This window comes from Taudactylus pleione, unplaced genomic scaffold, assembly GCF_031769625.1.
Source record: "Taudactylus pleione unplaced genomic scaffold, aTauple2 ptg001990l, whole genome shotgun sequence".
NCBI classification, from domain to species: domain Eukaryota; kingdom Metazoa; phylum Chordata; class Amphibia; order Anura; family Myobatrachidae; genus Taudactylus; species Taudactylus pleione.
Window position 1 is genome coordinate 5,813,887 of NW_028286386.1, and position 72,089 is coordinate 5,885,975.

A 72,089-nucleotide genomic window follows, 5' to 3' on the forward strand; every position below is an offset into this window, starting at 1 on the left:
ACTTTTGAAATGTAGGTTAGTTTGCACAAGACACGTCCCAGGCCTGTAAGCATCTTTGGTTTGCTTGGAAAAGATAAGTATATTTTTATTAACACATTTGTCTAAAACAATAACTACATGGCTTAACATTTCAGGTTGATGTTGGTCGTATTATTTGGCCATGGTTCCAGAACCCGACCAACCTCAACTTCGTCCCAGGCATAGGCCTCGTAGGCGTGCAAGGCCCCAGATATATAGAACACGTGTCACCCTTTTTGGAATGCCAGATGATGAGGTGTTAAGGCGATACCGTCTTCCGCCACAACTCATCATAGACACTCTCTCATTAATAGAGAGTGATCTTGAACGGCAAATTGACAGTCCTACAGCAATACCACCACTTACGCAATTAATGTCGGTGTTACATTTTTATGCCTCAGGATCCTTTCAAACCACTGTGGGAATAGTCGCTGGAATATCCCAAACCTCCTTTTCAAGGATCCTGAGGGCAGTGATGGAGGCACTTTTTAAACACCTCCATCATTTTATTAAAATGCCATTGGATATGGGTTCCCTTAATGTGGCGAAGGCTAATTTTTACCAAATTGCTGGCTTCCCACACATCATAAGGGTTGTGGATGGCACTCACATACCACTTCAGCCTCCAGCAAGGCTGGAGGCTATATTTAGGAACCGAAAGCACTTTCACTCGATGAATGTAATGGTGGTATGTGATGCCTCCCTCCAGATCCTGTCCCTGAATGCCAAATTCTCTGGCAGTGCACATGATTCCTTCGTCATCCGGCAATCAGGGATTTGGCACAAATTAAACAACCTACAAGCTGGTGATGCATGGCTTCTGGGTAAGTTGACACCTTCTGTTGAAACCAATGCAAAGCTTGTTACACAATGGTCCTGATGTTTGTTTTTGTTTTTTCACAGGAGACAGTGGTTACCCTTGCACGCCCTGGCTGCTCACTCCTTATTTGGCTCCCACACCAGGGCCACAAAGTGAATATAATTCCGCACTTACAGCCACCAGGCAGGTGGTGGAGCACTGTATCGGCCTTTTAAAAGGCCGATTCAGACGCCTCCACCGCTCTGGTGGCGACCTCATGTATTTGCCGGCTATGGTTTCGAAAATTGTGGTCCTGTGTGGGATATTTCCCAACATCGCCATAAGGAGTGGTGTCCCAATGCAGCCAGAGGATGCCTTGCCTGAGGACGGGCCCCCGAGGTTGGTCGGAGGTCAGTATGTGGGGGGGCCATACACAATGAAGTTGTGGCCAGATTTTTGAGGTAATTATTTCCACAAATTTTTTTTATTGCCACAATGTAGACATGTAATATTTTAAAGTACACTTTTAACTGTTTTTTTTTTGTTTGTTTTTAATCCCTCAAATGACCCTAAAAATCCATGCCTACTACCTGATCAACACAAATGACTTTATGTGGACACATTGGATATAACTTCGGGAACAATGATTTCTTCTCCTCATTTGTGGATTCATGTTGGCATGCTACTTCTTCAAACAAGTTCCTGATTCTTGATTTAATTTTGGGGTTTTTGGGGTTGTTTGGACTTGTGTGTGTTTCCAATGTTTGATTTTATTGTGTCAATTCACTTGGTGTTTATTATTTGTGTGCATTCAATTTTATTTTTATGTTAAACAAACATTTCCTTGGTAATGGCTAATCCTGTAATTTCTTAAATTGTAAACGTTTTTACCCTGGTTTGTGGCTAAAAACAAACACCAAAGGTATTATAGTGAATCAGTATGTTTTCTAATCTAGGCCTCAGCAGGTTTGTTTTAATTTTTACATTACCCCCAAAAAAGAAAAAACTATTTTTGCTGTTAATTCTAAAAAACCTATTGGTATTGTTAGGTGTTTAATGTGCCAGCTTACATACTTACTTGAGCTTTCTACAATCAAATTTACATTTCTTAAAAACTCAGGGTAAAAGAGTAGACTTATGTAAGGTTCAACAATCTAAGATTTACAGACAAGGAATGAGACTTAAATGAATCAAAATACATTTTATTTTTGTAATAATTTTTTTGGCCTAAATAAAAGAAATTAGTGGCGCAGGAGCACCAAAATATGGTCCAATGCCACAAGCATGGCAACAACATGGCCTCTCAGAATCACCAAGCCAGCAGATATTTCAGCGTTACGCCTCTGGTCCTCTGTGGGTTTAAAAAATGTGCGGATTACTAAAATGACACCTTAATTTAGATATTTAAAAACATTATGCAAAAAAAAAAAAAACATGACCAAAACAAAAGGAAGGCAAAACATAAATATTCTAAAAAAAAAATGGACAAAAAATAAGAAACAAAATAGAAAAAACTAGATTTCCAACTACGCAAAAACACGTCATTTGTTGGTACCGTAAACAAGAAAGACACAAGTATGAGTGTTTGGACGTGTGTCATATGTGTAAGGGGAAAACATCCTGGATATTGTTTCACAAAGATATATATAAAAATCATTAGAAATACTTTACAATTTTGAACTGCACAGGCAAAAGGACAACATCAACCAAAATTAAAATAATGAAAAAACAACCATAGTTTAAAAGGGAAACATACCAGTCAAAATGCTGACTGGGCCTGTAGCCCCGAAATCCTCCTCATCAGAGGTGGGCCAGTGGATAACGGATAGAGGAGGGGTAATTTGGGGGGAAGTTGAGGGTGAGGAAAAGAGAGGGGGGTGGAGGGGAGGGTGAAGTTTGAGGGATGTGAATGTGAGGAAAGGGAGGGGACTCACGGTCGGCCAGGTCTGGGATGGAGGGGGAATTTGGGGAAGAGTGGGCTGAGGATGTTTGGGTGGGAGTGGGGGATAGGGGACGAGCCCAACGTCTGCGCCATCGTAGTTTGCGCTCAGCCCCTAAATGATGTAGAAAAAATTATTTTTATTTAAATTTAAAATTTTAGTGCAAAAATTTTAGACACAAAAAATAAAAATAAAGAAACAGGGCTATACGGTAAACATGCACACGCAGGTAGGTCCAAAATAAAGAAACAGGGCTATACGGTAACACATGCACACGCAGGTAGGTCCAAAATAAAAAAAGGGCTATACTGTAAACATGCACACGCAGGTAGGTCCAAAATAAAGAAACAGGGCTATACGTTAAACATGCACACGCAGGTAGGTCCAAAATAAAGAAACAGGGCTATACGGTAAACATGCACACGAAGGTAGGTCCAAAATAAAAAAGGGCTATACTGTAAACATGCACACGCATGACATTGAAAAAAAAAACGGATTGCAAACATGTGAATAACAATTAAGGTAATTAATAACAAGAGATATGGTAAGAACTTACCTTTGTTATCTCTGTTTCTACGAAGTCCATAGGGTCCACAGGGTTGACCTTGGGGTATAGGTTGGGAACCAAATCCGGGCACCACGCAGTTAAAGCTTTTAGCTCCCAGGATGCACTGGGTCCACTCTCCCTATAACCTCACCCCCAAGCCAGAGGCACCTCAGTTTGTAAGTAGCCAAAGGCCGGAGGAGGAGAGAAAAAGAGAGAGAAAACTGGAACACTCAATAACCATACTCACAGAAATGGGAGATGGAAAACCGGTGACCAGCCACACAGCCCATATGAAGCCAGGTGCGTCAGGGCGGGCACCCTGTGGACCCTATGGACTTCGTAGAAACAGAGATAACAAAGGTAAGTTCTTACCATATCTCTTGTTTTCTACTTCAGGGTCCATAGGGGATCCACAGGGTTGACCTTGGGGATGTCCCAAAGCAGTTCAACCAAGGGTTGGGACGCTCCTGTGCTGAGAGGAGAATCCGTCGCCAAAAAGGAAGCATCCTGAGAGGCAAAGGAAACCAATGCCTAGAACCTTAAAAAGGTGTGGACAGAAGACCACGTGGCCACCTAGAAAGGCAAAACAGCCGAGGCGCCACAGCGAGCCGCCCACGAGGGTTACATGGCCCGAGAAAAAACAAGCATCAACAACAGAAAGGCCTACCCATGGGTAGGCCCCTGAGGAAGACCTACGAGGCCATCCAGCCAACATTTGGTTATAGGCCGACCATCCTTTCCTGTGAAAACCAGAAATCTCAGACCACCAATAAGGAGTCCGATTTCCGTAAGGAACCTGAACGGATCACATAAATCCAAAGAGGCCAGACCACAGTCAATGAGGCCACACCAGCCGAGAGGACTGGGGACTGAATGGCCATACCATAAGTTCCAGAATAATATGGAACCTAAAAACCACTAAGAAGAAACACAGGACGAGAGCAACTCACACCCTGACATGATGCCCTCCAGAAGAGGGAGCCACATGAGAACGCTCCCAATTCAGACACTCTCCTGGTTGATATAAACACCCTGAGAGAAAGAGAGAGCCTAAGCAATAGACCATGTAATGGCTATCACAACCAGCGGTTCCATTGACTGTCCCCGGAGGGAACGAAGAACCCCTACTAACTCCCAAGGAGTCCCTAGGGAGGACAAATGGAGGCATAATCCAGAAAACACTCCAAAGGATGAACTGGATACCAGAGTGGAGCAATTCCATATCTTAACCATACTGGCAGTGTAGAGATCCGCACTGTCAGGAAGACCAGGCCGAGGGTGAAACCCAAGCCAGCCGGAAGGAATGCCAGAATATCTGGAAATCCTGGACACCGGAGGATTGTATCGACAGGTACAATACCATAAGATTTATGGCTGCCACAGTTTGTGATAGGTCCCAGCAAAAGCTGATCCATGTGCTCTAATCATTCCAATGATGACAAAGCCAGGGAAGCCGTAAGACCACTGTAGGGACGCAGTCAAAGACAAGCGACCCAGGTCCAAGGCAAAACCAAGGACCCTGAGACAACAGGTCCGGGCAGCGAAGCATCAGGAATGGAGTATCGATGGAGAGACTCCGAAAATCCAATTACCCCTGACATCTGGGGCAATCAGGAGCCACCAGCAGGAAAGCATCTATTTCTCAATTGAAACACTTACAAAGACCTCGAGGAAGAAGGGAGACCGGAGAACACAGGTACACAAAGTGGAAGGACCACTTCACCGACAAAGAGTCGCTGAAGGTTGCTTCAGAATCCCCAGAGCTGGACTGTAACACCATAGTGTGATAAAGTCAGAAGGCCATGAGGGTCACCTCAGGGGGGCCCCCCCTGCTCACCAGGAGATGAAACCTCTCTTGGGGAAGAGACTAGTCCCCGGGATGCACGTCGTGACGGCTGAGGACTCCCGCTTCCCAATGGAGAGCTCCTGAAATGAACGCTGCCGAGATGGTCGGGAGGAGACCCTCGGACTATGTCCGAATATGTGACATACCTGTCATTGCCACCCAACGAACAGTGTTGCTAAACAGGAAGCCACTGTCCTGACCCTGTCGGACTGAACCTTTTCAGGTTCACCGGGAAACAAGAGTTATGCCAGAGTAAGTTAATTGACAGGGTGGAATCGACAGACGTCTAACTGCACTGAAAAGGATGCGAACCAGACACTGTCCATAGCAAAGAATACCCTGGACGAGATGGCCATAGCCACCCGGACAGGGACCGACTTGCCTCCGGAGAGAGCATCATCGTTTGAACAGTGATCCGACAGAAAAAACTCATTACATCTGGAGATGAGCCAATTATGGAAAGGCCTGGAATGGAACTGAGCCCATTCCACCCTTCCAAAGGCAGACACTGAATATTTGACCATGCATCCCAGAGTGTAAAGACATATGTCGACTGCGCAGACAACCATGTACTCCTAATGGAAGAGTAGAGATTCCGTCTTAAGCCAGAAGAATTCTCAGATTCTGAGAATCCAGCAGGGATCCTAGATGAAGAATACCCAGAGAGGGATGCAGGGAGGACTTTTCCCCGTTGATTAAACGTCTGCACCCTGAAGAAGCCACAGTCATCCTGACCTGGCTGTAAAGTACCCCGGTGATCCCGCTAAGAGCAGGAGGCCGTCCAGGTACAGGAGCATTGGGATATACTGAACAGGAGAACTGTCAGAAAATCCAAAACGCTGGTAAACCCCTGTGGGGCTGAGGACAGTCCCAACAGGCAGAGCCCGAAAAATTGTAAGTGTTGCTGTGATACAGCAAACCTCAGCCCATACTGAGGAAAGGTCTCTGTAAGTACCCGTAGGCACGCGTCCTGTATATCCAGTGATACCATAAAGTCCCCAGGTTCCAAACATCGTATGATGGAGCATAGGGATTTCCTCCTGAGGCCAGGTAGCTTTAGGAACTGGTTCAGGGAATTGAGACAGAGAATAGGCCAAAGAGGCCCATTCAGCCACCGCACCAGAAAGTGAGGAACAACCAGTCCCTCACTGAGATAGTGGGGATGGCCTAATTAGCTCCGCTTACCGCAACAACTGCATAGCTTTCCGGATTTGTAAGGCCCTTGTAAAGAGGCCGCCTGAGCAAAGAGAGGGCGTACCCTCCTACCCACGTAGCCGCGGCAACTTGACACTAGTACCGGGCAAACTGAGAAAATCGGTATCTCCCAGTTGTAGGCCTGTCCCGTCAGGCTGAAGCGATATCCGTAGGTTCAGAAGCAGGATCGGCTGGCAGACCAGGCCTGCTCGGTACTGGATATGTCAGCCCTTGTAGATGCCGACAGTCTACGAAGAAACAGACCTTTAGGCTGACCCAGAGGACAAAAAACCTTAATAGACTTAGTCTGAGGCCTTGTAGTGGGCATAGCTGAAAGCGGTAAACTTGTCGTTAGTAATACTGCCAATGTTACTACAATCTTGCCAAGGTCAGGACCAAACAAGATCTACCCTAAAGATGGTATCTGCACCTCTGCATTCCCAGAGCGCAGCCATAGGGTATTACGGAGGATACAGTCGCAGCCGGAACTCTGAAAGTTAGGAGACTGGTATCCAATATAGGCATTTCCACCTATGACAACTGCATATATTACGTGAGCGACCAAATACATTTGAACCCACGACATGTTGGAGGGGAAAAAACGTTACAAATGCATCAGCCCAATATGCAATAGTATTAACCAACCATGCTATAGCCATGGTAGGATGGGTAACAACCCCTGAAAGCAAGTATACTGATTTCAGGCAGAGCTACCACCTTCGGATCCGAAGAATCCGACCACGCAGGAATGGGAGGCGTAGTAACGTCTGTAATCAGACGAGTAACACGCCCATCCACCCCAGGAGGGGCTCGTGATGACCCTCAGGGAATTTGGGACAGGAGGCCAAACACTGTTGTAACACCTCCTATCTGGCAACAGCCAGAGTCCCGCCATGCGATCCACCCGCTAGGCAGCAACAGGGAACCCGAAGGCATGTAAGACTGAGGGTGTATGATACAGGTGCAGGTCAACATTCACTCTAACCAGAATGGACCTGCTACCAGCCCTAAAGCAGGGATAATAATACCTGAAATAGGCTTCCCCCCGTGTAAGAGGGAAAGAGCCCAAAACAGTATCCAGTTCACGGCAGAGCCAACTGGGAAGTAATCACAGGGCGTCAACCACGCCAATTAGCGTTTCGTAGAAAACGAAAACCACCCAGGGTGGCTGTTGTGGTAATCCCTGCAAGGGGAATGACAGACTATTGTTGCACCAGGGGGAATTCATGTACTGCGAAAAACCCCTGCAGGGAGCGGTAGTCTGTGTCACAGGGGAAGAGTGCAAGAAGCTGCAAGATACCCTGAGATGAAAAGGGCAGTATGGTGAAGTAACCCCAAGTGAGGTACAACAATGAGGCCCGCCCGGCGATCCGTAATTGAGAGGATCCCGAGAAAACAAACCGCCCAAGGGGGTCGTGAAAGAGGCCGGCACCAGATGACGCCACATACAGAACCCTTTATGAGTCAAATCCTCCGCACTAACACCTGCAGCACATGACTTGCAGGATAGTAAAAATGGGTGCAGTATAACGCTCTATCTCCTGGTCAGACATATCTGACCAACCCTCTTGGCGGAAATATTAAGCAGCGCTATACTGGTCCTGACTGATGCCAAAAATTAGCTGCAGGGACCCATTTTCAGCATATGCAACACACAGTGCCATCTAAAATATGGCAACGTGCAGCACGGAACAGTATGTGACAAACCTCACAAATATTAACAAGTTTATAAATGTGAGGTCTCAGAACCACCCTAAGTACAGCTGTATTAGGGCAGATAAAGAAAAGGGATAGATATACACTGACAGGTGAGAGAATAAAGTACAGACAGTCAGCACTAGCATAAGTCACATACAATGCAGATATATACATATATACAGAAACATGTCATATAATATACCGCACTATGGCCCTGATTCAGACCAACTCGCGAGCGGCTGTCCGCTCGCAAGTGGGTCGATGTTCTGCACTGAGCATGCGCACGACGGAGGGAGCTCCGTCGTGCGCATGCGCCAGACGCGACGAGCGAAGGACTTTCCTTCGCTCGTTGTGTCTGATCAAAGGGGGCGTGCTGTCGATGTTAATTGACAGCACGCCCCCTTTGGTGGGCGTGCCGGGGGCGTGCCTCCCTGACGGGGGCGTTCCCACGGGAACGCCTCCCATCAGAAGCCGGCCCACTGACATCACTAGTGATGTCAGTGGGAGTGATTTTGGCTCTGATAGAGCCAAAATCACTCCGGAGCTTGCGGTTGAAAACCTCAACCGCAGGCTCCGGCTAGCAGTTTCGATGGTCGCGATGGTCAAGACCATCGCGGCCATCAAACTGCACGCTCGTATAGGCTGTGGGTGGTGACCCACAGCTATACGAGCGTCCAGGAGGACGCTCCATTTTTATGGAGGGCGGCCCTCATTCAGAGCGTGCGCTCTGCTCAGAGCGTACGGCTCTGAATGAGGGCCTATGTCACTGCATTCAACTGCCCAGATTCAGTGTCTGGGAAGGCTACAGCGACCTGACCTGATGGTGAGGTACGCAGGGGGCCTGGACCAACTGCCATCCTGAGAGATTTCTGCTGCACCACAGAGATAAAATGGCCGCTGGAGACCTCAGAGGAAGCGTGGCCCGCGGAGGAAGCAGCTCAGCGACGCCAGACTATAGATACTGAAAGGCGTGCTGAGCTGAGGGGAGGAGCCGCTATAACAGGGAAGGCTGCCTCCCCTGGCCGGCTATTAACCCCCGGGACGCCGGCTCCCTGCACCGATCGTTAAGTCCCTGGTGGTCTAATGGACACACGGGGTATGGGGGGCTCGCCGCCACTGCCGGCGCCTCCGGTCTGTCCCCTGGTCCGCGACCTTACCTGGTCCCCGTGGATCCGGCAGCAGTCCTGGGCGCCCACAGAGTCCGGCTAGTACAGACTCTGGGGTCCCGCTGAGATCCCCAGATCTGTACTGGCGTCTCAGCGCCAGCGGGGTGACGAAGCGGCAGCTTATACGTCCTATGGACAGTCCAAAGCTGCCGCTCTGAAGAGTCCAAAGTCCATGGAAAAAACTTTGTCCCTAAAAAAATAAAATAAGCTTAGGGGCTGCTAATCAGCTCCCCCTGCGCTAATGGTGACCCGACTCCGGCCGGGCACCAACTGAAACTGAGGTGCCTCTGGCTTGGGGGTGGGGTTATAGGGAGAGTGGACCCAGTGCATCCTGGGAGCTAAAAGCTTTAACTGCGTGGTGCCCGGATTTGGTTCCCAACCTATACCCCAAGCCAAGGTCAACTGTGTGGACCCCCTATGGACCCTGAAGTAGAAATAGTGATTGCCATTAATCGATTCAAGTATGTTTGCTGAATGAAATAGCAGGCAATCGAAAACTGACAGGGCCACTTCCGGAAGTGACTTGTGCGAGCGTTCCCTACAACCAAAGAGGAGACGGACGGTCGCTATTTTGAACGTTCGCTAGCTAGAGGAGGGGTTGGGAGACTATGGGGCGGAAAATTAGCTACGAGCGAACATACGGCCTAACGCTTGAATTTAAATATTTCCGTTCGTACGGCGGACGAGCGAACGGCCACTTGCGTCCGGCTCTGAATCAGGCCCTCTGTTTGCCAGATAACAGAGGATGGCAGAGGTGGAGCTGCAGTAGCTCCGCCTTCTCATATGCCATTGCGGATTATCCAGTCTCCTCCTCTCATCCCTAGTCAGCGGCAGGTTTGTGCAGTGGTGAGTCACTCTAGAATTATAGTTGAAAATTGTGTATGTGGGTGGGCAGTAAGTGTGTACGTGCGTGGGGTAAGGACACGTCTGGAGTGTGAGTGCATGTTTGTGAAATGTGCTGTCCAAATGTGGCTGTGGGCAGTCTGCAGTCCATGTTGGGAATACACCTGTACATGGCCCCGATAACGAATGATTAGCCACTGTAACCTATAGGCTACAATTTTGCAGAGAAGAATCTTTGGATCCCTAGCCCAGTTGCTGGACTGTGCTCGTGCTCAGCAACTAGGAAGTGAGGTCTTTCACAGTGACAGAGTCTTTGCTACCACCTGGGCCAGCACCATCTTTCCAAAGACTTCACTGAAAAGAAGCCCAACTGGCAGCAAGTATAGAGGGGCATCCGTACAGACATGGGGCATCCCCATAACCCATGTGCTGTGTGCACAGCACAGCCTGCTTGTACCACAGATGCGCCATTAGGTTTGTACTTTAAAAGTAAGTAAGGCCACTAGAAGCAATGTTTCAGAAGTAGAGATGAGCAAAGAGGCAGCAACATTTCTTCCAATTTGAACGTTGCATCAGGAAATGATTCACAGAGGAGAGAATTTGCTGAGATAGAGGGGTCTATATACTATTAATCGCAGACCAGCCATGATTATTATGTACCTAACTCGCCGGGATATTTTCATTTTAAAAATATCCTATTTATGTACTACGGGGAACTCGCATAGATAACGTTTGCAGTAACCGCTGTCCCAATGAGTTATATCTCCGGCATTTAGGAGAAATCTTTCACAGAAGTGAAAGACTTTGACACTGCGCATGCAAACAGTGTTAGCTTCCGGGACTAAATGCCGAAAAGATTTGCTTTTTGGAGTTTAGTACATAGGGGTCAGATCTTAGTCCCCATTGATAATAATGGGGACTGCGATCTGCAGCGCTAATTAGCACTTTGCCTGAGATTTCTGTGAAATCTCCTGCACTGTGCTTTTAGTACATAGGTTCACTACATAAAATTATGCAGAAACTAGATTCTGCATCATTTTATGTATAAAACGGCTTGATACATATGCCCCAGAATCTTTGAGTTGCGCTATTCCACAGAATGGTCATTCCACACTGTGAATGTAAATACACATTTAGCAGAATTTATAGTCCTATAAACAGAGCTGGGAAAATGACAATTCACACTGCTGTAAAGGGGAAATTCATTTCTGCCATTACACGGACGCCAACATCGCTAATTTTAACTTGCAACTTAAGGTGCGTACACACGGACAGATACATCGTTACAATATGAACGATAACGATATTGTTCAATGATATATCGATCATATTGTTCATTTTTTATTCAATGAACGACCAACAATGCGCGTTCCTGCATGAACCATAACGATATCTATGATCGTCCGTACCTGCAGGCCAATCTGGACGATATCGTCAACTTTGCCTGTTCAGAGATGTGGCAGGATGACTCTGAAAGATATCTTTGAAAGATCTTTGAACAATCTATGAATGATCTATGAAAGATATCTTTAAAGTTGTCGGCGGTACAGTTATGCTGGGCATACACTCTATAATTATCTGTCACATATCTTTCAAATCTGTCTGGTGGGAAAGAAAATCTGGTCCGTTTTCTAGTGTTTGGGAGCAAATTTCTATTGTTATTTGCTCTCATACATTACCAGACTTTCATTCCAACCAGCCAGATTGGATAGATATCTGGCAGATAATTGCATAGTGTATGCCCAGCAGTGATGTTGCCAATATTCAAAGGAACAGTCTTTAAAATACCCCTCTACGCAGAACTATATTGCAAATGGCAATAAAACAAAGAACAATGCCATATATATATATATATTAGGGATGTGCAGGCTCGGATAGGTTCGAGTTTGCACGTGGAGTTCGGATTTTTCCCTCCAAAAAAACGGAACTCAGAACGAGGCAAAACGTCATCTTACATGGACGAACATCATCATTCCTGGTCTTTTGTCCAGGAATGATGATGTTCGTCCATGTAAGATGACGTTTTGCCTCGTTCTGAGTTCCGTTTTTTTGGAGGGAAAAATCCGAACTCCACGTGCAAACTCGAACCTATCCGAGCCTGCACATCCCTAATATATATATATATATATATATATATATATAATATATATATAAAATATCTTATAGGGGTGCACTCACCAGACTGATGCAATGATTTTCAAAACAAGATTGCTTTATTCCATCATACACATAGATTCCGACGTTTCGGTCCTCATTCGGACCTTTGTCAAGGTACAATAACCATGATACATCATGCCTATAAATACCTAAATCCCAATCCCTCTAATAACAAGTAAAACCTGACATGGACAAATACATACATTAAACATAAAACAAACATGTATAAAGATGACCTGCGCAGATAATATTCCGGTATCCAGGTATTAGACCAACTGCTATCCCTGGACGCGGGAACCAATTCCCCGTCAGGTGTCATCTCTGGGGTGCAAATCAGCGCTGTAAGCCGGGCAGTCACATGTCCCGGCCAGTGCCAGATTAAGGTCCACATGGGCCTGGAGCTGAAATTTATGAAGGGCCTATTGTGTGCTGCTTTAGGGGGTTTGACTAGCACAGCGAGGGTGTGACTACTGAAATGGGGTGTTGTGGTCTGCGCAGGGGGTGAGGTCTGTGTCATGGGTGTGGCTAGCACCATGCAGGGCATAGCTACCGCCTACCTTCAACCCGCCTCAATCTCCCTCCCCTATTCACTTGAAGCATGCACCACCTTCTATATTATTGAACAATAATTGCCATGCTAATGGTCAGTTTAGAAATTTTGAAGCTAAGCAGATCTATGTAGTGTGCAGCGACACATCCAATCCCATGCAGCCTGGCTGCAATGGTTTTATTTAAAAGAATGAGCGGAATTCTATTTAGTAATGGTTATGAACTTTGTCAGACTGGGGCATGTGGGGTCCACCAGGGAAATTCTATGGTGTATCTACTGATAACTACAGTCCCTGGGAATTACATCTTCGGCATATTGGAGGAGGACATTTATGAAAGACTCCTCTGGGGGAATCTGACAATGTGCATGTGCACAGTGTCAGTGTCCAGAGCTGGCCAGAGACTGCAGGAGAGGGATCGGTAGATACCTCATCTGTGAATATTGTATGTGTACATAGGCATAAAGTGCCTTACGCCATCTGAGGATGGCGTAAAGCAAAGGGACCATACTCCAAAAAGCTTTAGCATCAGGCTGTTGGTGCATAGCGTTGATACATAAAATTATGCAGAAACTGCTGTTTCTATATAATGTTATGAAAAGCTGCCTTGATGAACAGTCCCCTTAGAATTAGAATAAGTATGCGTGTGTGCAAAAAATAGGAAAAGCTCAGCACTTAAATGCCCTAACATATTTCCAACACATCAAATCACACTTTGGTCCTATTCTATCTATCCATCTGCCTTGACATTAACACTAAGGGCGGAATTCAATTGATTCCTGCCCCCATCGCGCCCGACGGAGCTATTCAATTCTTGCTCCTGTCGGGCACGATCAGCTGCCAGCGCTACATTTCAGCTCGCAGCCCCAGGGGGATGAGAGCTGAAATGTGCGAAAAGTGACATGTTTGGGCGCCCAAACATCACTTTTCGCAATCGCGCCCAGCACTTTGGTCGGGTTTAGCTGCTTTACGTGGCTAAACCTGACCACTTTGGGCGCGATCAGCACGAAAATCTAGAACAATTGCATAGCGGCCCGCGAACTCCTGTCACTTTGCACGGGAGATGCGGTCCGCGAAAACAATTGAATTCCGCCCTAAAGGTTTTCCATTTCCAATATGCCCTCCAGAAAAGCAATACATACACACCTATCTGGTGCATTATCACTTATACAAATCTGTACTTGAAAAATCCAGAATTGTGTGTGTGAAAGGAAAATGTATACAATAAATTTAAACATTGGTCAATAAGCCACTGAGTGCCTCTTTGGTTGAGAGATATATATATATATATATATATATATATTATCCAATGGCGGCACTCCGTAGGAAAAAACTTCACTCCAAACTCACACGCTTGTCAGCAACGTTTCAGCGCGTTTAATAGCGCTTTTATCAAGCCACATATAAGTTTTATATGTGGCTTGATAAAAGCGCTATTAAACGCGCTGAAACATTGCTGACAAGCGTGTGAGTTTGGAGTGAAGTTTTTTCCTACGGAGTGCCGCCATTGGATATTATGTTTGTCAGTGCTGTTGCAGTTGTAACTTACACTGTGGAAGGCACCCGGACCAGTAGACATTTTCCTCATGAGTGCCGGAACTTGGTTTGATATATATATATATATATATATATATATATATATATATATATATCACAGTCACCACAAATGTATAAAACTGATTAAGTTGGGTTAATAGATAGAATTGTTAAAATCTTCTATTATTGCCCTGTGCACACCCTTTACAGAGGAGCTAACGGAGGCTCAGGCTGAAGCAAGACACACTAATCAGTGACTAAAGCCAGCAGCACAGGTATGATACTCCCATCAGCAGCCAGCATTGCACTACTCACTGGTACCACAGCTCCAGTATGTCACCTGGCTATGCTACCTTCACGGAGCCGAGCTTGGGCTTGACTGCTTGTGCTTGATGCTTTTTCGGCGCGGACCAGCGGTGATGACATCATGTGGCATAGACAGAGGAGGCGCAGCGGTACTGTGCGGAACAGTATTAAGGTCTTTCCAATCAGCCGTCATGTGTGACCAGTCACTGTGTCAACTGCGGGCTGCGCTGCAGTGCGGCCTGCAAGGGAGAGGGGAAGTTTGATGGCCCACCAGGGTCGGGTGGGAGGAGCCGCGATCGGCCGCTGGCCGGCCTCACAAGCTGTGCGGTAGCAGGATTTTTTTTCCTGTCAACAGCAGCAAAGCATATGCTGTGAGATGTTGTGGGCCTATTTTAATTGGAGGGCCTGGAGATACAGCTCCACCCGCCCCATTGTTAATCCGGCCCTGGTCCCGGCTACGACACACTGTGACAGACGCGCACGCATGACGTCATCACAGATCGCCATGTACACGGCTGCATCACATGATTCTTACAGCCATACTTCCTGGTATACAACACTAGGTTGCCAAGCAACTCTAATGCAGTCACATGGGGCGCACATGACCCAGTATAAACAGCAATAATAATTAGCCAATTTATTCTATGCAGGCCTGACATAGTAGATCAATAACATCAATATCATTTCAGAAAATGGGTTAGTATAGACCACATCAATGCATGTTATATTATGTAGAAATATCAATGTGGAAAAACAGATATTCTATATCCAATATCGCTCTAGTGATTGTTGACATCGATGGTTCAGTGTATCACAGATCCAAAAAAGAAAAAGAAAAAAATTAAAACAAGAAAAAATATCAAAAATAGAAAATAAAAAATAAAGAATTTTTTTTTTCTCTCTCTATGCAACAATAGATCTTGTTAAGACATTCAGGACCTCATTCAGAGTCGGTCGTTGCGGCCGCACGGTCGTACGCCACCGATGTTCGCTATACTGCACATGCGCAAACTAGCCGCTACGATCAGAAATTTCTCTCTCCTTGAACACAGCCAGGTCGGTAGTTTGAGTGACAGATGGAGGCGTTTGTGGGTGGTAACAGGGGAAGGTGCTTGAAAACGGCGGAGTGGAGATCCGAACGCAGGCGTGCCTCATTATGCGAACTGCATTTTATGGGAGTGCATACGGATTATGGGAGTGCATAATTAACAAAGTAGCGTCATGGCACATGTGACATGGGAGGATATTTACACTGACATGATCGTAGAGCTTAAGAGAGGGTATGGTCAACCTTAAGCTCTACGACCAGTTCCGATGGTTCACGATGGTCTCGATTAATCCTTATATGCCCGGAGATGACATGCAATGCGTACGAGAAGGGGGCGTATTTTTTTTGTCTTCCGACCGCTTCTTCCCCTCGGTCGGCCAACTACCGATCCGAACTTAGGGACGCAACTTGCGAGGGAATCATTTGCATATCCGGCCCCTTTTTCCGTACGACCGTGCGGCCGCTTCGACCGACTCTGAATGAGGTCCTCATAGTACACCCCTTATAGGAAGATATTATAATGTATTGATTCATTAAGTCGCCTGGGCCAAATCATGTCAAGTTTTTCAATCCACATTGCTTCTCTTCTCAAGAGGATTTTGGCCCTATCACCCCCTCTCTGTAAGGGCGGAATCCTATCGATAACCATATATCGAAGGGAAGCCAATTGGTACCTTTATTGTGAAAAATGACGAGCCACTGGTTTATCTGAATTGCCCGTGAGAGATATCCTGATGCGCCCAAATATGTCAATGAAGAACACTGACGAAGGGTGGCTATCTACATCTAAAACAGGGTGCTTTAGGTGCTTAAATTGCACCACCTGTCGAAGCATGAATGTGGGGACCTATTTCTCACATCCACATAATGGACAAAAAATTTAAATCAGACACCGTCTATCTTGTATATCTGATTTTGTGATCTATTTACTTATATGTCCGTATTCATTAATGAATGTAGGCAAAACCATTCGACCATTCCGTGAAAGTATTGCCAACCACTGGTCATCAATATGGTTGGCCTTAAACACGGGCAATTCAGATAAACCAGTGGCTCGTCATCGTAGAGCTTAAGGTTGACCATACCCTCTCTTAAGCTCTACGATCATGTCAGTGTAAAAACCTTCCATGTCACATGTGCCATGACGCTACTTTGTTAATTATGCACTCCCATAATCCGTATGCACTCCCATAAAATGCAGTTCGCATAATGAGGCACGCCTGCTTTCGAATCTCCACTCCCCCGTTTTCAAGCACCTTCCCCTGTTACCACCCACACACGCCTCCATCTGTCACTCAAACTACCGACCTGGCTGTGTTCAAGGAGAGAGAAATTTCTGATCGTAGCGGCTAGTTTGCGCATTGCGAACTTTACGCATGCGCAGTATATCGAACATCGGTGGCATACAACCGTACGGCCGCAACGACCGACTCTGAATGAGGTCCTGAATGTCTTAACAAGATCTATTGTTGCATAGAGAGAGAAAAAAATTATTTATTTTTTATTTTCGATATTTTTTCTTTTTCTTTTTTGGATCTGTGATACACTGAACTATCGATGTCAACAATCACTAGAGCGATATTGGATATAGAATATCTGTTTTTCCACATTGATATTTATAGATAATATAATATGCATTGATGTGGTCTATACTAACCCATTGTCTGAAATGATATTGATGTTATTGATCTACTATGTCAGGCCTGCATAGAATAAATTGGCTAATTATTATTGCTATTTATACGGGGTCATGTGCGCCCCATGTGACTGCATTAGAGTTGCTTGGCAACCTAGTGTTGTATACCAGGAAGTATGGCTGTAAGAATCATGTGATGCAGCCGTGCACATGGCGATCTGTGATGACGTCATGCATGCGCCTCTGTCACAGTGTGTCGTAGCCGGGACATGTGACTGCCCGGCTTACAGCACTGATTTGCACCCCAGAGATGACACCTGACGGGGAATTGGTTCCCGAGTCCAGGGATAGCAGTTGGTCTAATACCTGGATACCGGAATATTATCTGCGCAGGTCATCTTTATACATGTTTGTTTTATGTTTAATGTATGTATTTGTCCATGTCAGGTTTTACTTGTTATTAGAGGGATGGGGATTTAGATATTTATAGGCATGATGTATCAAGGTTATTGTACCTTGACAAAGATCCGAATGAGGACCGAAACTTCGGAATCTATGTGTATGATGGATTAAGGCAATCTTGTTTTGAAAATCATTGCATCAGTCTGGTGAGTGCACCTCTATAAGATATTATATTTTTTGTTCTTGTGGAGTTATCCCGGATCAAGGATTGGTGCTGCACCCCAGCAAATTAATTGATTGTGTGCGGAAACTTTATGAGTGTGTGTATATATATATATATATATATCTCCATAAATAGATAATAGCAAACACACTTTCACTTGACATAATTAAATTCACACTGGACAATGGCTTGGTCATTTTGGCCAGGTATGCCCACAAATCGCAATGCCATGTGCTTTTGCAGTGCCAGTCGTAAGCTGTCCTATAATGATACAGTATATTCTTGATTAGTTTGAGGTTCCTGGTACAGTGATATTATCATGCCTGTGGTAGACAAAGACATTGCACAGCGGCAGGTCAGGAAGCCGAGCAATTTGGTGCTTTAGCAGCAGAGAGAACAGCACCACCTCATGGCTGCCTGTGTGCACGGCAGGCGGCAAGCTGTGATGTCATGGCCGTGGTCCTGCCTCCAGAGTGGAGCAGCAGTGGGAGCAGGCAGGGCTGGGTTTTGCTATTTGTGCAGCACTAGCAGCACTGGGAATGGCTTCTTGCACCTCCTGCTAGGATCTGCCCTGAATCTGATCTCTGAAATCACCGGTCAGGAGGTCACCATACAGCGCTGCTGCAGAGGACCAGCTTCCCGGGGGGAAAGATGTCGGATGATTTTGGTTTCTTCTCCTCTTCCGAGAGTGGGGCCGCAGTGGAGAATGAAGAAGATCCGGCTGCCGCTTTCCTGGCCCAGCAAGAGAGCGAAATAGCTGGGATAGAGAATGACGAAGGGTTCGGGGCAGTGTTGGTGGGCAGCCAAGCCTCCTCCATTGAGCAGTCAGATATGGGTAAGTGCACACAGATACTTGGCCGCAAAGCTTGCACTTTGTGAGGCTCCTTTCTCAAGGTCACAGGATGGATGCGGCAGCAGGTGCAGGCTCTGTATGGAGGGTACGTAGCGATTACAGTATATCGGGGAAGGGGGGGGGGGGGTACATACACTAGACGTGGGATCCTATTGTTTAGTTCTAAGTGCCTTTGTACCCGGGCATCTTTCCTGTCCAGTAACTGGCATGGATGGTGTAATGCAGGGTGCATCACATGAACCGTGTAAAGAGGAAATGACGAGGTGATTTTAAATGAAATTCAACCTATTTATTGTGAAATGGTCATGCTGAAAATATGTTTTAAGTTAATGCAGTGTTTTGTATTAACCTAATGGAATGATCACATTGGGTTTGGTATGATGGCAAACAATTGGTGTGATGTCCTAGGCCCCATACCCACTGGCATTTTGCTTGTGTTGTTGCAGCTCCCTGAAGGCTCCTCTGTGCAGATACAGCCTGGGAGTAAATGAAATAAAATAAAAATGGAACAAGCACTGTCTGAATAATGCTATGTAAAAGTGCCAGTTAGTGTAGTACTAACACTAGAACCATTTTTTTACATTTACATGTATTAAAAGACATCAGTAGCTATGAGCACTTAGGGTCGCAATCAGTTAGGGGTGATGTTTGGCTGTGCACATATTGACTGCATCCCATTTTCCCATTATAGTAGGCTCAACATCGCAAGTTTTTCTGCTCACCTCTGCGGAGTGTGAGAAAAAATGTGCGATGCTGCTGGTTGCAATATGCTGTTCCGGAACATCACATGTCTATTATACTGCTAATTGGATCCTCTCCCCTTTGTGATTTTATGCAATCAAAGAACTAGTCCATTTCCTCTTTTGTGTACATTGTAGTGTATCATCATCTTATAGCACTGGTTTAATTTGCTGAGCGGCGGATTTTACAAGCAGCTGCTTCTCAATGTGTTTAACCCAGAAATGTTATATTGCAATGATACTAAAAAGAAAGCACTTTGTGTTTTGTAATTAGTATCTCTGCATTTTAAATTTACAGGTTTAACCACATTGAGAAGCTGCGGCTTGTAACAGCTGCCGCTTTAGGGATGGCCTTTGACAGGTTAACCATTGATGGTTTTGAACAATCGGAAGGAAACCATTGATGGTTCGGATCACACATTTGCAGACCACAGCTGTAGTCTGATATCGAACACCTGCTGCCGATGCTCCCCATCAGTGGACATACATCAGTGGTAAAATTAGTTACCATAGGTGCCAGACCATGATTGGTTACTAACAATCTATGGTCGAGGACCAACCCTACGCCACTTAGTGTTAGTACCCCCTTGGTGTTATATGTACATAAGCTAGCGTTACAGATACAGGGGCAGTTGAACAATTTACTATTTTTTGCTTTGCATGTACGCACAAAGGCGCTGTTACGATTGAGATGCACAGAGTCAGAACTGTATTGGAAAAGTGCTGGGCGATCCTGGGCAGTGACTGGGAGGTGGCCAAGCAGACGCACTGAGATGGTCTGTCTTATGGGTGTGTTATGGGATGGTTGCAGGTGTGTCACTAAAGTGTTTGCGTGCACAGACACTGTCGTTCACACTAGAGACCATACTCGGGCTGAAAATCTGTACCTGCCATAGGATTGGTGCAAGTTTCCATTGTGCAACTGATGGTGGCGTCTAAAGAAGCACCAGGCGGTATTACAGCATCTACAGGCGCTCATGGTGGGCATCTCAGTCTTTGCACCGTCATAGACACCGATGTACACCAGGCAAGGGATTTGTAACAGCATTTGCATAAAGTCGTACACGGCGACTGCCAAAAGATGCGCCTGCATGCACCTGGTGATCAGCCCCACAATGAGGCTATATTGCTCAATATATATTTTGGTGACTTAATTGTATAGCTTATGGAAAGCTACTCCATTTGCTATGTGTACATGAATTTATGCAGTTGTTTATTTCTTTATAGCGCACACATTACATAGCGCTTTCCAGAGTCATTCACATCAGCCTGTATATCCTGCCCCATGTACAGTCTAGGATTTATGTTTTTCAGAAACATATTAACCTACCAGTATGTTTTTTTGAATTGTAAGAGGAAACCAGAACACCTGGAGGATACCCATGCAAACATGAAGAGAACATACAAACTCCATATCAATGGGGTCCTGGGTAGAATCGAGCACATGACCCCAGTGCTGGGAGGCAACAAAGCTAACTATTGCGCCACCATGCTGCCATACTATTCCAAGATCACTTAGTGGAAGGAATTCAGGGTGGCATGGTGGCACACAAAAAAATGGTGCTTACATCTCTTTGGAAAAGTACAAAAGTGTCACAGAATTGTTTAATTAACTTTAAATTCACAGAGAGAGAATATCGCCTCGTATGCCTTAACCAGCTATATTAGATGTGGTTTGTGTAGCAGGTGTCTCTGCATTGAAAAGTACAAGGTGGCTCAATATTACCGAATCCTGATGGAATGACTGGCAACACCACTGAAAGCGTATGTCTCCATGCCTGCCCAATCACCCGATCATTTATAGAATATGGTGCTCAGACATACATACAGCCAACAAATGCTTATTACATGACACCCTGTTTCCTGTATTCACTTGGCACTAAACAACTTTTTCCGGCCGGCTGAGTGTACTGATGACAGGGTTGCATAAAATCAGATTTAAAAAAAAAAAATCAATAATGGATTTATTTGATTTAAATAGGTTTAAAAATTTTTTTTTAAATGTTTAAAAACTTAAAACGTTTACTTAGGATTTTTTTGTTAATTTTTTTTTTATTTAAAGTAAACGTTTTACTTTTTTTTTTTTTTTATAAAAAATCCTATTTAAATCCCAAAAATCTGATTTAAATCAAATAAATCCTTTTTTTTTTTTTTTTAAATCCAATTTTTATGCAACTCGTCTGATATGAGATGTTTTCTTCTATTGAGATGTGAAGTGTCAAAAACAGTGTAAGTTGATTCATGTTCACACTTAGGCCTCCTATTTTATATATTGATGTATTAAAAGCCTCATATCTCCACACCTCAGACGACTGACAGTCTTGTTTGAGTATGTTGACTAAATAGTACCAGCAAATGAAGGAACTGTAGCTTTCAGAAATAAATAATTAGCGTAGCTTCGTGCCTCGCAGTGTCATTAGTTCCTAGTGAGTGGACATGTTGCATTCTCATGTTTACTGGTCCATCGCACAGAATGCCTGTTCCCCCTGTGTCAGGTATCCGCACACTGCGGTCCACTGTGTTTGTCATAGTAGTTATAAATAATCAAACGGGTCACAAATCCTTCACTTGGCTGTTTATTAGAATTAAGAGGCACAGATCCATTTTAAATGTTATCAGTATTCCACCTTTTTCCCAGTCACAAGACCATGTATGTCATTTTGACATTGTTCTCAACATTAAAGTAAAGTTTTATTTCCAGGGACATTTTGTCCCTAATTAGATGGATCTGTGCATGTTATTTATCGCGTTCTTTAGAGAAAGACTTTGGGCCTGATGCAGAGGTGACGGCAGCGGATCTGACAATTTATGCTAATGCCACAGGAGCCATCTTTTCTAAAAAGACGCCCACTGCAGGCTTCTCCGATCCACAGCCTGCGTCCGAAGACTTGGCATCGGATTCACATTGCGACCATGGGGCATCTCAGAATGCCCGCCACACCTAAGCTGTCAGGGCCAGAGAATCTGCATTTGGAGACGCAGACTCTGGCTTATTCACGGCCAATAAAACTAAGCACTACTGCGGCACATGCGCTGAAAAAAAAAATTATTGTCCACTTGCGGCCAATTCGGTAATAATTTTGGGTCTGAATCAGACCCATAATCACTACAGCCTTCAAAATGTGCATGCTTACTAGTCATGGTGGTAATATTTTTAAATAATAGGATAAAACTGATCCAATATTTAATGCAGGATTTATTATCAGTTATTTATAAAGCGCACATATTCCGCAGCGCTTTACAGAGAGAATATTTGTCCATTCACATCAGTCCCGGCCCCAGTGGAGCTTACAATCTAGGTTCCCTACCACATGCTCACACACACACTAGGGTTAATTTTGTTGGGAGCCAATTAACCTACCAGTATATTTTTGGAATGTGGGAGGAAACCGGAGTACCCGGAGGAAACCCACGCAAGCACAGGGAGAATATACAAACTCCACACAGTTAGGACCATGGTGGGAATTGAACCCATGACCGTAATGCTGACCATTACACAGTCTGTGCTGCCCTTCAATAGGATCCTATCAAATCCAAAGTATGTTTGGAAAGATTGTGTTATGTTAAGACATTTTAGAATTAGTTTCAGCAGAATATCATAGGCTTGTGCATTCAGCCAAATCCTAAAATATAAATTTGTCTTACACCTAAAAGGTACTCCCCTTCCTAGAGGGCTACTATTATTTATATAGTACATGATACAAACTAAGACCAGACACTGAACATTGCACCTAGTATACAGAAGAGAGACAGGAATTCATTTTTATTGAAAACCTGGGCCCAGACACCAACCACTGTCTCTGGAAATTGACAATGGTTAACAGTTAGTGTGATAGGAGACTAAGGTTTGTAAATATTTAATTAAAGAAATTGTACACCTTCCTCATGTCACTGTGTTTGGGGCCACCCAGTTACTACCGCTAATACTAAATTTGAGCTTCGCATTCATTGTAAATACAAAACACAACCCAAGTGCAACACTTTTGTACAAACTGCGAGTCTTAGTTGTTTGGATGTGTTGGACAAGAAGAATAATCATTAAATGCTAGCTTATTTAAAATGAAGAAGGTTTGCTGCTGAACATTACCAAAACCATTTTATTCACCTACTATTGATCATACCTATTCACTATGAATTTTATGATGCATTACACAAACCCTCATAGTACCTTATTGATGGGGACATGAAATTTGTGAAATTACAGAAAGTTGCAGAGAGATGCATGTATTATATGCTGCCGAGACCATGTACTAAATACCAATCATGGAATTTTAAAGTTTCAAAGTGTATACACTATTCTCATACTATTGTGTTGGCTAAACCTTTCTTGGCTCCCCCATCATTCTATGTTTTGTTTTCAGTGCAGATTGGATTTAATTATCAAAACCTAGCCTAGCCGAGCACAGTGTGAATTATTAAAATGTCTTTGTCGGTATGTGGAATAGTTATTTCCTATGCTGTAAGTGCCGCAACTTAATGTGCGGAATGCTCCTCCATAACTGTTTATGGACTGTGGATGGGCCGCAATGAAGTACAATATTACACATCCACATTAGAAGTCTTCATCAGAATATCTTTCCACTTTACCCATGTTCAGAAACCAGAAGAAGCAGGGCAAGCATTGCATACAGTAGTCTGTGCAAATTGTTCAGCTAGTGATGAGCTCAGACTTGGCATTTTGATACAGAGCCTTTTAATGGTGAAAAGGACATAGAATAGAGGTGAATGAGAAGTTCAAAGGGGAGGGGCTAGCACACCAATAAGCTTAAAGTGAGGTGTGCTTTGAGACACTTATATTAATCAAAGGGGACCCCAGAGGGTTTGGCAACTGTGCATCCCAGGGAAGCACAATTTAGTTATTGTATAATATCGAAGAGGGGGTGGGGATGGGGTTTACTTACAGTATACTATAAACCATTTGTTTGGAAAGATGTATTCCTTACAAATGTTTTGTGGATCTTAATGGACACACAGGTGACAATCTATAGCCCAACCACTTTGATACATTGACCTGTGATTCTGGGTGGAGATTCACATAAATTACACTGTTAATGAAGCCTGATGATTGTAACCACTCCGGTTCATTATTTAGTTTGTCCTTTGTACTCATCTGAGACACAGAGAGTGCAACACACTTGAGAAAAGAGACTAAATACATCAGTTAAATTTCCTCTCCCAACAAGTGTAAAGGTGCGTATCCACTACATGAGAGTGGAACGATTGTACAATTACAACATTGTAATCGTTCTTCATCCTGTGCAGTGGATAATGTGCCCACACTGAAGAAATGTTGTTCAGTGCAGGCACCCTCCATCATCCCCGAACATGCACAACCTGTCGCTATCGACAGGGTGACCTGCATGTTCAGACGATGAGCGATGCCAACAACGACCAGCGGAAGCGCGCATCGCTGGTTGTTGCCGACATTTTTCCGCACGATAAATGAGCGATTGAACGATTACGATGTCGGAATCGATCAATCACTCATTTTAATAATCTAGTGGATACTCGCCTTGAGAATGGGAAATTGCCTGCTCCTATCCATGTATGTAGTTCAGCAATGAAGCTTTAGATTTGGACTATTATCCATTAAGTAAGAACAGGATATGAAAACAATACAAGGTGTGTGCACACTTGCTGCAGAGGAGACTACATCTTAGAACCTTTTAGAAGTAAAAATGTATTTGCATACCTGTAGCATGCCACATACGTTACTGCAGTGAAAAGCCCTTCATATTCACTTCTGGATAAATTCAGGAGACCTGCATTTAACTAGATGGCATAAATACATGTCATTACTTTTGTTGTAATTTGTAAACTCCGACATGTATATTTGTGAACTTTGCAATATGCTTGTATGCTTGCTTTGGAGGCATTTTAATCCCAACATCTGTGTACTCCCATGTGTTAGCAATATTCTTTATATGACATGTAAATATGTTCCTATAATTTCATAGCCGTGAATTAAATCAATGTGCACTATATGAAGATTTCTTTATCACTTGCTGTTCCCATTAGGGACACTGACTGATTGTGACAGACCTGGGCAGGGAGGTGCAGGGTGTAGTAGGAATGCTATAAAACATGTTTATTATCATATTGAAGGGAGGAGGCCATGTGTGGGCTGATATACACACCTTGGTTAACCTGTTACTGGCCAGTGCACCAGGTATTCATTCACATTTTTGCTTTGCGGGATGTTACGATAATAACTAACTGTCCACAGGTGGGAGTAAAAATAAGCATTGGTTACAGTACCGTAATACCCATTGTGTGCAATAGCAAATCCTAAAATCTTGTTCTGTCCCCTTTTAATTTACCTTGTTCCCAATAAGCTAGCTGTGTTCAGAAGTGGTTTGATCATTTTACAATAACAAAAAGAGAACCCCATTCTGCAGGGGGTTAACAGTTCTGCTTATTGCAGAAGTTAAAGAGAGGGAGTAGGTGTGATATTTAACTGTTGGCGGCAGGTAAGCGGGCATGCTCTGCCAACCCACAACATATAGCGCCTATCAAATTAGCCAGTGCTGCTCAAAGTTTTCCTTTGAATTTAATTTGGGATGTTCACACGGAGGCCATTCATTCTGAGCATCACTGCTAAATATACTTGCTATTCGCAAAGTGTTTCTAGTACTTGCTGGCAAGTGTTTGTATTCATTCATTGTACATCACTGCAGCAGTTATACAAATATGAAAGGCAAGGTTATTTGCATAGCTACACATTTCCTAAACAAGGTGACCCTGAGGTGGTTTGCAGTATGAGATTTTTCATTTAAATTGCCACTTTTGCTTTCCATTAAAGCATGGCCAGTCAAACTACTAGCTCCACAATAACACCTTCAAATAGTGTTGTACCTTTGTGGTAGAAGGTTAGAACAATAAGCGCTGCCTGGCTGCTTAGGGAGGCTGTTTATTTAGGACCAGACCATTTTTTTGTAGGCATTGGGTTGTCAAACACCCCCCCCCCCCATCCTATTACTATTTACAGTAGTCCACTAACAAGGGCAGCACAGATAGCCTAGTCCGCAGTGTTTCCCAAACTCATTCTTCAGGAATTTCTGGTATTCTGTAGATCTGGCATGGGTATCAATTAAGGAGTGCAGGAAACTGAGAGGCTTCAAGATACCACAACTCATAGGTAATACAGGTACTGGCAGGCTAGGAATCACGGACTGGAGTAATGTAAGGATACTAGAATTGGAACAGGAACCCAAGCCACCGGACAGCCTCTCACCTAATTGTTCAAAGACCAATCAGGCCAGACAACTACTCCAGTGACGAGAAGAACCTGAACTCAAAACTGTATAGTACTAACAGATTCCTGGCTTTTTTTTCCAGGTCCAGACTGAGTCTTATGTAACCAGAGAATAACTTATGAAGCTATATCCCTGGTATAGCTCTGACGCAAGACCTGTACCATAATCCGGAGGGGGAACTCGGGGTAGAGAAACACTTCAGGCACACACAGTACTTTACACCTTGATGCTAAAAGATTGCGACCCGATCATGCTCTCCAGACCTGGAGCCCCAACGCTGACTGTCAGCCCAAGACAAGAGTACACAGTACAGGATAATCAAAATAGTCAACCTAGATTATGCAGTAACCCACTATAGCCACAGAGTGTAGTGATACTTGCAACACAGTCCAGATGATGCCCGCACAATGCAGAGTGGAATCCACTCAGGTGATAAGATATGTGGCAACAGCAGATGGTATGCACCGCAGGTACTCTGGCAGAACTGGAGATAGAGTTGGAAGCGGTCTGTGTGCAGCATGGGAATTGCAATGCTGAGAAATGATACAGACAGATGGAATGCAGACAAAAGCAAGCGGTCTGTGTGCGGCGTGGAAGCTGTGGCGCTGAGATGTTATACAGCGGTGATGGTAAACAGTCCTGGTGGTTATCTGTATGCAGCGTGGGACGCACAGCACTGAGAGGCAAACAGCAATGGTACAAGTGGGTAACTGTTTGAGTTTCAGCAAGGAAAGTATCTGCAGGAGAAAGCTCTGGAAATACAGAAGACACTGAGCCTGGAACAATCTGCAGGAAGAAACACAGTTGTTCAGGCAATGAGTCTCTCTTAGACCTGGAAATATATAGGGAGTGGTAATTGGTCAGGCTGACCAGGTGAGCGGTAATCACTGGGATAGTCAGTTGGAGGTTTTAGACACAGCAATGAATGAGTGTTTAACCCTGTATAGGTGGCTAAGACCACGATTCGTGACGGCACCCCCTCCTTTACGAGTGGTCACCGAACACTTAGGATAGGGCTTAGCCGGATACTTACGAGGAGATTAGGAGCATGTCTGAAGCTCTGATCCAAGATTTCTCTTCAGGACCATAGCCCTTCAAATCCAATAGAATAGTACAAGTTATTTTTTCGAAATTGCGAGTCCAAAATCTTTGACTTCATATTCCTCACCTTGTTCCGTTTGAACTGCAGGAGATGTCGATTTAGGAGAGTAAAATCGATTCAGGACCAGAGGTTTAAGTAGAGAAATATGGAACGAATTGGGTATTCTGATGTATGAAGATAAACTGAGTTTGTATGGGACAGGATTGATGACGAATGATTGGAAAAGGACCAATAAATCGAGGTGCAAATTTCATAGAAGGTACACTCAATCAAAGGTTGCGGGTGGATAGCCAGACTCTATCTCCAATTTTCATGCTGGGAATATTTCTGCGGCTTTTTTTGTCTGCTTGGATTTTGACATCAATTTCCAGCAGGAACGGGCTGTCAATCTCAGGTTTTCTCATAATGAAATAAAATCTTGTTTGAGTTGTTGAAAGGCTAACTGTGCCTCTATCGACCATTTGGCTGGCTTGGCACCTTTACTTGTCAATGCCGTGATGGGTGCAACCACTGTGTAGTAACCTCGATTTGAATTTCCAGTAATAATTGGCGAACCCCAGGAAATGCTGAATTACCTTTTTAAGATGGTAGGTTGAGGCCAGTTCAGGATGGCTTGCACTTTCTTGGGGTCCATGGCGAGTCCAGTACCAGATATGATGTAGCCAAGAAAGAGTATGGATGTTACCCCAAAAGTGCATTTCTCTCTCTTGCAATACAACTGATTTTGTCAAAGTCACTTAAGAGCCTCCTTCACGTGGGAATGATGAGTTTGAATAGCTGGAGAAAAAAATGAGTATATCATCTAGATACATAACAAGAGTCTTGTACAAAAGGTCACAGAATATTTAATTGACATGCTGAAATACTGCAGGTGCATTACATAGTCCAAACGGCATTACGAGGTATACGTAATGACCATCCCTGGTATGAAATGCGGTCTTCCACTCATCACCCTTTCTTATCTGTATCAGGTTATATGCTCCACGAAGATCTAATTTTGTGAACACAGAGGCTCCCTTGACACCATCAAATAATTCGGTGATGAGTGGCAATGGGTATCTGTTCTTGATAGTCATATCGTTTAGGTCCCGATAATTGATGCAAGGTCTTAATCCGCCATCTTTCTTTATCACAAAAAAGCACCCTGCCCCAACTGGAGATGAGGAGGGCTGAAGAAAGCCACGTTCCAACTTCTCTATTAGATAAGCCGCCATGGCTTTGGTTTCAGGAACGGATAGACCCTTCAACGAGGAGGAATTTTACCTGGGATTAGATCGATTGGACAATCCCAAGGTCGATGTGATTGCTGAACACATCCACAAATTGTCTGTAAGGTAAAGGTAATTCCGATGCCACCTCTTCTATTGTGACACAGTGAAGAACAACAGTCTGTAAACAAGTCTCAGTACACTTGGGGCCCCAGGCAAGAATATGCGGTGAAGACCAGTCAATGTGTGGGTTGTGATATTGTAACTATGGATATCCAAGAACAATTGGACTCATAGATTCTGGAATCTCTAGGAAGGAAATATAGTTCAGAGTGCAATACTCCCAAACCCAAGGTCACCGGTTTGATCTGGAACGTAATACGGCCTCCAGGAATATGACTACCGTCCACAGCAGTCAACGTAATGGGAACTGCTAATTTCCTGCAGCTCCTAAGTCCACTAGAGCTGAAAATAAAGGAGTTGATTTGTACAGATATAGCACAGTCTTTATTTTGGGGAGTACGAAGAGCCACTCCTAGACCGACCTCCCTGTCGTCAGCTGGGAGGCAGCTTTTCCCGACTTATGAGGACAATTCTGTAAAAATTTACCAGGCTTGGCACCATAGATACCTAATCTCTTTTAACCGTCGCTCACCTTCTCTGGGTGAAAGACTGGCTTTGCCAAGTTGCATTGATTAGACGGGAAGACGATGGTGAGCTCTCCCAAGGAACTGATTGGAATTTGGGTTGTGCCAACTTCTTTTCCAACTGTCTTTCACTGAAGCGAATATTCACTCTGTTAGACATAATTCATCCAGGTTAGATGGTAAGTCTCTGGAGGCTAATTCGTCCTTTATACGATCATATAGTTCTTGCCAAAAAACTGCCACCAAAGCCTTGTTGTTCAGAGGCAATGACCCGCTCATGCCCTTCAGACCTGGAACCCCAACGCTGTCAGCCCAAGATAAGAGCACACAGTACAGGATAACCAAAATAGTCAACCTAGATTTATGCAGTAACCCACTATAGCCACAGAGTGTAGTGATACTTTCAACACTGTCCAGGGACGGGATGCCCTAAACGGAAAATGCAGTAAAACTCCTCTTTACCGCAATTTTCGTATGCATCAATCAGCTAGCCGCCGGGCTCCGATGCGGAGGGTAACGCCAGCTGGCGTTACCCTATAGAAGCCTATGGCCTTCTACCGCATCGCGCTGCTATGAGGGATTCGATCGGATCAATCCCAGCATGCCCCGCGGCATGCGCAGGTGGACTCCCGGGTCATAACCCGGAAGTCCACAAGGCGGCAGGGATCGCAAAGGACAGCTCTTATCGGAAGAGCTGTCCTTTGCTGTACTGATCGCATATGTTAGTGCATATGCGATCTGTACAATTGCGGTATCCGGCGGTAAGTGGAGCACTGTTAGTGCATCTCGCCCCAGATGATGCCCGCAAAACGCAGAGTGGAATCCACGCAGGTGATAAGATGTGTTGCAACAGCAGATGGTATGCACCGCAGGTGCACTGGTAGAGCTGGAGTTGGAAGCGGTCTGTGTGCAGCGTGGAAGCCTCGGTGCTGATAGATGATGCACAGCGATAGATTGAATGCAGACAACGATCTTTGTGAGCAGCTAGGAGAGCGGTAATCACTGGGATAGTCTGTTGGAGGTTTTAGACACAGCAATGAATGAATGTTTAACCCTGTATAGGCGGCTAAAACCATGATTCGTGACACTGTAGTGTTAATTCTAGGTGCGGCGCTGGGCAGGGTGTCTGACTGTAAAAAGGGCTCCGTCATGCACGCCAAAGACGGTCATTCAAAAAGTGGTGTGGCCACGAGAAAATGGTGTTTCCTTAAGATGCATCCCCTTTTTGTTACTCTTGGGGGTGTGCCCGGCACTTGCGGACATGCTGGGCTGACCCCAAGCTCCCCCCTCACTGTGAATAGATGCTGTGCGCATGCACCACAATTTATCCCTCCCGCGGGACACTGCGACCTGCGTGTGGGGTTGGCACCCGGCAGGCTGTTTTAGCAGGGCACTAGTAGGTAGGGCAGGGCGCGTTTTGCTGTTTTAAAATTGGACAGGGTGATGGCGCCCTGCTAAAACAGCCTAGCGGGAAGACTTACTGCCTCACAGCGCTGAGGTCTTGGGTTAATTCCCACCAAGGCCCTTGTTGATCTCCAGTGCTTGTGTGATTTTCCTCTGGGTGCTCTGGGATCCTCCCACAATCCAAAAATATACTGGTAGGTTAATTGGCTTCTGACAAAAATCAACCCTAGCGTGTATGTGCATGTGATGGGGAATATAGATTGTAACTTCTACTGGGGCAGGCACTGATGTGAATTACCAAATATTCTTTGTAAAGCCGTCTGCGCTATATGAATACATGGTAATAAATCATAATAACAATTCTTCTGTTAGAACTGGCGCGTATGGTTACACTATGATGTTGTGGCTCACCTCCACTGCATTACTCAACTGATATTGGGTCATTATAAGTTCTAGTGTGAATGAACATAAGATTCATGCTGTCTAAAGGTGCCCATATAGTTGTTCTTTGTGTGTTCTGCGACCCTGATGCGTGTCCCCGCCGTCCTCTAGTTGGATCACAGATCAGATGGTTTTGCAGAGAGATCTACGATCTTTTGAGTACAATGTGATACACTTCTATGCATCTTATCCTATGATCGTAATGATCAGTCGTACACCATTTGACCACATCTTATGAAAAATTTAAAGGGAAGAATTTTCAAGGGCATTCGTACAACACATCTTACCAACTTTGAATTGCACCGTGTATGGGGGCCATAAGTATATCTGGTATCTGTGACTACAAAGTAAAGGAGTTGTTCACAATATTTATTTGGATAATGGGGAATACTATGCTAAAATGAGAGAATATGAAGCTTACTTTTAAGAAAAAGAACAGTATGTTTGTACCTTTTACAGTTGTAACTCATTTGTTAAGTATATTGCTTCATAGTATGGTAAGAGTTGTGTATAATTATACTGTACTGACCTTTTTGCCTATAATTTTCTGAGATATTGATGTAAGAGGTGACCTAAGTGACTTCCAAAGAGGTGTGATTGTTGGGGAACTTAAGGTGCCTATCCACTAGACTATTAAAATGAGCGATTGAAAATCGTGCAAACATGCTGGTCAACCTGACTATAAGGTCTGGTTCAGCATGTTTGCAGATGATTGATGTGCCTACACTGACGACTGCTTATTCAGTCTAGGCACATCACAGACTGGCAAACGACTGCACGATTACAATGTCGTAATTGTGCAGTCTTTTGCCTGTCTTCTAGTGGATAGGCACCTTTTAAGACAGCTGAAGTTGCTAGTGTTTCATGAGCAACACTGTCTATGGTGATGTCAGCCTGGGATGTCTGAGGGAAAACTATTATCAGGAAAGGCCAACCATGGGAGTGGAAGTGCATAGGCTTAATCAGGATTGTGATCTCTGGGCCTGATTCAGACCCGCTCACGAGCGATCAAGAGCGGGTCGATGTTGGCCCAGTGCGCATGCGCACGAGACCCGGATAGCGACAGGCAAGCCGTCGCTCCGGGTCTCGCTACAAAGGGGGCGTGCTGTCGATGTTGAGCGACAGCACGCCCCCTTTGCTGGGCGTGCCGGGGGTGTGGCTGCCCAGATGGAGGCGTTCCCATGGGAACGCCTACTGTCTGGGGCCGGCCCCACTGACATCACTAGTCAGTGGGAGTGCCTTCGGCTCTGATAGAGCCGAAAGCACTCCAGGGCTTGCGGCAGCGAGACCCTACCACAAGGGTCTTGTCGCAAGCCCGTTGGTCGCGACATCATCGCGATAACCATCGCGACCATCTTCCTGGCCGCTCGCTATAGCTGTGGGTGGTCACCCACAGCTTTACGAGCGGCCAGGAGGCCGCTCTAAAAATTGAGGACAGCCCTGATTCAGAGCGAGCGCTCTGTCAGAGCGTCTGGCTCTGAATCAGGGCCTCTGTTCATTTATTTAAAGCTCAAGGTAAAACGTGCAACCTAATTCAGAAGACTGCACATATAAGTAGGAAACTATCCAATGAGAACTCCAGATGATAACAGTCCATAAACTACTCATTACACCTATCCATTCACATCTTCATTTATGCGAAGATGGGTAGTGGACTACCAAGCTGTGGAGTAAGGTAGTCTAGTCAGATGAATTATCCATCAACTAGGAAGGGTTCTGGTCATTCTGTAAGGTTGTGGGGCGCTTATCATGGTTTGAGTGCAGTCATTCTCTTAGCAGGCAAGGTCAATGCTAATCGCTACATATAGGTACTGAAAGATCATCTTCACCCCATTTTGGAGCATTTGTTTTTCTTGATGGGAGGAAAGTCTTCCAGGATGACCGTGCACCCATCTAATGTGAGGAATTTGATTGTCTAAAGGGTCCTATCCATTAGCAGATAAATTTGAACGATGAACGATTTATCATTCAGTCGTTCAATTTATCTGCTAATGTATAGGCTCTGAACGATAAAAATGTGCACTCCCGCGGCCGACAAACTGGGTCTTTTGTCTCTCCAACATGTTGGTCAATTATCGTTTATCGCTGACAGATATTAGAAATATCTGTTGCGGTAAACGATGAACGATTTTTTAATGAAAATGAATAGAAACATAAAAAAAATCCACTCCTAGAATGATGTCATGCAATATCGTTCGTCGTTTGCAAAAATCTGTCATTTATATGACCAATATCTGTCACAGCAGCCCCAGGAATTTTCAAATCTTTTGTCTTTCAGCAATAACTGCTAGTGGATAGGCCCCTTTAAGCAGACTTTCCCAAACTCCGCCATTACAGTCCAGCTTTTAAGGATATCCATGCTTGAGCACAGGTGACATAACTAGTACCTAATTCGATTTGATTTAACCATCTAAACTCAAGGATAGATATACCTAAAATCTGGACTGTAATGGCGTAGTTTGAGAAACTCTGGTCTAAAGTCACGGGTGATATTAAATTGTTTGTTCTGATGGGTGTGAGTGCTACGTGTGCCCATTACTTATCGTGCATGTTACACCCAAATGCACTGAGATTAGCCATGTAAAGCGGCTAAACCCATGCAAACTACTAGATGCGCTACCCAAATGGTAGTTTGGGCAACCAAAACCCCACTTTGGGCTGATTTTTGCTCGCCACTTCAGGAGAGTGTGAGCAGAAATAATGGGCGCACAGCGATACAAACAAATAGCTCCTCTCAATGAGCCAAAGTCCTGCCTGTACCCAATCCATCTTCTATGGGATATTCTGGAGCGATACCTGAGAAAACGGTTTCCACCACGATTGACCAGTTGAGTAACTTTCTCAAGAAATGATGCTTTATACATGCACATTTCCATACACTGATAGACTGAATTGGTGGTCCAGTGTCTTTATAAGTGTCTTTATATTGTTTTAAAACCCGCAGTCACCTAAATCAACCAATCAAAAGAAAACGTGGTTTAGAGTTGGACATAGAGTAAATGTACTTATGAAAAATGTGTTTTGCACAAATTTTGCTGCGCTACACATGTGCAAAATTTTCAAACATATTTAAAGGTCAATTCAAATCTGCTTGAAAATGAGCAAATTCGGGCAGGGAGCGGATTGCGATGAGTGCAACGGCAACTTGACACCTTTTGCAGCTAATTGGATTGATCCCTTAAAGTTAAAAATTTCATCCATTTGCAGCACCTGGATAAGTGGATCATGTGCAAGTAGCATATAATAAGTGTGTACATACAAGTTTTGGCTGTTGATAATGATTATTGTTAATTGTCAAGTTTTTTTTGTACAAAGACTGTGGGCCCGATTCAGACCCGCTCGATGGTGGCCCAGTGTCGTGCGCATGCGCGAGACCCGGATAGCGACGGGCAAACTGTCGCTCCGGGTCTTGTACCAAAGGGGGCGTGCTGCCCGTGCTGCTCCATCTGGGCAGCCACACCCCCGGCACGCCCAGCAAAGGGGGCGTGCTGTCGCTCAACATCGACAGCACGCCCCCTTTGTAGCGAGATCCGGAGCGACGGCTTGCCTGTCGCTATCCGGGTCTCGTGCGCATGCGCACTGGGCCAACATCGACCCGCTCTTGATCGCTCGTGAGCGGGTCTGAATCAGGCCCAGAGATCACAATCCTGATTAAGCCTATGCACTTCCACTCCCATGGTTGGCCTTTCCTGATAATAGTTTTCCCTTTGGTGGGTGGGCCGGGGGCGTGGCTGCCCAGACGGAGGCGTTCCCATGGGAACGCCTACCGTCTGCGGCCAGCCCCACTGACATCACAAGTGATGTCAGTGGGAGTGCTTTCGGCTCTGTTAGAGCCGAAAGCACTCTTGGGCTTGCGGCAATGAGACCCTACCACAAGGGTCTCGTCGCAAGCCCGATGGTCGCGATGGTCACCCACAGCTATGCGAGCGGCCAGGAGGCCGTTCTGAAAAACCAGAGGGCCAGGCCCTGATTCAGAGCGAGTGCTCTGTCAGAGCGTCCGGCTCTGAATCAGGCCCTGTGTCCACTATTACCCAATAATCCTTAGCCAGTACCAGTACTGTAGAACCTGGGCTGGTTCCAGCTAAAATGGGGTCAAGTGTGGGGTCTTCCTGCTAGTTCTGAGTCTATGCCTAAGCTGGTCCTCACGATTGGGTACCAGACTGAGCCGTGTCCGCAAAGGACTGTAGCCTCTAAAGAGGTCCACATAAAATAGCTCCTCTCAATGAGCCAAATGCACCTCCTGTTAAATATTATCATCCCTGCCCTGAGACTCTTCTGATCACCCCTAAGGTTTGGTTTATTGGGGTAAAAGATTGCAGGACCCTGCAGTGGCAACTCTTATTGCCACAAAGAATTCCCCATTACAATAGTAGGGTATCAACAAGAACTGCTCCTTTTCTAAATTGACCGGGAGGGTCACTAGCCAACCACCAGCAGCTGGCAGTGGAAACCAGTTGTGATTTAATGAGGCTAGCTCAAAAGCCACTCCGCCAATAAACCGTTTTTCAACTGTCATTTATTATTACTAACAGTTACTTATACAGCGCTAGCATATTCCGCTGGGCTGTGCAATTGGGAGCAGACAGTAATAGACGAGCCTTGGTAATAACAGACAGACATAGAGGTAAGAGGACCCTGCTCTCAAGGTTACATACTATAGGGAAATAGGTTTTGATACACAAGGATAGTTGCTACATATTGGTCCAGCTAGATTAGCGATACTTACCTTAAAGTACCATCAGGTTTTTCATGTCTGGATGCCGCTGTCGGGAATTGAACCGCCAGCCTTGCGGCCGGCGGTTAATCATACAGATTCCATCTGCTTCTGTGGCCGGATAATTGCTGTGCTGCAATATTCTTCACAGCTGTTTTATTATACTTAAATTAGTGGGCATCTTAGCATTTGTATACATATACTACCTCTTTAGTTTTACAATTACATTTTTGGAATACACAGGGTTAATACAATATTTTATAATTAGTATAATAGGTTATGCTTACCAGGTAAGTGATGCTTATCAGCTGGTTCTATGAATCATCCTGAAATTGTGTAGTTTAGATTGAAACCCTTTTTAAGGTCCTTGTCAGCTGGCAGAAACAGCCATTTGAACATTTTATAGATCCGACGCCAGTGATCGCATTAAGCTGATTAAAGTGTTGGCCCCAAGGACCCCTCACTTTAAAAAATGGGGGTCCTAATCTACTGTTTCTGGGTCCCATCATATATGGCAAGTGAGGGTAGGTAGCAATTGGGACAGTGGTAGGGTCTGGTAGTAGGGGTAGAGGGGGTTAAGGGCAAATGGCAGTTGGGGTAGAGCTGGGGTAAAGGCAGGGAGAATTTGGGGTGGAACTGGTGGTAGAGGAGGGGGTAGGTGCATACAGCATGTTGTGACAGTACTGAGGGCAAGGAGGAGGTTGGGTGGTAGGGAGGGGCCAAGAGTAGACAGCAGCTGGGGCAGTACTGGGGGCAATGAGGGGGTTAGGGGCAGGCAATACTGGGGGTAGGGAGGAAGTCAGGATAGCAACTGGGGTAGTACTGGGGGTAGGTAGGGGCTAAGGGTAGACAGCCGATGAGTCAGTGGTTACCGCCTTCCTCCTGCTTGGAGCCCCTGGTCGGGTCACTGTTGTCCGCCTCCAGCTACCTCCTGTCCCATGCAGTGTCCACCTTCCTGGCCTCCTGCATTTAGAGAGCTGGCTGAAAAAGTCTGGGATGGATCGCAGTTTGCTGGAGGGACCCGACACCACGGACAACGCTGCAGACAAGGAGGATGCCTGATGCCGAGCCTAGAGAGCGGAGAGGCACGCTGGTGGGCAGGGAGGGAAGGACTAATGTCTCAGGCTGCAATTGGATGAGGAGACACTCCCGTCTGCGGTGATTAGTTGGGTGACGCTGAGGATGTTATTGGGCCAGGAGCTGTGGCTCGCACAGAGGGTCTGATTCAGAGTCGGACGCTATTTGCGTACGGTCATTCCAAAAAAGGGCCGGCTATTTAAATTGAGCGCTCGCTCATTGCGGTATGTTGACGCCTCTATGTCTGAGCGAGCGAACGAAAAATGCGCTCGCTATTTTGTAAAGATGCCCCTTTGCCGTTCGCATCACACGTCATCTCCGGTATTTTTGATTAATCGGGTACATCGAAAGGCATCTGAACTGCTCGCAGTGCTTGTGGTAGGTTTATCCTACCGCTATCACTGCGAGCAGTTCAGGCTAAAAGACAACCAAGTGACGTGGTCGATGACGCTCCTTTACTAATTATGCACTCCCATTAAACCCCCTTTTTACCATTAGGCACGCCTGCGTTCGGATCTCCACTCCCTCGTTTTCAAGCACCTTCCCCTGTTACCACCCACAAACGGTACATTCTGGCAATCAAATCAGCAGCCCCTCGCTATTTTGCGAGCGCACGATTTACGACCGCAATGACTGGTTGGCGCATGCGCATTGCGACCCATACGCATGCGCAGTTGTGCGAACATCGCTCATAGCGAACGAGCGGCCGCTTATGAGCAGCTCTGAATCAGGCCCAGAGCGTGTCCTGCAGGACCCAGTCAATTTTAAAACCGGAGTCCCTCACTGCCTGTAGAGTGTGGGCGTATTGAAGGTATCAATGGACCTTACAATGGACCTTTTAGTTTAGTAGTATCTCCCTATTACTATGTATAGCCTTGTGTGATGCATCTTTTGAACATTTTCTACGATGTATATACGATTTTTCCAAGCACTGGAACAATTTCTCACTCTTTGGAGCCATTTACTGCACCTGTTTGACCTAGTTACATACGTTTTATCAATTCAATTCAAGTGAATGGAATCCTTAGGTAACATACATTTAGGAGTAAATTTATTAAGGATAGATTTAAAATCAGTTGACATTGGGCTCGATACTACTCTGCGCAAAGTGAATAGCTCCGGGAATCAGCTCCCAGGCTATTCAATACACCGCGCAGCTAACCCCGACTAAGTATTTCTTCTCGCACCCCTCTGGAGATGCGAGCAGAAATCCGACAAAAGTCCCGGCGCGAGGCTTTTTTCTACCCATCGCGCCTGGAAAACAGCATCGCACCGGGAAGTTAGGTCGGGTAATGCCCGTTCTCGCACCTTAAACAGGGTGTTTAGTCGTGAGAACGGGCATTCTCTGACTAAATGCCACGCACAATTGAATAGCTCCTGGAGCTATCTCGTGGCGCTATTTACATCGCAGGCAATTGAATCGAGCCAATTGATGGGCTTTCCAAACGCAATATCTGCGTATTTATCATCCATAGAGTTTCACCTTCAATTGATGAGAAATATGCGGACTTTGCGTTTGGAAAGCCCATCAATGTTAATCGAATTTAATTCGACAGAAATCAACTTTTAGTTATTTAACCCTTATTCTCTAAACCACTAAGTACATTAGAATACATTTATATATTTACTAAGATCAACACCTTTTAAAATATATACATGTATAGTTTATGACTTATTATTTAAATTTTATAGGTAGATTTATAGTTGTACTACCTATGCAAATGGAATGAGAGAAGGAAACTGAAGCTAACTGCAATGTAAAAGGTAATCTACTCCTATTAGAATACAAACCATACAGCCTAGTCTGTCTGAGTGTGTCCTCATGCTGACATGAGCTATTCTAGAACAGCAAGGGGTTGTTTTTCATCAGTGTCAGGGAAACCGAGTCAGCATGAGGAATGCCAAGAATAATAGAGTACACAGTCACACAGATAAAGTTAAATGATATTTGTGACAATTCTTTTATTTGCTCCAGCCTCCTGGTTATGTCATTTATGGATTTCGAACAATGGTCAGGCTAAATAATGGCATGTAAGAAAGTTATACATGTGCACTCTAGTGCCAAATGCTATACACTGTATCCGTGTGTGATATATATACTTCAGTTGTGTGTGAACATTTGGGCACAACTGGTCAAAATGCATGTCATTAAATCTGTAAGTGAAAAGAAAATAGCACAATCTCTTAGGGGGCAACTTAAGCATCGCCTATATGTTGCCCTGGGGCTGTAAGAGGAGTGGAGGAGCATGGCGAAAAGACAGCTGCATGTAGCAGCCCCCAGGGTCCCATCTAGTGGTGCCCTACACTACTTTTCACAAGCAAATAAATACAAATGTTGCATTGAAATATTTTTAATTAGAAAATCTAATGCTACTTTGCACCATGATTGTGTAAACACTCAGTGGGGGATATTCAGTTCTAAGCAATGGCCGCAAAGGGCTTCTGGAATGGTTGAGTGATGGAGCTTCACAGCCAGTAACTTGATTTATTTTCCCTTGCACCCCATAGAGTTGCGTAGGAAATGTAACCCAACATGTAGCCATGTTGGGTTATCGGATTCTACAGTGAGAGGCATATGGGATCAGTAGCTTGCAGGTAGTGCTGGTCACTGTAGTACCATACTGGAGGATTGGAACTGTCTAAATGCCGACCGCCGGCTTCCAGACTTTCTAATCACGGTGTGGTACTAATGAAAGGCGTAGAAAACTTGACACCTGTCATTAACCAGACGCCGGAAGACCGACGCCCGGCATACCGAACGAAGGCAAGCTGGATGCCGGGCGCGGGCAGCCGTTTTAGGTTTAGGGCTCCCGGGGGGACTTGGGGTTAGGCACCCCCCCCTGCGGAGGGTTAGGTTTAGGCTAGGGGAAGGGGGGTTTAGGCACCCCCGGGGGGTAGGTTAGGGTTAGGCACCCCCCCCAGGGGGACTTAAGTTTAGGCAGCGGGGAAGGGGGGGGGGTTAGGTCTAGACACTTAGAGGGGGGATTAGGGTTAGGCACCCCTAAGGGGAGGGTTATGGTGTAGAATTAGGTTAGCGATACTTACCTTAGGGACGATCAGGATTTTCACCCTTGCCGGGCTGCCGCTGTCGGGATTTGAACCGCCGGCCCGGCGTCCGGCGGTAATGCCTACTACACCCGGAGGATTGTGGTGTACTTGATGGTATATTAGCTTTTAAACACATGAAAGTATGACCCAATATAAGGGCTCTCTCATTGTTGGCAGAAGCTCCATGGCAAGGGACGTATCGTATACTTGCCAATATGTGTAAACTGTGCATTCTTTAATTTATGTACATATAGGGTACTGGCTTTTTTACAGGTTTACTGCAGTGTGCTGGGGGGATCTTTTTAATGTGTTTTTTTTTCTTGTTTAGATAAAACCCTCCATTACAAACACTTGTTTTCGCCTATAAACTGATTGAGCAACTTGCATTTTGTATATATGTAAACTCACGCATTGGGCCTATAGATGGGCAGTGGGATAATACTTACTTTCTCCGGTTCTCTCAGGCCCTCACATTATCCAGTCCTTTCTGGCCCTCCCGCTGCCGTAGAATAGATGGAGTCCTATGATGCAGTTGCTCTGTCACTGGAAATGCACTGCAGTGATGTCACCATGCAGTGCGTTTCCAGACCAGAGTAGCCGCACCACAGGACTCCAGCTCTTTTACTGCAGCTGAGTTTGGGAGAAGACTGGACAACGTGGCACCATTTGACCACTGCTGTGTGACTAAGGTGAAGGGGAAATTAGGGAGAGGGACACCAGGGGGGGACAACTGAGTAGGACACCAGGGGGGAAAGAAGGATATCTTGTACAATTCAATCCCGGGATGGAGATTTTTTTCAATCCTGAATGCCGTGATTGCAAAAATGGGGCATGATTGGCTTCCCTAACTGGCACCTTCAATTATAAGCAAATGTGGCTATTTTTTTGAGTGTGTAATCTATCCAGTATGCCTCCACACTCCACAACAAGCCCATATATGTATCGCTCAGGCAGGATTCATGCTAGTGATTTTCAAGCTTCCGAAGTGCTTATGACTAATTTTTATATAGTTGTTGCAACTGGAAAAGAGCAGTGCTTTTATATTGCAGTTTTATTATAAGTGCCTGATGTGCTCTGTGACAGGATACTGTATTATATTTTAAATGCTGATGTTAGTGTTTTATAAATCGCTTTCTCTCCCTTTAATGCAAAATTAATTATTTCAATTTGAAAATAATTGGCTATTGCCGGTTAAACGTGGAGTGAACCCATGTGACGTGACATATTGCCACTTATTACAGCAATAGAACCTCCTGTCGCCTTAATTTAGCAGGATAATATCACCAGGGCAGCTGAGCGATACTCTGTACTCTGCTCTTTCAACGATACTGGCTACCAGTGGTAAGATTGCGTGACCTGGCAAGTTGGTGCAAGGTGGCACTGGAAGGCCGGGTTTGGACTTTCATTTCCGTTGTCTAAAAAAAAAAAAAAAAAATTTTATTTGAAATATATATATATATATATATATATATATTATACTGTATGTTGACATTCATTATTTCGTTGTGGTCATAATGTCAATGTTGACCATGTTGATATTCATCATGTAGACAGTGATGAAATGTCAGCATATCGTCCCTGGTGGCTCCGTCTAATGCCTAGCCATGACCCTCCTGCTTGCTGCCTAACCCTAACATCTCACCTGACTACTGCGCCAGCCGTTACTCTTTGATAGGTAGGTAGAAGTCTTCTATTACCCCAGTTTGCTCTGCAAATAAGGCTTTACTCATGTGATCGTCATATCACTTTCAGGAAGTAGTTAACAATTGCTCTGACAATTGTTTCCTTAATGCTGCTATGTAGGGCACAGGTTACAAATGACATATATTATTCAGATAAACATTGCCCTGGCTTGTAGCTTACACAAAAAGACTCTTCACCCCTGCTAATGCTGATCCTGTTTTGCTCTTTTTGGGCTGGTCGCATATGAATATCACTAATTATTTATGCACTACCCACATAGATTATACCTTGTTTTTTCCCGAAAATAGCTTTAGTTTGTTTATTTCACCTCACATGGCAAAAGCAATATACACAAAATGGTCAAAGTGAGATTTTCTAAATTGTGTAAAAATTAACTAAAAGCAAAATCTATTTGTATTTTCTTTCTTCCAAAAGTCCTTTCTAAAGCAGCAAAAAGTTCAATTTGAATCAAATAGACAAATTACCACATTAAGGGCCTGATTCTGAGTGGGACATGGCCGTGGCTGCATCTTTTGCCACAGTCACATCTGCGTCTTTAAGGTATGCTACAGCACATGTTAGTAAATTCCCAGCAGCCTCTGCAGCTGCTCAGGAGGATATCACATGAGCAGTGTCAGGTGGTGAGGCTAGCGGCAGTGCGCTGAGGCAGGAGCACTGCTGACCTGGGGAAAATCGAGACCTGCAGGAGAGGCAGCCCTGAGGGGAGGGATCGTAGAGGAGGAGGAGATCCTCCTCCCACCATAAAGGCTGTACTGATTGGCTGACAGCAGAGAAGGAGAAACAAGTCCAGAGCTGTTCTGATTTGGCTGCTGGCTGACTGCAGGAACCTCTTGGTAATGTGACCAGGTCACTGCATCAGTTGAACTGCAAAAAGGGAGCTGAATTCAGTGACACAATTATTGTATCTGTATCCTGCTAAGCTGCTGGCAACCCAACTCCCTCACTACTAGCTGCACTGAGGCCAGACAGACTCAAAGTAACAGACATGAAGCCTGATTCACTACGGATCGCAACTGCGATTACGCACGCTGTCTTGTTGCGATGATATGCTAGTCCATTGTGTTCACTATGCCGCCGCAGCACAATATAAGGACGCCCACCTTACCTTACACACATCTGTAATACTTAGCAAGACTGCAAACCATCGGTAACATCGTGTACAATCGGAGCCTCACACACACTTGCACAGCTCTGACCTTACTCAGAAATTGCTAACTTCATTGCACTCTGTGAGTACTCAGGCTGCATATAGCATCGCAGTGGATAATTTATAATTTATGCACGCTCATGTAACAGCGCTAGTACGCATTGGCACGCCTGTGTTTTGTCCTATCAAGATTTGCATGTAAAGACATAACTTCACTGAAATATCTATCATAGATAGATATCTATCAGTGTGTAGACTCAAAATAGTTTACCCTGCACTACAGAAAGTTGGAGGGAATCTATCAGCGATATCTTTGGTTGTGCAGGTTGTACAGCTTGTATGCAGCATTGACTCCCTTTACAGACATTACGTCCTATCAGAGTGCACCAACGACGGCTGCAACAAATAAGGGAGTATTCTGAGTCAGGGACTCCTAATGGCTAGAGTGATGTGGTTCAGAGATTTCCACACTACCACAATGGTTAGCGCACATCTGTGATGTTTTCTACTGTTCTGCGTTTCCGCACAGAGTTCCCCCAAGCCTCTGCCTGATTGGCAAGCATAAGCGTTTGGGGGCAGGGATGGCCTGCATTCCTGGAAACGGGGGGGTGTCGCCCCCGTTTTCTGGGAGTGCTAAGGCCAGGGTCGGAGTCCATGGCCTTGCAAGCTGGCAGTACCCGCTCAGGCTGCTGTAAGCTTAAGCTACCATAGCCTGGTCAAAGGAACAACAATCACGACTTTGGTTGCAGCGCTGTGATCACGCAGATGCAGTAAGGAGGTGTCTTTTTTCCCTCCTGCTGCATTTGCATTTGAGATGGACGGAATTGCACAGCTGCTTGTGTGCGACTCTGCGACAGAATTGCACAGCTGCTTGTGTGCGGCTCTGCAATTCTGTCCATCTCTGAATCAGGTTCATGGTTTGCTTGTATTAAGTTGTAAAGTAGTCATATAGAGTATTAACTGAAAATATTTTTATAGGTCGCTAGTAAAACATTGAAAGTTAGACATATAAAGAGTACATACATATTTGAATTGTTTAATAGTATTGATAAACTGTGGCAGTTAAAGGGAATGAGTAATGATTTTCAAATTCATGAGTGAATTAATTTATCATGGTGCTCCCATGAGTTTTAAGCAAGATTCTAAAAAGCAAAATATAATATGATTGTTTCTTGTGTGTATATATAATATAGTAGTTTGTTCAGTTACTGTATTCATTGTAGGAAGGGTTTACTTTAAAGTTAAGTTTTTATCTCTCTTTCCGAAAAGTATTCGAGAATTAAGACTAATGGTGAAAGACAATCTAAGTGGTCTTCTAGGGTGGGTACCCTGATCCATTTCCTTTTATATTAAAGTAAACAAAATTCTACTCATTGTCTCCTTACTGTGTCTAATGGGTGGGGTGGAGTACTCTTGCCTCTCTGCTATGGTGGGGAGAGAAATGGAAGAGCCATACCACATCTGAGCTTGAACTACTTAAGAGAGAGCTGTTCCTCCTACCACTCGCCATCATCCGGTATTTGTAGGAGTAAAGACGAGAAGGTCCTTTTCCACAGCCAAGCCCATCCAGTTATCCAGGGTATTGCATAATAAACTTTACACTAATGCCGCTACAAAGCATTTCACTGTACATCGGTGCGCCTGTATGCGCAAGGGCTGAAATGCCCACTGTCTGCATCCATAGATGCTAAAACACAGCTTGGCCTACTATGTGAGCGGTTCAGCGTACGCTCTATACGTAACCGCTTTCAGCAACACGCCTGCGACACTCCCATAAGATGCAACATCTCCATGCATCTTTTTAGCCACACCGCTGTTACCTCCCAGCCAGCGTCCAGGAACGCCCCTCACATTTGTGATACTCGTACAAAATCAGGATACATGCACAGTGCAGTCGAGAGGCATGAGCATGCCAAAAACATGATCCACTGTGTCCAACATTGCCGCTGCATCCCACTGAGAATCAGGGCTGAAGATCCTAAAGCCTCCCCGTAACACTTCTCACATGCTCGCTACCACTGGCTGCTGTAGAGAATGGATACTGCTGATGCTCAGAGACAGCAACCTCCCTAGACCTCCGCAGCCCAGTACACAGCAGCGTGCGTTGGGCTGGGGACAGAGGCTGTTGCCACTGAGCATCAGCAGTCCCCCCTCTCTCCGTGCATGATATGCCGCTGCGCTGCTACATGCCGGCTAGAGGTAGTGGGCAGACGAGACGTGTTATGCTGTGGGGGGTGGGTGATTGCAGCCCCCTACCTCCTGGATCCATCACTAGATCCTCCTCATCTGTGTTTCCTTAATGTTTCTGTAGTATAGAGTGTTAGTGTCTGGTGAAAACTTGGCAATAAATGTGGTAGGTTATGTTGACATTCAGAATGTCGATATGTAACCTGTTATTTTGGTTTTATTGTAAACCGTAGAAAACAAATATTTTGTTGATGCTGCATCACAGGAAGCAAAATGAAGTTTAACTACAAATTCTTCCCTCCCTGACTGATAATACTTGGATATTGATAATGTCACTGATGTTCATCTTAATGATGAAATACTATTCTCTCAGCCCAAGGGGTAAATTTACTATCAGGCGCTTTTCAAAGTCACCACGTATTTTGCTGCTGGATTTAAAGGGATGATCATGTTAAATACAAAGCACACTGATTTTGTATTTCATTGTATTGCCCATTTAAATTTAGCAGGCCAAACCGGCAAAGACACAGTGGCCTTGAACAACGCTGAATAGTATTTTACCCCGAACCTCTCTGTGTAAACTGTGAGTAAAGTACTGTGCATTGAAAGCTCAGCACCACCTGCATAGCATCACTATGGGGCAGATGTATGAAGCTGTGGAAAGTGATAAAGTGCAGAGTGATAAACGACCAACCAATCCACTCCCACCTGTCATTTTTCAAACACAGCCTGTAACATGACAGTTGTGAGCTGATTGGTTGGTCGTTTATCACTCTGCACTTTATCACTTTCCAGAGCTTCATACATCTGCCCCAATGTTTCCAAATGAAACATTGGGACAAGTTAGGCAACACCCTGATCCTTCCAGCATTTTACATTGAAGTCACACCTCTTCCTGATAGGTCACACTGCCTTACCACAGAACATTGGAGGTGTCCCACGAAATCAGGACAGTTGCTAAATAAGAACCTGTACCACAGTTTCATGTACTGACCATGTTGTACTGACCATGGATTTCTTTTGTTTTATTTTTGTAGGGGGCTTTGATGATTTGGTAACCACTCCAGTGAATGGAGATATGTACCAGGTGAGTGTAACAAGTCTTCATCACTGTAGAGCAGGGGGTCTTTACCTATAAATCCTGACCCTTTTCAGATAATCCCCTCTTGAAAATCCATTTTTTAAGAGGGAGAGATAGAATGTGTGTATACTGTATGTAATATAACATATTCCTATAGATTGTTGGCTTGCGACCAGGGCCTTCCTACCTATATATCTGTCTGTTATTACCCAGTTTTGTTCTATTAATGTTTACAATTGTAAAGCGCAACAGAATATGCTGCGCTATATAAGAAACTGTTAATAAATAATAAATATAGCTTTTATGCATTATTTCATACATAATGGCCTCCAAAATCATATAATATTGGGGATTGTGAGAAAATATTAAGATGTGATTTCTAGTCAGACAATCGGAATCAGCTAGATGGTTCTGCCTTGTCATCAGTCCTTAGGCACTGGCAAATGATATGGCTACTGATGGGTGTATATGTATCTCCTTGCTGGTCTACATCAGCTTTCAAATCCACGTATACGCCCTCACTGTATGCAGTCTGTGCGCATGGCCTTCTATATCTATTCCAAGCATAAGGAAGTGCAAGTGCCAGATCTGCTTACAGACATTATTATTTCTGTATGTGTTGTACAAACTTGCACCTTTTACAATAAGCAAACAGTGATCTGCTGGGGAATTAGCCCCGGTGTGACTTACCTGCGGAAGAACTTACACCTGTATTCAAATTTTATGTAAAGGAAAACAAACTGTTTTTCCTTCTGCCATTTCTAAGGTTTTGGAAGTTTCGTTTTGTGGGATGTAAAAGTCTTGTAAAGCCATATAAATAAGGAACTTTGTTGTATTTGCAGAGTATCTATCTAGGCTTCTTTCAATGTATCTTTCATTGAAATAATGACTTTGTGCATAGTGAGGTGCATCAGTACAGATGTCCTCATACATTATTGCTGCAGTTGCGCCACAGCCCTTCTCGGTGTGCTATGTCCCGCGTGCCTCTGCTGGTGTCGAGCCTCTTTTATTTATTTATTTATTTTTGTGTGTGACTTTTACACCCGATCGCTGTCATCCCAAAGGTAAATAGCGGGGTTGGGGGGCGGGTTAGGGTTAGGCACTAGAAATGGAGGGTTAGGTTTAGGGTGCAAGGGGGGGGGGGAGGTCAGGTGTAGGCACCAGGGGGGGAAGGTTTGGTTCAGTCAGGCATCAGGGAAGGAGGGTCAGGGTAGGGAGAGGGGGAGGGTTAGGATACCTACCGACAAGTATCTGTATCATAACCCTGTCGGGATGCCGGTGTCGGGATCCCGACTTCCGCCATCCCGTACCTATCCCAGATAAATGTCTCATATCAAATTAATCAGTGCAGTCTTGAGAAGCGGTGTTTTGGCATCCTTTCACTACTAAGATGCATTTTCAAGAGAAAAGGATGTAAAAATGGATGCTTGGCATAAGCCGAATCGCACTGAACCTTGCAGCTCACTTGCCCCTGACGTCTTGCGCTGCATAGCGTATTGAGGCTAGGTGGATGAGGACACATTGCAATGAGAAATTCCCAATCCACCTTTCTTGAAAAATTTATTTACTCTGCAACTCTTTATGCTAGAAATAAGCGCAGGGTTGGCACTCTTTATGCTAATGCATGCAGCCACCTGGAGATCCAAGCAGGTGCCTGCATACATTCAGCGGTGGTTGCGGATCCTTTGATAATCAACTATCTGAGTAACCCTATGGTTTCGCAGAATGGCCGCGGGCACTGAGACACTGGCGACAAGATTTCTGCAAAACGGGATCACAGTAGTATGCGGAGACATGTTCCAAAAACGTCCGCTACACACCTGTGTTTTTGCCGTCACGCCCCGAAACCTCCCTCAAATGGTCTCTGAATGTCGATCACTTTGCTAAGAAATCCTCACTGCGAGCAGCATCACTAAGGTATCATGGTGGGTGCGCAGTACGACTGCAATGCATGCGCAGTTGGACGATAATTGCTCATTTGCGCAAATATCGGCATTGTGTCCATATCTGAATCAGGCCCTATGCCCGCTGTGAAGTGGAGCATTTGTCCCCCTCAATAGCTGGCCCGTATCCCCTCCAGGCCCCTCGAACAAGCCTGGGTAATTATACCCGCTCCCCACCCCCTCATGGCACCCCCGCATTCAGCTGCAGTTTAAGCTGACTCATGAGCAGGGCTTTCTCTGCACCTTTTATTTCTTGCATTTTCCTTAAATATCCAGAACTGTGGACCCTTAAAAATCAGTGCTATTAATAATCCGTACAAATTAGCTATGTCACACAGAACATAGAGCTGAGGCAATGAATGTTGTATGCTTCATCTCTTCTAGGAGTCTTCAGGATTCAATGATGGATATGCAGCTATAGCACATGCTGACCGACTCACCCAGGAGCCAGAAAGTCTTCGTAAGTGGAGGGAAGAACAAAAGACTCGCCTGGAGGAATTGGGTAAGGGGTGCAGTGGTGTTTTATAATCTGTCGACTACTGTACAGTTAAGAAATGGATGATGGATCATGAAAGAGAATAACTCGGGTACATCTTGCCAGCGTCTATTTAATATAGGGATCGGTGATGCCCACGCTTGAGCCAAGTTAAGACGTCATCCACCACAGGGTGAACAAAAGAAGAGTAAAAATAAACAAAAACTGAAAAAAGGGATGGCGTACCTAAACCCTTAGGCCAGAGTTTCCCAAACACCGTCATTACAGCCCGTGTTTTCAGGATATCGGTGATTGAGTCCAGATGGTTAAATCAAATTAACTAATTAAGTCACCTGTACTCAAACATGGATATCCGTACAAAACCTGGACTGTAGTGGTGGAGTTAGGGAAACTCTGTATTCGGCACTAACATTTGCTTAGGTTGCATTGTAATCCAGGAATGGATTTTCCTGTTTCCCTTCTCATAATAATCAATTATACACAATCTTGTGTTGTGTTTGTCCCCCATCACTAACTCTCTAATATGTGTCTCCTGGGCTTCACAGATGCCGCTTCCAAGGTGACAGAGCAAGAATGGAGAGAGAAGGCCAAGAAAGACCTAGAGGAATGGTACCAGCGGCAGAGTGAACAGATAGAAAAGAATAAGGTTACAAACAGGTCTGTGCCATTATTGCACTGTAGTGAGTGCTTTATTAGTTTATTATCAATTTGGAATATTTCCAATTAAATATTTTTTCCTCTAAATTAGAGATTTAATTATAGTCACACTTTGTTTTGAAAAAAACTGCTGTCATGTTTATATCCATTTACCATATGGTTTAAAAAGAAAATAAAAAAACAATGAGCAATGAGGCCTAGAACTCCTCCACCGACTTGTTCTGAGATGTTGAGGGGAAGATTTACTAAATCTCCCCCTCAACATCAACTTGAGAAGTGGAAGTGTTATCCATAGCAACCAATCAGATCCTAGCTATCATTTCATTATTGCATCCTAGAAAATGATAGACAGAATCTGATTGGTTGCTATTGTCAGTGGCTTGTCTCTTTTTAGAAGCTTTAGTAAATCTAGTCCTGAGAGTAATACATTTTGGCAGATTTACTACAGGTGTATATAGTGGTGAATCTCCCATTAGGCACGTGCCTAGAGATGCCACTGTTTTTAATACTGTCAGTTTGAAATTTCCCAATAACTGCAAAATATTTGTACTATACCATACGCTATCTTGAGTGGAATGTGGATGGATAGTAAATATTGTGCAGTGAAAATATTTTGTAGTTACTGGGGAATTAGATGGACCAATCAGTGTGTGCCTGGGCCAGGGGGTTGGCCATTAAGCAGAGGGACCTAGCAGGTGGCTGCCCGATTATCGGCGGCATCTCAGACTGGGTGCAGTTGCAGTGGGATATGTTATCTGTCCACACTCCACTGAATGTGGCGTACAGTACGGTGGATTAGTTTATAGTTACTGCGTGATGTCTTCGGTGTATATGCATTTTTCTGCCAGTACAGGTTCCTTGCTGTATCAAAGAACTAAAGAAAAAATGCACTTGCCAATCTTGTAAAATCTATACATATGTGCGCTTGGAAAACGAATCACAGGAATGTATTACTTCTTGCACTGAATTTATATGATTGTTTTTTATTCTCTTGTTTTCTTTCCTTTTTTTTCCCTTAAATACTGTGCTGTACTCATTGCTTTTCAAACTGATCATGTATAGACCTTGTTTACAACATTTTACCAGACTTGTTCTGTAAAAGCCGCATGCTCTGTGCTTATTTATGTTCTCTTCATCCAGTGATGTGTATTGGGTACAGCCTTGCTGCTGTCACGCATTGTACTGTCTGTGCATACTCCCCAAGAGGAATATACACTTGTGCTCAGTTTTCTTACTCCCATAACAAAAGCAGAGGAAGATTAGAGTTGGGTTATATAAAAATATAGGTGCTCTGATATATCCTATGGAAAGATTCTATTTTTACAAATATTCATGCACATAGAAATGTTCAAAAATGAATTTAATAAACATAGTAGCCACAAAAAAGCTGTACGTTGAGCGGCTTTCTCTCGTCTTGGATAACACTGAAAACATCTGGCTTGTATTACTCTTTCTTGTGTTCTGGCCAGAAGGGATTGCTTTCAAAATAGTGTACACAGGAAGAGGAGGTTTTTTTGTTTTTTTTTAAACATTATAAAATAATAATAAATTAGATGGAGTTTTTATTTGACCCCTTCAAAAGACCATATTGACACAAATGGTCACATGTTTATCTGTAATGTCTAATAATAAACAATTTAAAAAATATATATATACTGTATATAGTCCAGGAAAAACTCATTAGACCTAACTTTATGGATGCACTTAGTGACTTATTTTTAAAAAGTGTTTTACATTTACATGAGTAATTTTTAGGTATTGACACAATTGTACTTTGTAGCAGAATGTTATCACGTAGAAAATAATATTTGCATTGTAGTTTTAAGCATTATCTTTTTTAGAATGCAATGGTGGTAAATGAGCCTACAGGAAACCACTAAACTTATTTCTAATTCACATTTCAGATGCAAATTAATAGATGAAAAGTGAATGAACAGTAGTTACCTTTATATTGGTATATATTGGCCTTTAAGCATGTTAATGAGTTTAAAAATATACACCTGTTTGTGAGTGGTCCCACAGTTGGTTTGTATATTTCCTAATGAAAATGAAGAACATTAAAGAGAAGTCTGATAAAAGGAAATCATCAATTAAAGGAAAGTTAAAAGAAGACTTTTATATCTCCCAGAGCACCGTCAAGTTCACCATAATATTGTACAAATACATATTTGTCTAGAACAGGCTGCCTTCCAATACTGGGCATCTGTGTGAGAAGGGGGATAGTTAGGGAGGTCACTGAGAGTTATAGTCTTACATGGCAGAGATGGGAGCCACTGTTCATCTGGCAAGAATAGCCTGAGCACCATCATCTAAAGTGCAGGAAATGCGCATCCACTTTACCCTAGCATGAAGCCTGCCTGGTTATGAGATTGCTTTTCTGTTTCAGGGTGTAATATGGACAAATATGTAATATGGACAAATATGTTATTATGCACTTGTTATTTGTACAGAGACAGTGTAATCTAAATCTGACATTTTTTTCACACATCCCCGTATACACCATACCTACCTCCAGTCTTTTCCGCATTTCCATCAACACACCATTCTGAGTTCAATAGTTGCTGTTTCAATATAAAACCGTTAATCACAATGCAGATATGTATAAAATAGTACAACATACTGACTGTCAATCACACACAGAACATATATCTCTGTAACATGGATGATACAATATCTGTGTGTAGGTAGAATAACTTCCATACCGAGTTCTTACTGTCTCTCCCATGCAATTCCTATTGCCATATGTATCGTACAGTTCCCATAAACCTCAGCATGGACTGAATTACAACACTATGCTACTGTATCACAAAGCAGCACAGCAATATAATGCAACAATATCTTATTACCATACAGCACAGCAATCTATTTGCTACGAAATGGGTATGTAATGCCGGCTGTCGGGATGCCTCCTGTCACAATACCGACAGCAGCATCCTGATGGTTGGTATCTAACCTGTCACCCCCCTTTGTGCCTAACCCTCCCCCCTTAAATGTGCTTAAATCGAACTCTGCAGCACATCAGATGGGAAGATGCGATAAATGACGCAAATTAATGCACGATTCAGCGTACACCCTATACCAGGGGTGGCCAAACTCTGTCCTCGAGATCTACCAACAGTTCATGTTTTGCAGGTCACCCAGCAGGTGCACAGGTGTAGTCATTACTCACTGACATATTTTGAAAGATCCACAGATGGAGCTAATTATTTCACTTGTGATTCTGTGAGGAGACCTGGAAAACGTGAACTGTTGTTAGCTCTCGAGGACAGAGTTTGGCCACCCCTGCCCTATACTATGTGAGCCATGTGTCATTCCAATTTGCCTCAAAATGACATATCGCCTAATGTGTGCCCAGCCTACCTCAGCGTTTCTCAAAGCCGATACCCAGGATTTGCACTTTTTCCACATGTCATATCTGCAAATCATTTAGGAGGAAACCTAGAAAACATGCACTTGTTAGAATGGCTTTGGGAAACATTGCCCTATAGGATCTGGCTTTAACAAAAGTTATGAATAAAGGTTTTGTTTAAGGTCTTCATAAATTTGTTGTTGGCAAATGTTAAAATTGACTGGGTTCTGCATATCGTGTAATTAAAAGGGCGTCTTACAATATGTATTTAAAAAAAAAAAAAAAAGACTACTTACCATTTGTCTTAACTGTTTTATTAACTTTCTCTTTTTCATATAATTTTGCTGTCTTTCTCTTTGTTTCTCTTTCTCATTGTCTTTGCATGCTGCTAACCCAGGATTGCGGACAAAGCATTTTACCAGCAGCCTAATGCTGAGGTCATTGGTTACGTGTATGTTGGCCTTCTCTTACTCTTTCTTCCTTTATTTTATTTTTAAATCTCCTGGTGCTCAGAGGGCTGCAGTGTATCATCATATAGTGTATAGTTCTATTGTTGTCACCATTAGTAATGGCTGCATATAGATATGCGACTAAGAAGTTATAATGATGAGTAATGTACAGTGTGATAAAATGTATACAGTCATATATGCTTTATACATTAAATAAATGTTCCTGACACTAGTCAGTGCTGACCTTTCCACCATGTAAAATGCATTTTCCAATACTTAAGTCAGAGAACAGCTGACTTCTCAGTTTGTGATATTAGGCATTAATGTATAGGATTTCTGAAGTTCTATATGGTGGAAGATGAAAAAGATACATCATTCACAGAATTACCATCTATCCATATCTCTTAGTGGGCGACAGGCACTATCCTCAAAAATGCAGTCAAACCTCCAAAAATGCTGTTTTAAGAGGTTTGACCGCATTCCCCGAATGGGGAATATGCATAAAGATGTACATTTCCAAAAGCTGCCATAACCAGTGATATTTGACCCTTCCATCGAACATCCACATGTATGAGAGCAGATAATGTAGAGAAAATCACCTTTCTCTATGGTATCTGCACACAATTTTGTGGCTTATAATTTATTTTAATATATCTGCATGATTACCTATCTGTATGTGTGCTGTCCGTGGTGACCGCACATGATATGTTTACGACCTCTTATGCATGCACTTTGGGGTTAGTCAGGAGCTAAGAAGCAGTGCATCAGCACTAGGCTAAAGATTTGGGGATCCTTAATGAGTTCTCAATCGTTATCAGTCATTCATGATTTATCAGTCATTATGTTTCACGCCTAACCTACTTTTGATTTTAACAGTTATTAATATAGCATCAGCATATTCCATTGTGCTTTGACACTGTAATAGAACGAGACAGGGTAATAACAGACAGAGAGGTATAAGGGCCCTGGTTGCAAGCTCACAATCTATAGGTTAATAGGAATTTGGTACATGAGGATAAATGATACATTGCATATTGATCTAGCCAGATTGCAAGAGCAATGAGTTCTTGGTGGGCTGCATGATTGTTATACAGCAATGTTAGCCTGGGGTCAGATAGTTGTGTGAGTGTAGAAATAGAACACATGTAAGTTTTGTGAGAGCTGTGTAAAGGGGAGGTAATTGTGTAGAACAGCTTAATTATGTGGATGGTTCTGGAGTTTGATAAGCTACCTGAAGAGGTGAGTTTTCAGGGATCAGAGGCTAGAAATTGAGGAAACGCATTGCACAGAGTGTGTGCATGCGTATAACATATAACCTTTTGTATTAATCCTAGCCCTACTCGCACATCCTAGGTCAGTGAAATGTAAAGTAGGCTTTCACAGTAGCAGTATTCAGACAATGTGTTTAATTTTTGATAAATGAATGTGTTTCAATCGCTCAGATATCAAGACAAATATTAGGAAATATGTATAGGTTTGTGACCAATAGCAATCAAGCCATGGTTTGAATTTGGGTAATACCACACTGATTAAATGAGACAATGTGACTAGTTCTTCTGGATTACAGACCATGTATTATATGTACAGGTCAGACTGTCATGTACTGTATCTGTACAGCAGTACACCTGACTGCTGGAGCTGCTCTTAAAAAAATAACATTTATATAGTTTGGCCCCCATTATTTACCCAGGGTACGAAGCTAATCTTTCTCGTTATTTTTATGACATAGGGCATCTGATGAAGCACTAGTCCCAGAGACTAAGGACGAGGAAACTGGGTCAGAATGGGAGCGTGTTGCCAGACTCTGTGACTTCAACCCCAAGAGCAGCAAGCAGTCAAAAGATGTCTCTCGTCTGAGATCTGTGCTCATCTCCTTGAAACAGACACCTCTAACTCGCTAGAGCTCCCATTCAACCTCACTTCACCTCCCTGCTTCACACCAAAGAATCCATTGTCGCAGGTCTGAGGCCCATTCATTGATGCCATCAAAATGAGAAATGCTCCAACCCTTACATATTCTTGCCAGTAAAATACACCCTTCTAATGAACTGGAAACGCAATCTAAAGTCTCAACGCTTCTAATTTAATTGAATTATCCTTTTAAATGTAATGGGTGTTAAATCAAGACTATCTTAATGGGAGCATGTGGTGGCTGTGGGCTTATGAGGGGGAGGATCTACAGGTGTGTTATTTTATTTGTATATGTGTGCCTGGCTTTTAACTGCTTGTTTGTATATTTCTCATCACTGGTTTTGGAAAAGAAAAGCATGTGTGCAAGAAGATTGCATATTAAGCGCTTAACAGATGAGGTTACAGAGTACTTTAGATGGCCATGTTATAGGGTAACAAAATGAAAAGAATCTATGCACAGATGATGCACATTAAAAAAACAAGACACAACCTATCAATAAAAAACATTTTGACATTTCTTTGGACTGTTTTGTAGCTCAGTTATACTGTTCAAATACAGCTGTACAGATCACCTTGTCCTCCAAGAAATACTTAATTAGGTCATTTGAATTTTAGGTCATTTGAATGTCAACAATACAGGGTCTCGGACACAGGTTAGAGCCTCAACATAATAAATTGCAGCAACAAAGACTTGCTAGAGAACTGTATCCCGAAGGCATTCTATAGATAGATAGATTTTCTGTTGTACAAAGCCAGTTTCGGTCACTGTTCCACTGTTGTTATATTATTATAATATGGTGCCACCTTCCAATGTACATAAACAGTAATACAGTGCATCGGGAAAGTATTCGCAACGCTTCGCTTTATGCACATTTTGTTATGTTACAGCCTTATTCCAAAATAGAATAAATTCATTTTTGTCCTCAAAATTCTACACACAATACCCCATAATGACAATGTGTAAAAAGTTTTTTTTTTAGATTTTTGCAAATTGAATAAAAAAAAAAAAACCCACTAAGAAAACACATATACATAAGTATTCACGGCCTTTGCTATGAAGCTCAAAATTGAGCTCATCCTGCATCTGATCATCCTTGAGATGTTCCTACAGCTTAATTGGAGTCCAACTATTGTAAATTCAGTTGATTGGACATGATTTTGAAAGGCATACACCTGTCTATATAAGGTCCCACACTTGACAGTGCATGTCAGAACACAAACCAAACATGAAGTCCAAGGAATTGTCTGTAGACCTCTGAGACAGGATTGTCTCGAGGCACAAATCTGGGGAAGGGTAAAGAAAAATATTGTCTGCTTTTAAGGTCCCAATGAGCACAGTGGCCTCCATCATCCGTAAATGGAAGAAGTTCGGAACCACCAGGACTCTTCCTAGAGTTGGCCGGCCGTCTAAACTGAGCGATCGAGGGAGAAGGGCCCTAGTCAGGGAGGTGACCAAGAACCCGATGGTCACTCTGTCAGATCTACAGCATTCCTCTGTGGAGAGAGAACCTTCCAGAAGGACAACCATCTCTGCAGCAATCCACTAATCAGGCCTGTATGGTAGAGTGGCCAGACGGAAGCCACTCCTTGGTAAAAAAGCAGATGGCAGCCCGCTTGGAGTTTGTCAAAATGTACCTGAAGGACTCTCAGACCACGAGAGACAAAGATTGAACTCTGTGGCGTGAATGCCAGGCATTATGTTCGGAGGAAACCAGGCACCGCTAATCACCAGGCCAATACCATCCCTACAGTGAAGCATGGTGGTGGCAGCATCATGCTGTGGGGATGTTTTTCAGCGGCAGGAACTGGGAGACTAGTCAGGATAGAGGGAAAGATGAATGCAGCAATGTACAGAGACATCCTGGATGAAAACCTGCTCCAGAGCGCTCTTGACCTCAGACTGGGGCGACAGTTCATCTATCAGCAGGACAACGACCCTAAGTGCACAGCCAATATAGCAAAGGAGTGGCTTTGGGACAACTCTGAATGTCCTTGAATGGCCCAGACTTAAATCCAATTGAACATCTCTGGAGAGATCTGAAAATGGCTGTGCGCCGACACTTCCCATCCAACCTCATGGGGCTCGAGAGGTGCTGCAAAGAGGAATGGGCGAAACTGCCCAAAGATAGGTGTGCCAAGCTAGTGGCATCATATTCAAAAAGACTTGAGGCTGTAATTGCTGCCAAAGGTGCATCAACAAAGTATTGAGCAAAGGTTGTGAATACTTATGTACATGTGATTTCTTAGGTTTTTTTTTTTTTTTTTTTTAAATTTGCAAAAAAAAAAAACCAAAAACTTTTACACGTTGTCATTATGGGGTATTGTGTGTAGAATTTTGAGGACAAAAATGAATTTATTCCATTTTGGAATAAGGCTGTAACATAACGAAATGTGGAAAAAGTGAAGCGTTGTGAATACTTTCCGGATGCACTGTAAACATGACTTACAGTACGAAACATTGCTTAAAAAGGTTTATAAACATTGCTGCAGCAATAGGCAGGGGGCGCCCGAACCCAAAGGTTTGGTGCCGTTGTTTGCAGTGAGGAGATGATGGTATAAGTGGGAAGGAAAGGCACAAGAGGGAAGAGGACCCTGCTCGTGAGAATCTGAAGCTGATAATGCTATGTCTGAGTAGTTGGTACAGTATACTTTAAGCCTCACCACTGCATTTGCAAATTACATTCGGTGCCATGGACTTTAGTGAACTCCAGAATACTTATTAAGAATATAGATAACCGAGTTCTGGGGGTAAATGTAATAGTCTGTGAGATATTGGCATTTTTTTTTTTTCTTTAAAGGAAGAAACAATCTGGTCTTGCAGCTGACAATTATTAATGGTGGTTTCTCTTTTGGTCTCAGTCATTTGTGACTTTACTATGTTGTATAAATATATCTGCTAATTGTATTATCACTATGCAGCTGATAATGTCTATAAGTTTGATCTGTGCCAGGCTAAGTGACTAAATTAAATGGGATATCACACAGAAAACCTAATTGCTTTTTATGAGACATTGTGGGCCTGAAAACATCAAATAATGAGGGAATAAACATTAACTTGTCATTTATTTTTAATACTTTTTTTTTTAAATTGACATTCGCTTTCATAAAGCTAAGGGGGAATGCAGCTTTAAGTACATAAGTGTACAAATCACAGTAATAAATTGGTCCGAAACCATGACAAGAATGGAACCGAATCAAATAGAAGACTAAAGACTATTTTGTCAATGACAAGTTATAAATAACGGGTTACAACAGTAAGTGAAAAGCAGTAGGGTCACAGGTGGCCTGGGCTAAGGGCTCATCACTCACACAAGCTATGGGCCTAATGAAAGAGGTGGAGGGTCCATGTAAATGTAGCCTAAGTGATATTCCGCTATCATTTTACCTAAGAGATGACGCAATGTAAGACTTGCACCCACTGTTAAATCTTGGATTAAAAACTTTTCTGATAAAATGGCTTTTTTGGCCTGATGTTTAACACCTTTGTCTTCACCCAAGGGCCGTTTTTTCCTATACGCTGGTTATGCGGCTGAGTAGGCGCCACAGAGGAGGAAGCCCTGATGCAGCCAGTGACTGGCAAATAAGATATTCACCTGCCTGGCCTGGCAACTCGCAGAGCAGGCAATGCTACTGGCACCGGTGTCTGGTGCTACAGTGAAGAAACGCATAATAAAATGCAGTTCCCAGCAGCCCTTGCTGCCAGGCAACAAGGGCCGCTGGGAGCTGTAGTTTTACAGTTTCTTCACTAGTGTAGTGCGGTACGGTGTCTGATACTGGTGCCAGCAACACTGCCTGCTGTGTGAGTCTCCAGGAGGGCACCTCAGGGTGTTAATTATTTCTGTGGGCATAATGTGTATGGGCAGTACTACTGTGACATGAGTGTAAGGAGCACTACTAATGTGGGCATAGTGTGTAAGGGGCACTACTGTGGGCATAATGTATACGAGGTAGTACTACTGTGGGCATAACGTGTAAGAGGCACGACGACTGGACATGTTTATGGGGCAGTACTACTGTGGGCATAAGTGTAAGGCGTACTACTTTGGGCATTCAGTGTAAGGGGCACTACGACTGTGGGCATAATGTGTAAAAGGGTATTTCAACTGGGCTTTTCCCATGAGACCATGCCCCCTAATTTTTGCAGCACAAAAGTACACTATGGGTGCTGAAATATATTTTCGCTTACCAAAAAAATTTGGCATGGGCTGGCCCTGCTTCACCCCACACTTGGAACTATGGGCCCGATTCAGACGCATTCGCTCGATGCGTATGCAAATTTGGCCAACTAACAGCAAGGCAGGCGATCGCATGGCAAGGCATAAGCACGCCCACTATGTCTTACTATCGTCCTGTGTATGCAGACGCTCACCAGCCTGTCTTAAGCTGCCTACTAATGCACAACATCTCCCGGAAGTGTATGCAACCATCTTTACCACCGGAAACGAATGCAGCGCTTGTGGTTGACCATACCCGACCACAAGCACTGCGATCACTTCAGTGTAAAGACCAGCCAGGTGACATGTACTATGACGCTCCGTCTTAAATATGCACGCCTCTGGAACGGCGTTGAGACGCTCAGGCACGCCTGCGTTCGCACCTCCACTTCCCCATTTTCAAAGTACAACCCCTGTCACCACCCACAAACTGCTTCTCCTGTCAGTTTGGCGAGCAGTCTATGCGCAGCGAGCGAACGCTTCCCGATCGCTTGGACTAGTTCGCACACGCGCAGCGTGATGCATGCACATATTGCAAACCATCGGCAGCTACGAGCGAACGCATCCTAGAAAGTGGGTCTGAATTGGGCCCTATGTGTGAAAGGTTGTTATATTTGTATTTGCAAAATATAATGGTTTAATGAGTTTTGTTAAAATTCTTTATTGTTTTAAAGCTATAACTAAAATAGTCGATGAAGCCTTCTTTCAAAATATGTTGAAGTACTCAACATAACTGGAGGGATACTTAATTTTCCAAAGGTAAGTAGCAGAGGGAGGAGTGCTTGAGTTAGGCACTAGGGGGGGATAGGGTGGAGGGAGGGGGAGGTTAGATCCAGGCACCAGGGAGTGTTAGGGTAGGGAGAGGAGGAGGGTTAGGATACCTACCGACAGGTTTCTGTATCCTAACCCTGTTGGGATGCCGACATCTGAATTTTGACCGCCGGCATTCCTGTACCCATCCCATAACTGGCCAGCCATACAAAACCTCTCTTGTGGTTACAATTTAGAGATATTGTCCTAAAACTATAGGTACAGCAGTATATTTTAATGTGAATGGAAATATGGAGTATGCCACAAGTCACGTAAATTATAATAAAAATGTATGTTCATGATTTTGTGTTTTTGTTGAAGTCTTCACCGTATTTGGCAGATGGGATTTTGAGTTGTTAAACTGTTGATTACAAAAAATGCTGTTCGCTTAAAGAATATTTTCACCCAAAACTTACATTTTTGCTCAGTCTCGGTGGGGTGTTCCCTGAGTAAGCCAGAGTCCTGGAGTGCCCAGTACAGAAAGGAGCGCAGCAGTGAATTTTAGGAGCCCAAAAGCAGGTATCCACTAGACTATATGCTCCATAAGCGATATTGTCTAGTGTTTGCCCTGCAGGGTCGGGCACAATGTCGTTAAGTGACGTCACCCTCCTTCATCCCCATACTTGCAGAACCTGACTATATTGTCAGGTTGCCCTGCGAGTACAGGCAATGAAAGATGTTGTCAACGACGAGGGGGAGCGCGCAACTCTGGACATTGACGGCATACACACTGAACGATTTTGCGGACGAAGAACGATAACTTTCAAAGCATGTCGCTGCCATTTGGGCGGAGTGGAGAGGCCAGGATCTCCGTCAGCTGACTGAGATTTCCTGGCCTTTTTTACTCATCTGCGGCGACTGGCTTGCGTAACCCCATTGTTACTCAGCAGGCTCAAGGGATTGCTGATAATCTTATGCTGCGCCCTTGAATGCAGCTTGGATCACTAATGCATGCAGGAGCCTTAACTCCTGCTGTATTACCATATTACAGCTATCGCAGCGGCTAACATGTTAGCAGCTAGAATAGCATATCTGTCCACAGCTGAATCGCCCCCTGTTCTGCAGCGATTTCTGAAACTCAAGTGATTTTGGAAGCTATACTAATTTATGCTCTGTAAGTCAGTCTGCTCCTGATATACCCCATTCCAAACAGTGTGAGTATATGCCAGCCTGCACTGTCATTCACTCCTAATTCGCAGTTATCCAGGTTATAGACGAGGACAAAGTAAAAAAAATAAAGGCTGCAGGTGTACTTCAGGGTCCAGTCTTAAACCCAGGCAACGTCGGTTATCCCAGCTAGTTATAAATAATGCATCTGCCGACATCAGTAGCCAATCAGCATTTAGGGCAAAGCTAGAAACAGGGTCTAGCTGTATATCTGGAGTACAACCTCCACTCGTCCCCACGCAGAAAGAAGGAGGTCTTATGTAAATTCTGAGTATAATAGATTGAGGATTCTCCCTGCTAAGGAGCTGGTCTTCCTTTCATGAAGCCAATCTGGTCTCTCTGATACCCCTTTTACACCAGAGCTAAAACCCGGGTAGCTCCTTGGTGTAAAAGGGTTGGCTTGCCAGGTCGAGTGACCCAGCAATCCAACCCAGGTAACTAGCAGGGCTTAACACAGGAATAACCCGTGAACCCTGCAGTGTAAACGGCACGATCCGGATCACGGTGACCTGGATTGTGCCGCATGTCTGCCGATTGGCCGGCTTTAGTGGTGCTTGGAGATGTCATCTCCAAGCGTCCACTTCAACACCAGAAAAGCCGAGTCTATGCAGACCCGGCTGCGGTGTAAACGGCGCCGGCTCAGGAAAATCCTGGGTCAGCGTCGGCTAAATTCCGGGTCTGCTCCGGATTGACCTCCGGGTCAGACCCGGAATTTTGGTGTAAAGGTGGTATGAATCAGTTGCTGGATAAGGGCCTCAATCTATTAACGATCAATTTTGCAATAGTATAATAAAATGATTAACATTTATTTATAGAGCAGTTCCGTACAGAGCAATGATCTGTAGAGCTATTGGCCTGTAGTTTTGATAAAGCTCTAGGTCCTTTGCCCGATGTGGTATGGTAACACTGAATGTGTCAACATTCTGAATATCAACATAGTAACTGCAAACCTGCCAGAGATTGGGTCATTGTATTTGGGAAGGTTTTAATACTTTCTAAGGTTAGATAATGGATGATAGATTAACAGTTTACATTATATCATTTAACATTGTATGCTGCACAGATGTTTGCAGTTTTATTTCATTTGACAGCCTTGGAGTCATACAAAACAAATTTGGGAGTGAGTTTGCTGATGTCGGAGTTTAAAAGCATTTTATTTGTGGAATCCCCTTTTGAGTAGTATCTGTTCCATGCATAAAGTGGCGCGTATGTGAATTATATTGTTGTAATTGTAATTGATGGGATTTCTTTAGTGATCTTTTTTAGAGGGATCATAACCATTGTTTATCTGTTAGGCACTAGAATAGTCCACAGCGCCAGTCAGTGTTATAAATCATGCAAATACAATGGCACATAAAGCAATGTACAGACAATATTGACAAAAAGAGGTGCTGACCGTGAACAAAGGCTAGAAAGGGAGAAGCTTTGTACTACTTACGTCTGCAATTTCAGCTGTGAGGAAGGTGATTTTTGCTAAGCATTCATTTGTGAGATGAGAGAAGGTATTCTTTAAACTACAGCTTTAAATGGCAGCATTATACAGCAGGTGACGTGTCAAGTAGATTAGTGTTGCCAATAAGTGTAACAGCCTCACTGGTGGATTCAAGGGTATGCTGGATGGCAAAAAGGTATTCACATTCTCTTCATTATCTCAGTCATTACAAGACAAAAAGAAACTCCACCAGCACACTGCAATAAACCACAAGTATTACATGTTAATGTCTTTTAGGGGTCTATTCACTTAAGGGTGGGTACACATTAGATAACGATGCGACCAGCCGACATATCGGGCGGCCAGTACACACTAGACCACAGGTTCTCAAACTCCGTCCCCCAAACAGTGCATGTTTACCAGGTCTCACATAATCAAGTGAAATAATTAGATCCACCTGTGGATCTTTTAAAATGTGTCAGTAAATAATGAATACACCTGGGCACCTGCTAGGTGACCTGGAAAACATGACCCGTGTGGGGTCCTGAGGACAGTTTGAGAACCTCTGCACTAGATGATGTGGCCGACGACCCCACAGGAGCGTGCACATTTAACAATTTTAACTAATTTGTCATTCTGATCTGTCGAAATCGGGCCTATTTGATGTGATTCCATAAGAATTGCATCATTTTGGTCACATCCACTCCCTATAGATGCACGAATTACAGCATTAGGCCCTACTATATAATGCTGCAAGGTGCCTGGCCTCACCCCCACCAATGACCTTCAATCCAGTTCTGACTGCGGCATCTCAGACTCCGCATTGCCCCTTAAGGTAGATATATAACTTGTTCTACACATTTTTTTTTTTTGTGTGTGTGTTCAGCATATATGTATATATACATATATACACACACGCCTACAAAGAAACCTATATCTAGGAATCCTTTATTTGCCCCTGATGAGATGTGCAAGATATTCACATAGTTTTCATCATCTGGAAAGTAATTAAACATGGATATGTCAAAGACAGGATGTGTTGAGCATGGTCTAACAATGCCATATTGTGGATTACCATTTTAGAAATTGACTGGTGGTGATGATATATATCATCAGATTTAAATCAATTTGAGAATAGATGCCATGGAATGTAAACAATAGGTATCTAACTTGGACATTTTATGTGGCTCACTTACTCAGAATACCTTCCTGAGACAACTCCAAACCCCTACTCACTTCACCACTATACTAACATTAGCCCCTCACATCTCATTTACAACTTTGTGCCTCAAGCATCTAATATACAGTATGAAATCCAACTGCTTGGAATCACATGGTCACTCTGCTACATATACATTACTATATAAATGAACTACTGAGTTTATAGGTTTTGTGATGTGGTATGTTGTCTTCAGTGATGTAGACCCTTACAACCCCCTCTAAGTTTTGAATTGAAAAGAAAATCTGCTCTTAACCACCACACACCAAATTGGGCTCTCTCTGATATGGTCACATCTGCTGCGACAGTGTCAGAAACAATCACCGGAACAACCACCAGGATCATGGCTTTTCTATAATTTAAAACCCCACCAGCCTCTTAACGCGAGGAACCAGTACAGGGGGCCGTTATCTATGTACTTGGCGCAGTAAAATCAAAACCTTCTTGCTGTGGTTCCTGGTGAGTTTATAGAAGTGGATGTGTTGCCCATAGCAACCAAATTCTACTTATTTATCTAGCACCCTCTAGAAGTTAATAGCTAGAATCTGATTAGTTGCTATGGGCAATACCTCCACTTCTATAAACCCACACTTTAGTAAATATACCCCTAGTGCTAATACTAGCTCATAGCAACAAGAATCTAGAATTTCCCCATCATTTTGAAATGGTCATGCCTGGCTGTTTTTATCATGAACTAGAAAAAGAACAAATCACCTTACCGGAGCATAGCCAGTTCCCATTACTCCAATGCTAGGTAAATTTACAGCTACTATTAGCAAGGTCTACTACGAATAGCCATCCCGCTAGGCAGCATTAACAGGGTGCTGGACCCTGCCCATTTTTTGGAATAGGAAAACATGCCCGACCCTTTTAGGTAGTACCATGCTGAATCTGCACCAATGTTGACATCCTCAATCTCAGTATTTACCCTCCTCCTCCACCACCACCACCACTAGTAACCAGACCAAGTCCCGCATGGCACAGGATACTTGTCAGAGATGGCTGCTATAAGCAGGTTCTCCAACTCCATACACATCTGACAGCAGCAGAGACCCTGGCTGATCACACCACTGCTGCCCTGTGCCTGCACTCATCTCTGGTGGCCAGAATTTTTTTTCCCCCTCTCTGCCGATGAGCTGAACAAGGGTCTGTCCAGTTACTAGGACTTCAACTCTCCTGGGCAAGGGATATCCAGAAATCTGGATTAAAGAATCTGTCTGAGGCTAATCTTTGGGGAAAAGTACCAATATAAAATTTATACTAGCTTCTAGTAATTTCAGAGATGTGAAGTGTACAATGAAAAAATATAACAATCCACAGGTTTTTAAGGTATTGAAGTTTTTAAAGTGAGAACCACCTGTAAATATTTTTCAAATAATTATTTTCAAAGTTCTCAGGAGCAAAATGTAATATGTTAAACTGTGAGAGCACGTTATGTACATATTGCAGTGTTCATGTGGCCTGCAAGAGGTAGGTAGAACTACAAAATGCTTACAAGTCAGATCTCTCGAGCTCAGGCGAAATGTGTGTAACAAATTATTAACACATAGTAGATCAAGAAACTTTGGGGCATATCCAATTGGGCACGAAGTTTAGAGCTAAAAACCTTGCGCCCGCCCAATTTAGAAATACTGCTGGTATGCGTGCGCACGATACCCGCTGTATTTCAATTCCAAAAATACTGGTCGCGGGGTTTTCAGTTCTGAAAACTCCGCGGCACATATTTTTTTACCAAAAAACCCCCCACAAAACACTTACCTTACCGGGGGTCTCCTGTAGTCTCCGCGGCCTCCCCTCTCTCTTCTTACTGGAGAGGGGGCTGCTGGGAGGAGCAAGGGCTGCTGGGAGATGTAGTTCTCCCAGCGCGCCCATTCCAGGGGGCCACACTCGCTCCGCGGGGGCACAGTGACAGGGGGACACACACACACTGACATACTCACCACTGCTGCAGAAGAGCCGGCTCCCGACGCAAGATGAAGAAGACAGCGCTGATGGAGGCAAGTAATGAATTACTAATTAAGCTAATTGGATACTTCCATTTGCTTAATTAGTCCTCAGGGGGGGCGCTGCGGGGGTGTCAAAGCAAGTGTCGATTTAACCTAAAATCAACGATTTTAGGGAAAATCACGCTTGCTCAATAGGTGCGTGGACAAAAACCAACTGACACGTGTTTATTAAAAAACCACACCTAATAGAATAGCAAACAACCCACACTTGCAGGAAATAGCACGCAGGTGCAGGTTTTTTTGCTAATCTCGCAGCCTATTGAATATGCCCTTTTGAATCCACAGATAATTAAACATGTATCATCAGGCCGACATATCGTACTACCTTAAGGTAGATTAGAACGATCCCTCATTCTGTCCTTCATTACCGCATGCGATATTGCCAGTTGGACGTGCAGCACACCCGACTGGATGTTACCGCGGGAGCATATTGGCCGTACACACTGAGCGATGTAGTCAATAAGTCGTTTCCGGCAGAATTGGAATGAGATATCGTGCCAACATTTTCTCAGTAGTACCTAGCTTAAGTATACAGTTCAAGTATCTTGAATGAACTTAGTTTTTTGTTCCATCTTCTTTTGATTGATATTCTCCATCCCTCCCTGTATCCTCCTTATACCTTCTGATATCATAGATTATTTAACTAAAAAAAAAAAACCCTTCATTGTGAGTATCTTACCATAGTAACATTGTCTTTGAGTTTATTTTAGGCTATCATGTATAATTTATTTTTTGTATATATTTTTATTGCCCAAGAGATTTCCCTAACAATGTTGTGTATTACTTAGATATAGATTGTGTGTGTGTATATGCAAAGGAAACCCTGGGTGGGTTTCCATCTGCCTGGAAACCCCCCTCCCCAGCCCACACCATGACTACAATAGAAATAGTAATATAATAAGATTGTTACTAGTGCCGCATGTTCTTCTCAGTATCACAAATGAAATAATTAGCACCAACTGTGGATCTTTTAACATGTATCAGCCAGTAATAAATAACCTGTGCACCAACTAGAAGATCTGGAAAACATGCACTGTTAAAGATGCACTGCTATAGAGCCCAATATGTACATAAATGTCCAGGGCAGTGCTAGGTTCTTCTTCTGTTCCTCCAGGCTCCCGAACTTGCTCCAATATATAAACCCTTTACTGCACCAGCTTGGTCTTTTTTTTGTTCTGGCTGCCAACAGCGATTCAAGTATTGCAGTGCACGTGTACAAACAGCTTGAGGAGCAACACCATACCTTGGCTCATAATGACCATGGAATACTTGTAACGGACAGAGAGAGTAACCCTCTACATCAGCCGGCCGGCAGTAAGCATTAGCATCTTGCACAAGTGGGGGAGAGCTGATTGTTGCTGAATACACCGACAGATGAAATCTGCTATCTGCACTAAAGGCAGACTGTCCTTTATGGAAACACAAAGCATATATTGCTGTGTGAATTGACCCATAATAATCACGGTGATTAATATGATAAGTGGAATCAATAATATTGGCTAAGACTTTGGCTGGAATGTATTAACGTTTTTTCCTGTATGAGAGGAAAGACAGACTATTTGTTTCCACTACTCGATTAGTGCTGTCTGGAACATATATGGCCATTTAAATATTTTTATATGTAAGAGACACCTACTGCAGGGGTGAATCTCTTCTTTTTTTTATATATATATACAAGCCAACTTACACATTTTTTTACCAGTTTGGTATTTTATATATTTTTGTGCGTCTATATATTTATTTATTTATACTTTTTGTCTTCATTATTTTTCAGATACATGTATATTTTTATAACTGTTAATAAATTGTAATACCTTTTCATCATTAGCGGTGTTTGTCTGACAAGTTGATAATAACGAATAATAACACTGATTATCAGTGCTATGAGATGTTTATTAATTGATGTTATACTCAGATTATATAACTATGAGGGCTCCAGTGGGCGTCTCAATACAAATTCCACTGGCTAATGCATTAGCAATTACTAAGCGGCACAAATCGTTTGCATTAGTGTTCAAATGTGAATCAGGCCTAGAGAACATGTGGAGGACATGAGTACAAGACTTACAGGCATCACTGGATACCTTCCTCCAGAATTTAGACCTATTTAAGGGATAGCATTTGCATTTATTTAAAAAAAGATTGTCAAAGGGCGTTAAACATTTTTTATTTCTCAACTATATATTTTACTCTGCACTTGGCAGTTTAAGAATTTGTTTTGTACAAGTGAATTAATATTTCATTAAGAATGATTAATGAGTTGGTGTGGCAGGAACAGTACATATACTTAAATAAGGGGCTAATATAGTGGAGTTGCTAAAGTGTTTACTGGTTACAAATGGGGCAAACACATAACATTGGCAATGGGAAAAATTTAAAGGACTTGGTGTGGAAATAATAAAATTAACCATTACCAAATAAATATTTAATATCTTTCCGTTTCAAGTGCACTTTAATAAGAACCAAGTGAGTTATGTGGGGTACTGGCCGAACGATTTTGGGAAGCATAGACACTAACCAATCAGCCGCCCGATAAGTATGGCCAGAGGAACCAGCGCTTCATGTGGCCAGACATATGGGTACACACAAGCAGATGTGAACAACATATCTTCCAGATATATCGCATCTGTCACGCAGCACATCCGATGCAATATATTTGTGAAAGATGTCGTTTACAGACTCATTGTGTGTACAATGCAGATGCACTGAACGGATATATTGATCGTCTGCACCAGATTCCTTTAGGGAAATGAAGTCTTCTGGTCATTGTGAAACCACCCCCTCTGATAAAGGTGCATCCTGTTTTGAAAAGAATTTCGGAGATGTCCAGGATACGGATACAGATGAGAAATTATTTTCAACGTGGACCATAGATATACATTGGTTTTATTTCATGCTTGGGGGGGCTATTCAATTCAGTGCGCTGTTAATAGCGCCGTGAAGAAGTTCCCGGAGCTATACAATTCAGCGCACATTAAGACCAACTAAAACCACTTAAGTCAGAGAATGCATTTAGCGAGACTAAAGCTGGATGTTTAGTCACGCTAACCATCATTCTTCTACTAAAGTGCCAGCCGTGAGGCTGTTAGCAAGGCGGTAAGCTGGAAAACAGCATTGCATGCCAGCACTTTAGTTGGATTTCTGCTGGCACCCTCAGGAGAGTGCGAGAAGAAATCCTTTAGTCGGCCTAACAGCACGCTGAATTGACTAGCTCCGGGACTCATTACCGCTGAATTTATGCACTATGTTTGGCAACCCCCGTTTCTTTTTATCAACATGTTAGATCGTCTACATTGGACATGTATTTCAGTGAATGCATATTCGATGTATAATCACTATTTATTAATTCATCCATAGGGCTGAGCACAGAAAAATCAAAGTCAAGGACGAGATCAGGCCACAAGGGAGAAGAGTTCAGCTGCCGTTGTAACAACCCACCTCCCTCGTGGTTACCTGAATTAGAACCAAATGTTTTTACTAAGCGCTATAATCCTAGCGCGCATATATATATATATATTTTTATTTTTTTGGTTTCTTAACACACACAAATAAAAAATTGGGAACACCAACAAAGTGCATATATACAGGCGATCTGGTGAGCTTACCTACATTCCATTTCTACGTTCCATTTCTCACTTACACTGTACTAAAATTATTGTCAGCTACCTGCTGGAATTTTCATGTCTCCGACTACACATAACTAACAATTAACTTGTGCCCAACAACAATGGGTGAAGACAATGTTATCAGTGCAATGGAGTGATGGTTATATCTGGTTTTCCACTATAGTCTTCTAGAAAAGTTATTTTTTTACTTGTACACCGACTGGTGATACTACAAAGGGCCGTTTCTCTTCTCATTTGCTGAATATTTCCCTGCATCTGCCTGAATTGATGAAGCACTTATCAGTCACAGCCAGGGCTTACCAAGCTGCTAGAGAAGAGGTGGGCATCTCATATTGATAGCTGGACTTTATGTATAATGCTGGCATTCAATGGAAAGGTGATGTCCTAATCCTTTCCTGCTGAAACACATCTTCTGTATAACAGTTTGAAACCATGTACAATAATGTAATGCTTCTAGAATGCCCAGGTTTCTACGAGAAGTGACAATTAGCAGTGCTGTTGGGTAAAATAGGAGTTCTCTATAGGTTAAATTGGAAAGTCCACATATTTACCAGGAATGTAAAACCGTTGCTGTAAATGTATAACTTGAAGGGTTTGCAGATATGGGAACTTTGCATGCACTAATGGGACATTCTTCCTCAGCTGCTCACAACTTTCTGAAGAGCAGCATAACCAGGAGTTCCAATAAGAACAATGTGTAGCCACATGTGAATGCTTGGCTTCACAATGCAGGGATGGATTATGTGCCAGAGGTGCCTTGAAGCTGCTCTTACTGGCATATACCAGATAATGAAACAAGGTGTCCAATTTCAAGCTTTATAGTGGAGAAACAAACTAATATTAAATGGCTAAACAGGACAAAATGTAATATAGGCTTTGATATCCATTTTGCGCAATTAAGCTTTTTTTTTCCCCACACAGGAATATGAACCAAAGTAAAGCTGGGTACACACTATACGATGCGAGACTCGGCGGCGGTACAGTGCGATGTAACGTGACATTGCACACACCGTCCATACTGCACAATCCGGATGCTGCATGTAAGTGCACCGTGACGCTCATTGCATTGTCTCATCTGCTGTGCAGAACACATGGGACAATGCAATAAACAACGGATCAGGCCTACACACTAAACAATGTGTACGATATATCATTCCCATCTGCGTCACAATGACAAATCGTACAATATAGTGTATAGTGTGTACCCAGCTTTAGAGGTAATTTGATACAATTAAAAAAAGTGGTAAAATAAAAGTATGACTTCAAATCAGCAGACATTACTCACACCAGTTTATATATGCTTATACACCAGTGGTAATTTGCATTTACAAAGATGAAATTCATAAACTGCAACAGGGAATAATGAGGCAATAACCTTGTGCTGAGTCACCAAATACTCCCATCAATAAAGATGCAGCTTTACATGGTAAGGACATAGTTCTGATAAATATTCCTCGTCAATTACTCATGGAGATAGTCGAGTCACCTTCCGTGGTCGCAGAGTCTTTGGATGAGCCAGTGTGTTTGTTGAATCAGACCACAGCTTTAATTTGGCCGAGCACGGGTCTTCACGGCAGCCATAACGACACCAACCATAAGGGCAGCCACTGTAAATCCTTGGGAAAGGATACGTGCACGCATTGACAGCTGGGACTGCCGAGTTTTCCCCTGCTTGAAGGCAATGAGCCCATACGTTAAAGCACCAGCAGTGGCAAGGCATCCTGTAGTGATTATAGAGGGATACAAGATTCAGTTACAATAATGTTACTTTTTCTTTTAAAACTTAACCTTTGTGGTTGAAAATTGAATCATTATTTAGCATCAATTTTCTTAAAATACACCGTGACAGCCCCACACTAATGGGTAAGCTCCCTATACAGTAGAGATCAGAAAATAAAAACGTCTAGAAGATATATACTGTTACGGCCCCCTACCCCTGGTGTCTATGACAACTTTTCCAACCTGCCCAGAAAAAATATAAACCAAGAACAAGGGTGGAAATATTGGGCTGCCATGAAGTATTTCAAGAAAATGAAATGAATTGTAAATTATTTTAGAATTTCCTTTTCAATCCCATGGCAGCCCTACGCACATATGTACCCAAGCAGTAATGCACAGATAGTGGGGTTCTAACACCATCACTGGTACAGAGAAAAAGGAACATTTTATTAAACTACTTGAAGCATTTCTTCCAGACAGCTGAAGAGGTCACTTTCAGATAATATCTGAAGATGTGAACAAATGACCACCCAACTTCTTCGTAGATGATGACCTTATGTGTCAAGGAAGTTGCC

At 43.6% G+C, this 72,089-nt stretch overlaps 2 protein-coding genes across 3 annotated transcripts in view; one reads left to right on the forward strand and one right to left on the reverse strand.

Moving 5' to 3' along the window:
* Positions 1 to 18,357: 18,357 nt before the first annotated feature.
* On the forward strand, positions 18,358 to 55,838 carry CLTB (clathrin light chain B). Of its 2 annotated transcripts, XM_088465399.1 has the most exons (6): positions 18,358 to 18,742; positions 46,473 to 46,522; positions 48,844 to 48,961; positions 49,501 to 49,612; positions 53,359 to 53,412; positions 55,140 to 55,838. In XM_088465399.1, exons 1-6 carry the CDS (start codon positions 18,559 to 18,561, stop codon positions 55,309 to 55,311), a joined length of 690 nt encoding a protein of 229 aa, XP_088321525.1. In that variant the 5' UTR covers positions 18,358 to 18,558; the 3' UTR covers positions 55,312 to 55,838. The 2 variants fall into 2 exon arrangements, with proteins under 2 accessions (XP_088321525.1, XP_088321526.1); XM_088465400.1 differs by lacking the exon at positions 53,359 to 53,412 and having other exon boundaries at positions 18,361 to 18,742.
* A 15,230-nt stretch (positions 55,839 to 71,068) lies between these two features.
* HIGD2A (HIG1 hypoxia inducible domain family member 2A) overlaps positions 71,069 to 72,089 on the reverse strand; it is a 6,449-nt gene continuing 5,428 nt past the window's right edge. Inside the window, exon 2 of the mRNA XM_088465403.1 lies at positions 71,069 to 71,516. Coding sequence (XP_088321529.1) covers positions 71,341 to 71,516 — 176 coding nt within the window. The 3' untranslated portion in view covers positions 71,069 to 71,340. The remainder of the gene's footprint in view (positions 71,517 to 72,089) is intronic.

Coding starts and splice junctions, on each gene's coding strand:
- CLTB (XM_088465399.1), top strand. CDS start 18,559: ATGTCGGATGATTTTGGTTTCTTCTCCTCTTCCGAGAGTGGGGCCGCA. Junction 48,962..49,500: donor GACTCGCCTGGAGGAATTGG/GTAAGGGGTGCA, acceptor TGGGCTTCACAG/ATGCCGCTTCCAAGGTGACA. Junction 53,413..55,139: donor GCTGAGGTCATTGGTTACGT/GTATGTTGGCCT, acceptor TTTATGACATAG/GGCATCTGATGAAGCACTAG.